Genomic DNA, 72,089 nt, shown 5'->3' with positions numbered 1-72,089 from the left:
TAAACATCATTATAATATTCCTAAGTGTGGGGCTTTTCTTGTTTCTTCTTTGGCATTTTATGAACCCTTTCAATATGAAATGAGCTTTCATCTTTTTGAATTGAAATGTTTACGGCGATTACTGTAGAGTCACATAGCTGTACAGAATAATATAGCAAGATCCCTATATACTTTGCTCAGTTGCCCCAGTGGAAATAGTTTACATTTCTGCTTGGTTATTTTTGTGATTGCTTGTTCTTGTTTCATAATTTTAGTATCTTCCCCAATCTATTTTTAGGTTAATTTGGCATTCTTGGTTATCTGGGTTGGAGGTGTTTTTTCACCAATATTTCACTAATATTTTCCCTAATATTTCTGCTTATGATAAACATTCGATGTTGTTTTTCTTTTGAAATACTCATGCTCACAAACATACTGTTACATTGGCCTGACCCTGGGATGACCAGCTACTTTGCCAGGCTTCAAACACAGGAAAAACCCAAACCCCTATCTTTGTCAGCCCAAAGAAGCTCAGGGAAGGAAGAAAGGGGAGAGGTGCAAAGACCTTGGCAACCAGAACACCACTGTCAATCCTCCTTACTCCACAAAACAACTCTTCATGTTTAAGCTTTAACTTCTAATCCCCAGGGAATAACAGTTTTAGGTGGGAACATTTCTTACATTATAATTCACCAGTGCTATGATTAGAGGAGGAGGAGGTAGGTAAGCAACTGTCCTAATAGTGAGTTCTCACTGATTTTTTTCAGCTTCTCATAAGCAAAGGGCTTCTGTTGTGGCCTCTTTCTCCTCAGGACACTTGTACTAGAGATCAGAGCCAGTGCAGACGTGGTAGCCATACTGCTAGCCTCAAAGTAATGGAGTAGGGGAAAGAGCAGAGCATTAACATTTGGGGAAGCTGAAATCCAGTGAGCCACTTTGTCTTCTGGTGAGTTTTAAACATTATGAGGATATAAGGGTAGGCATTTTTTATATGGCTATTCTATGAGCTATAGATTTAGAAAGCTGAATACTCATCTTTCTACTCATTATAAATATATGTATTAAAAAATATAAGACTTTACCCTGTAGACAAGTGAACCTAACTCCCTGGAACAAGCAACCCTCAGTCCCATGGGAATGCCAGAGAGAAGGCAGGGAAAGAATTTGGAATTCTAAAGCTTTCGGTATGACCCCATTAGAAACAGAGAAGGCATAGTGAGAACCTTAGGGGAAAATATCATTGCCTACCTTCCCTGCTTCTTCCTTGCCAACTCTCATATCCACAGGTGATAGCATTGATTTAGCAAAGAGGTTAGGGACACTAGTGCCAAATGCAATGAAGGGGCCAAAGACCATTTTCTAAATAGTCTTTTTTCTAAATGGTCATAAATGTGTCTAGCAGTTCCTCCTCCTGCCCATATCTAATTAGCACTATGGAAAATGGGTTCTTGTCTTTCTACAGACAATTCTACCTCCTAAATAATTCCTCTCTACACCTGTTCAAACCAAATTCTAACATCCTCCAAATACCCAGTAATAATAATTAATAAATATTTTAAATTTGATAATAAGAATTACAGAAAGTCTGTATTTAGTAAGGCACTGTGTTAAACATTTGTTTGCATAAGTTCTTCATGATAACCCTACTAGATAGGTGATATTATTATCTCCATTTTTAAAAGAACAAGGCTTAGAAAAGTAAGTAACTTCAGTACTTTGGGAGGCTGAGGCGGGTGGATCACCTTAGGTCAGGAGTTCACGACCAGCCTGGGCAACATGGTGAAACCTCACCTCTACTAAAAATACAAAAATTAGCCAGACATGGTGGCATGTGCCTATAATCCCAGCTACTCAGGAGGCCAAGGCACAAGAATTGCTTGAACCTGGGAGGCAGTGGTTGCAGTGAGCCGAGATCATGCTATTGTACTCCAGCCTGGGTGACAGAGCAAGACTCTGTCAAAAAGAAAAAAGTGAAGAAAGAAAGAAAGAAAGAAAGAAAGAAAGAAAGAAAGAAAGAAAGAAAGAAAGAAAGAAAGAAAGAAAGAGAGAGAGAGAGAGAGAGAGAGAGAGAGAGAGAGAGAGAGAGAGAGAAAGAGAGAAAGAGAGAAAAAGAGAGAGAGAAAGAAAAGAAAGAAGAAAGAAAGAAAGAAAGAAAGAAAGAAAGAAAGAAAGAAAGAAAGAAGAAAGAAAGAGAAAAGAAAACTAATAAGAAAGAAGGACTAGGAAGGGACAGTAATGAATTCCGAACTTACTTCCTCCGTCCTGACGTACCGGCCGGCCGTCGCACCCCTCATAACTACATCACTCAATCAAGCACAACAATCAAGAATCAGCCCAGCCATAAAATCCTTACCACGTCCTTTCCGTAATCCTTACTATCCTTCCGTCCTTCCTTTCTCCTGTTCATTATTCTGTTGCCTTATAATTAACTTCCGTATCACTTTCACCCCAGAAGAAAGTAACTTGCTGAAGTTCATATAGTTAAGAAGCAATAGAGTTTGGATTCTAATTCAGGCAGGCCAGCTACAGAATCTGACTTCTGAGTGTTAAGATCTTCCTGCCATTTCTGAACACCAACAAAAGTGTCTCTGCCATATATTTTAGTGCTTGTTTGTGTTTAACATAGCACTTGGTCTATTTATTTCTATTACTATTACACTATAATGGTCTCAGACCTGTGATCTTTGTTTCTCTGGTGAGATTATTAGACTTGTAGAAGACATAGGCTGAACCACCAATATTTGTTTCTCCTGGGGTGCTAGGCAAATAATAGCTGTTGAATACATATTTATCAAAATCAAGTCAAATAAAGTAAAAATTAGAAAAATTACAGTGTGCAGAGGAAAAGATAAATTCACCTTTGAATTAGTAACATGGTAGCATGAGTTGAAAAAGCATCCTTCAGTTAATACTCACCTCTGTGAAATACCATGTGGCTTTACATTGTCACTCATCCATGATATCCTTTGCAATGCAAAGCTTTATTAGAGAGTTCAAAGAATATTTGATATTCACATTTTACAAACTAGAATGCCAGGATTCAGAGAAGTAGTTGGCCACATTCACGTGCATAAGAATCAGTTTCTAATATAACGGTGGTAGATGATGGACATTTGGAGTCTAAAGAGGTTGGATTCAAATCCATATATGGAATACCCTAGAAAAAGAGACTTGAACTCTGAGGTCAGTTTCCACATCTGTAAAGTAGGGATAGCGTCTTTAATAGGGTTTTTATAAAGAAAGATATAATTCAGAAAGCAGTGAACACTTCCTAGCACCTAATAGGCCCTTAATACATAGTAACTATTATGAAAAGAATATAGTAATTATAGTGGATAAGAACATAGGCTTGGGAGTCACAGAGACCTAGGTTGAAATCCTAGCTCTGCCATTTACAAGCCATTTGACCCTGGGCGATTTACATAACTTCTCTGAACTTTAATTTCTTCACCTAAAATTGATATAAAACTTCCAAGCCCTGCTCTGATAAAGAAGTTTCAACAGGACTAACCCTCCTGCTAACTACAACTATAAAAGCTGCTCAAAATCTGTAAAAACTGTTAGAACCCAATGTATAGCAATCAATGCAGGCAAATATGAAGAGCTGTGATTCTGGAGAGATTCTGGAAAGGAGCTATCTTAGTCCATCTATGCTGCTATAACAAAATACCACAAACAGAATAATTTATAAATAATAGAAATTAATTTCTCATGATTCTGGAGGCTGAGAAATCTGAGATCAAGGAACCAATGGGACTGATGTCTGATGAGGGCTGCTGTCTGCCTTGTTTTGTTTTGTTTTGTGTTGTGTTGTGTTGTGTTGTTTTGAGACAGAGTCTTACTCCAGCCCCCAGGCTGGAGTCCAATGGCCCAATCTCAGCTCACTGCAACCTCCGCCTCCTGGGTTCAAGCAATTCTCCTGTCTCAGCCTCTTAAGTCGCTGGAATTGTAGGTGTGAGCCACCACACCCAGTTAGTTTTTGTATTTTTAGTAGAGACAGGGTTTCACCATGTTAGCCAGGCTGGTCTCGAGCTCCCGACCTCAAGTGATCCGCCCGTCTCGGCCTCCCAAAGTGCTGGGATTACAGGTGTGAGCCACCGCAGCTAATTTTTGTATTTTTAGTAGAGACGAGCTCTCACCATGTTGGTCAGGCTGGTCTTGAGCTCCTGACCTCAAGTGGTCCACCCACCTCAGCCTCCCAAAATGCTGGGATCACAGGCATGAGCCACCATGCCCAGTCTTGCTGTCTGTTTTCAAGATGATGTCTTGTTGCTGCATCCTCCAAAGGGGAGGAATGCTGTGTCCTCACAGGGAGCAGAAGGGCACAAAGGAGACAAACACTGTCCTCACATGGCAGAAGAGCAGAAGAGTAAAAAGGCCTAAATTCATTCCCTCCAGCCCTTTTATACAGCAATAACTATTTATCAGGGCAGAGCCCTCATGGCCTAATCACCTCCTTCAAGCCTCAACTCTTAATACCACCACAATGGGGATTGTTTCGACATGAATTTTGGAGGGGACGCATTCAAACCATAGCAGGGGCTATTCATTTTGGCTTTTTTCCCTGACAGTATTTTCCAGTTTGTAGTGCAGGTGAATAGAGCCTGAGAAGAAAATGGCAACCTTACTGGGCTGAATAGGCAAAAGTCAGAATTCAGGACTGACAAAGCAGCTGGGATCTGAGGGTGAAATCCCAGAGATAATAGGGTCTGGGCACTGGGACCATATTCCTCTTAAATTATGGATCACATCGTAAACTGTATTATGTGATTAGGACTTCAAGACAAGCAGTAGAAAAAAAAAAAAAATCAAATCAACTGGAAGCCAAAAACTATGAGCAAATATTTCAGCCATCATATGGTACTGAAAAGATGAAGATTGGAGTTCAAGCCCCATCAAGATGGACAGGTCTTTGTAAAAAGTCCTGAGGTACCTTAAGGGCTGTTAGGGAATAATAACAACCACCCTCTAGGAGTAAGGGCAACTCAAACAGGTCAATCATAGGAAAGACTGACAAGATCAAGATGATTCACCCATACTCTATGTGCTTGCTAGGAGAAATTCAGACTTTTTGGAGAAAGATAACTTTATCTAGAACTTCTACAACTTTTATCCATTGTGAAAAAAATAAAAATTAACAGGGATGATTTTAAAAGGAACAAATCTTTATTTGACAATTAAATATTTTAAAATTAAAAGAAATTAGAAATAGGACCAAATGACTCAAAATCAAGAGAAAAGGATTAGTAGAAACAGATCCACAGATGATTAGGTAGTAAAGGTATCAGACAGAAATTTTAAAGGAACTATGGTTAATATGTTCAAAATAGTAAATAAAAAGACTGATATTTGGCAAAGACCTGGACTCTATTAAATAATGTCAAATAAAAATTTTAAAACTTAAAATAGTATAAATGATACTAAGAATTTGAAATATGTATTTAATAGAAGTTACAAAAGGAAGAACAGAGGATTCGTGAGTCATTTTGTGAGTTTAAATATATATATATAACAAGAATAGCACAAAAAGTGAGAAGGTTAAATTGAGTTAAACCGTTGTAAGGTTCTTGCATCACTTGGAAAGTGGAAAAACACCAGTCTAAAAGAATCTGTAATACATCCAGCATATGTACTGTAATTTCTAGGGAGACCACTAAAAACATAATAAAACAATATCTAATTAAAAAGTGAATAGAATAGAAAAAATATAACAGAAATAATTATTTGACCCAAAAATAAACATAAAAAATAAATCAAATAGAAATTAAATAGCAAGATATAATTAAACACAACAATCTCAGTAATTAAATGTAAATTGAACAAATACCTCAATTATAAGACATTGATTGTCAGATGGTATGAAGAAGCAAAATATAATTATACACTGTTCACAAAACATACTCTCTGCATATAAGGGCATAAAAGGATTGTTGGAAAGTATGCATAAAATATACCTTCAAAAGCGATAAAGCAAAAGCTGACAAAACAGAAAGAAAAGAGAAAAATGCATCATCATAGCAGGAAACTTTAGCACATTTTTCTTGGTACCTGATAAAAAATTAGTTGACAAAAAAATCAATAAAGATAAGTAAATAATATGACTGTCATAATTAACTTACATATCTGTTTATTTCCTTTAGTATGAAAAAAATTAACATGATTAGTATATGTAGAACACTATTTGCGCTAGTTCAATAACTGCAAAATATACAACATTTTCATTTACAATAATAGATCAAATAATCTATGGAAATGATGACTGAGACCCAGGATTGTCTGGGCAACCACATCCACTCACACGGTTTCAGCGGCTCTTCTGCTCAGATGCTCCCAGACTATCTGGTTTATGGCAATAGGCTCTTAGCTGACTTTTCTGTCACCTTTTCCCTTCAGTTCAGTCCATTTTTCCACATTGCTGATCTTTGCTTTATAGTGAAGAGCAGAATGTTTGCTTAGCTCTAAAGCTTCTTCCTCCCCCAGATTATCTGTTAGTTTCAAGGGAAAAAAATCCAACTATACAGCAGAGAAGTCAGACAACACCTTGACCAGGCAATCAAAATTAAAATCACCAGATGGTGGCAGATGAATGTGTGTGCCTCTAGGTGTGATGCCCTGAGACGGACACAAAATCACTTACAGAGTATTCCATCTGGGAATGCATAGCCTGGTTCTATGAGGCTTTATGTGAAGAAATATCAGACAAACCTAAAATAATGAGTATTCTGCTACAGAGGCAAAGGAATCCATGTTTCAAAGACGTCAGTATTGTGAAATAAAGAAAGGCTTAGGAACTGTTCCAGGTTAAAGACTAAGCATATGTAACAATTAAATAAAATATGTGACCAAAGACTGGATTCTACACTGAAGGCCAAAACCATTATATGGGGCATTATTACTATATTGATTTATGGTTGTTGTCAGTTGACAAAATTGGAATAGAGACTATAGAGAGACAAACATCGCATCGATGTTAAATGTCCTGAAGTTAATTACCATTCTGTAGTTATACAAGAGAATATCTGTATTCTTAGGAAATACACAATGAAGTATAGAAATAAAAGTGCATGGTGTATCTAATTTATTATCAAATAGTTCAGGGGAAAATACATAGCTATTTTTTACATATGTGTATTTTTACATACATATTACTTATATGGAGAAAGAAAAACAATACAGTGAGAGGTGACAGAGCACGCAGAGAGAGAGACAGGATGATAAAGTGAATAAGAATATCCTAACAATCAATCAGATAAAGGGTATAGCAAAAAGACTTTGTATTAATTTTTGTACCTTTTCTATAAGTTTAGTTATTTTTAAATAAAATGCTTTCTAAAAATGAGAGGAGAATAGCTTAGTAGTTTTCTACAATGTATATGCATCTTTAAATGAAGGTAAACATGAAAATGGCCTGAAGACTTGGTAAAATGCAGATCCCTAGGCCTGCCTTCCACCACCAGCCCCAGAGGTTCTAAATCCGTGGATCTTTTTAATAAGCTCTCTAGGGAGTTCTGAAGTTTGAGACATATTCACCTAGTACATGTCCTGAGAGTGGAATGTTGGTGATTTTACAGAGTGCAAAATTTTATACTAAATAAAGTTATTTTCTTTGCAATTCTTTAATCTTTCTAATGATATCAAGAAAACAGTCCATATTTGGAGATGGTTCATTTTTAACACCTCTTAATACATGTATATCTTCCCCGTAACAAAGAGAGAACAGGTTACCAGTTCAGAACTTGTGCAACAATGTTGAGTTAAAAATTTAATAAAATTATCACAAATATGTTATTTTTCTATGTGTGGTAACTGATAATAGTTTAATATTAACACTAGTGATACAAAGTTTCTCTTAAAAATTAGTTAATGTAATGGACTTGACTAAAAAACTATTATAATAATACAGGTGAAACAGATATGACAAAAATTCTAATTGCGATAAAGCAAATGACTGAAGTTTAGAAAACACAACCCAGAAAGAAAGATTCTGGTTCAGATTGTCCCAAGTCTCCCTTCCAAGTTCACCTTTCACTACTCCACAGATCCTCATGCAGATTTCCAACTCCTTGAGCAAGGCTTGTCCTCTCACGGGTCTGGCCCTGTGCTGCTCTTTCCACTTCCTGAGTCTCCCTTATCTCCGCCTCATCCTGACCTCAGCTGGTTCTGTTCTGTGAAATGATTTTGTCAATGTAGAGAAGATATAAAGGTCTGGCTCTTTAAGAAAGCAGAGGGTGGGGTGGGAGGTTACGAAACACGTATTCCCTTGAAAAAAGAGCCCTGAGTCAGTGAGATAAGAATAGCCAGAAGAGCAGTTCTACATCTAGGAATGTATTTGGGGGTAATAATCAGAGGAGCACACAAATGATTGTAGGCATTGACATTTCTTGCCATGTAATATATAATAGCAATATACTAAAATTATCCATGTCCAATAACAGAAGACTGGTTAAATAATATAATCCCTTATATAAAAGAACCATGGTTTATTTTACCAATAAAATCCATACATTTAAAGCATGTTTTATGATAAGGTGGAAATAGTCAAGGATGTAATAGACACTTTGATTTTCTCCCCACCATTCAGTTCATTCTTTCTGTTTTACATGGCCACAAAATATTTGGAGATTGAACTCATCTCCAAAAGGGCTCTAATTTCTCTAAGCCGGTGGTTCTCAAAGTGTGGCCTCTGGACCAGCAACATTAGCACCACCTGGAAGCTTGTTACAAATACAAATTCTTGGGCACCATCTTGATCTACTAAACCAGAAACACTGGAGGTGGAACCCAGAAATCCACGTTTTAACATGCCTTCAAAAGGATGCTGATGTGTGGTCAAATTTAAGAACCATGGATCTAGGCCATCTTGGTAAACCAATCTCTTACAGCTTGGTTCGGGAATGAGCACATTACTCAACAGTGGCCAAAGAGACATGAAGGACAATTTGCTGGGAACTTCTGGGAAAGGTTTTTCCATGCTTAAGGGAGTCAATAGGAAGAAACAGCCCTTCTTCTCCTGGCCTCCTTTGTGTACAGATGTGATGTCTGGGATTGCTGAAGCCACGTTGCCTCATTAAATTAAAGCAGAAACTGATGGAGGAGAAGATAATGGAGCTGAGAGACACAAAATGGAGGCAGAGCTACTGGGTTAAGGGAATCCTAAATTCTATGCTACTTCTGGATTTTCAGTAATGTAAGCTAATCTCTTTCTTCATTTTAATCCCAGTTTGAGTTGATTATTTCATCACTTGTAGTTACAAATTTTCATCTGCTACACGGTGTAATACCAAGCTTTAAACACATACATAGGGAAAAAATGCTGGAAGAAAAGATATTTAACTTATAAATCATTGTTTTATCTAGGTCAAAGGGTTATAAAACAGGGTTATTTTCCAGTATTTTTACAACTTTTTAATAATAATTACTTTTATAACCATAAAATATATTTAAAAATAATAGTTGGAGGAGGTTATTTTAAACGTGTTACTTTTAAAAGAGAGTCAAGAACCACTAAAACAACAGAAGAGATCATGAAGACAAGTAGTATGGGACCCTGGGCAGATGGCAAACCAAAGGAACCAAGAATACAGAGTACTCAGAATTAGTAGCAGTGAGGTGTTAAAGAGATAATTAACACTTATATTCCAAATAGCAGCTGAATATAAATGAGAACAGATGGGGCTCAATAGCTATGAAAAGACCCAGGGCAGCACAAAGATAAACAAGCAAATATTTAGAGAAGAGAGATTTATAATTAGGAGCACTGTGCTCAATTTGTGCCAGAGGTTTCATTTCCTTTAACCCTTGCTCCAACTCAGTTATTCCAGGATTTATGACAATTAGCTACCTATATTCCTAGTATCTATCGCTTATTATACCTAACAAGTATTACATGCTTACTATATACCAAACACTGAATATATATTATCTCTTTGAGGTAGGTACTATTCAGGTTAGGTTGCTAAAGCTTAGAGTGGTTAGCGCCTTATCCAAATTTACGTATGTGGAAAATGATGAAGCTGAAATTTAAACTGTTCTGACTCCAGAACCTGCCTGCCTGCCTCTATGCTACCATGGCAACCAACAAATGTTTGTGGAATAATAAATGTCATTGTACACATTACCTTGCTTTATGTGCTACTGTCAAAATAAACACTTCAAAGCCTTCTCACTCTTTGTTATCTGTGAAGCCTAAACAATTGCATTGTCAGAGACAAATGCAATTATTGAATGGGCACCCCTGATGAAAGACCATTTAGAGCCTCCCAAAGGACAGAAGAGAGAACACCTGAAGCTTGGAGCTCTGAACAGACAGTAAGTTAGATAAATATATTTTCAGGGTTCAGAGTTAGTGAGCTCCAATGAGGGATCACCTATCATTTCATGGACATGATGAGAATTACCTAGAAAGGATTGAAAGAATCTCAGCCTGCAACTCAAGCCCTGTTTATTGATGGGTACTACTTAAGGAGTAAATTGAACCAGATCAAGAGAAGCTGAAAAAAAAAAGGATATCTGTCTAAACAGAAAAGCAACTCAAAAAAAAGAGTGAAGATTAATGGGGTAGACAGATGCATCATTAACCTATTCTCTCCCTAGATGCAGTTGTCCCACTAGCAGCTCCTTTCCAAGAGGACAGATTCTGAATGAAGCCACTGCACTCCAGCATGGGTGACAGAGCACGACTCCACCTCAAAAAGAGAAAAAGAGAAAAAGAGAGCAAAGCATTATGGTAACCACACGAAGCTCAGAAGGAGCTAGTGCATCCTGGGCCCCCACTTCCTTATATCTAATGAGACTTGGCTGTCTTCTTCGAGTGTACCCCCAGCCTGGGGTACAGCACTAGGAAAGAAAGCCTAGCCAGAGAAGCTTTCACAGTCTCATTGTTACTACTCTGAAAAACAATATGGATGACATGGTACCACCAGTTTCCCTGGCTCCAGCAAAGTTGGTGCTTGAAGCCACATCCACTATAATTGTCACTGAAAGCTACTTGGAGACAGAGCCTGCTCTTGGCTGAGACATGCAGAGAAGGAACAGGGCAGAGAAGAACTTTGCTTGTAGGGAAATAAAAAGGTAGCATCAGGACCCTGAGAGCCAGCTGGCTTTTAAACAATTAAGCTCACTTGGGAAAACAAAAGTTATATCTTACTATACTTTCTACTATGACAGTTCTAACTGGGGTTTTCTGGCTTTCTGTTTGGCACTGGGTTTGGCCATTTAGGAGGATGATGATCAAGAGGATTCTAGAATTATGGTAAGAGAAATGAACAATCTAATCTACCTTACTGGATTATAAATTCAAATGTACAGAGACTAGGTGTGTTTTATTCACCAGTGTATACTCACCAGAGTAGGGAATGAATGGACACATGCATACTAACTTTCTAGAAATGCCTTAGAATCTCAGGTTGGAAAGTGACCTGAAAATATCTACCTCAGCCTCCATAAAATTAGGGACCCCTTTTACATTCTTGGCAAGAGTGCATCCCATGTCAACCAGCTCACTAATCCTTTACCTCACTCTAGGAAACATATTTCATATTCAGATGGCTATGTTTTTTTATTCACCCTTACCCTGAAGAAAAATCTTTCCTTCTTCCTGAAAATTGGAGCCCCTGGTCCTCATTCTACTCTCTGGGAAGCCAAAAGTAAGTCAAGGCCAAAATATCAGACCGTTTTAACAAGTCATCCCTTTGCATATCAATTGTCTTGACTTTACTCCAAGTTTAATATACCCTGTTCCTTTAACAATGTTTGATATTATTCCAAGTTCCCTGGCCATAGCATTTCCAATATTCCTTAGATCCAACATATGACCTAAAGAATATTAGTATCCAAGTGTTACCCAATCAGTTCAGAATGGAGTAGGACTACCGAATCTCTGGTCTGAAGAGTCTTGACATAATTCCAGCCCAAAATGAGATAAGCACTTAGTCAGCAGAAAAGACTACTTAAAAATTACCTATGAATAAGCCCCCTAATGCTGAAACATTTGTTCACTCATTCAGCAAGCATTTACTGAGGACCTAATACATGCCATGCACTGTACCAGATGGTGAATATACAGAGATCATTCCCACCACTGTAAAACTCGATTATAGGATACAATGGAAGCTACTGAAGGCTTTCACAAAAAAAAAGGAAAATAAATAAAAATTATTTTATCATTACTCAATTCCTTTCCTATCAAATGATCAATATGCCTAGGATCTTCTTGGTACCCATCTTATTTTCATGACCTTTTAACACTCTGGCCCAAGAACCCTCATTTAGTGTGGGGTAGTGAATGGAAAGGGCATTTGCCTGGATATCAGAACTTGATTCTAGTCTTGGCTTTGCCAGTAATTTGCTTTGCAACTTTAGTTTTATCTATTCCCTATTGACTAATCTGTTCATTAAAAAGGTAGTACTAGATCGCTAAGACTTATTCTGAAATATTTTGTTTATCCCTACAGTAGCTATGTCTTTAAGCACCTTCAGGTGAAAAATGAAATCGCTTTCAGAAATAGGGTACTCCCACTGTCATTGGTTTTCAAATGCAGCTAACTCCTCCTCTCTTTTCCCACACACAGATATTCCTTCAAGCCTCAAGGATACAGGACATGTTTTTTAACACCCACAATATACAATTTATTACTAAGTCCTGATGTTTCTGCCTCCAAACACATAACTGAAATTCATCCTCGGCCCGGTGCAGTGGCTCACACCTGTAATCCCAGCACTTTGGGATACCGAGGTGGGTGGGTAACGAGGTCAGGAGTTCCAGACCAGCCTGACCAACATAGTGAAACCCTGTCTCTACTAAAAATACAAAAATTAGCTGGTGTGGTGGTACGCACCTGTAATCCCAGCAACTCGGGAGGCTGAGACAGGAGAATCGCTTGAACCCAGGAGGTGGAGGTTGCAGTGAACCGAGATCGAGCCACCGCACTCCAGCGTGGATGACAGAGCATGACTCCACCTCAAAAAAAAAAGAAAAAGAAATTCATTATCTTGGCTCTTTAACCCAAGTACTGTGCTACCTCCTCAATGGTCTTCTCACTATTGCCTTTCCACCCTGCAATGCATTCTCTGCGCATAGCCAGACTGCTCTTCTTAAAACTTAAATCATGCCCCTCAACCCCTGAGAATCCTCTAGTAACTTCCTACAGCAGCCAAAATAGAATCCAAACTCCTTTCCTTAGCTTACAAGTCCTTTCCAAACTAGCCCTGCCTCCTTCTCTGTTAGCATCTTGCACCTTTCCCTCCCTTGTTCCGTATGCGCCACCCTCCCTGGGCTCTTCCCGTCCATCCCACACACCTAGTTCTCTTATTCAAATCTCTTTGTACTTCCTGTTTCCTTTACTGAGAATGCTCTTTCCCCAGTCCTTGGCATGGCATCCTGCCTTCTCTTTTAGGCTTATGCTCCTAAACAATCACCCCAGAAGCTTCTGCTGACCACTCCATCTAAAGAAAAATCAACCAATCCCCATCTCTCTCTCGTCCTCCCTACCTCACATACATGCATGGATGCATATGCCATATACACATGAACCCCCACAAACACATGATCATGATCATTTATCTGTGTTTATTTCTATCAAAGTACTAGCCAACCTGTAATTATCTTGTTGGTTTATTTGTTTGGCATCTCTCTGCTCCACTAGAAAAAGTTCCATGAGAGCAAGAACCTGGTCTGTCACTCGATTCCCAGTGTTTTGAAGAATATCTGGCCAATAGCGGACACTTAAACGTTTGTTGAATGAGTAATGCATGAACCAACGAATGAGTGAAGGGATGAATGCCACTCACATTTCATGCCTTTTAATACTTGGATGGGAGACAGGGAAGGGAAGGGTGGAAATGGAAAAGATAAAGGATACTGAAGAGTGATGACCGTGATGGTGAGAGTTTAGGAAAACATGACAGGGAGCAGTAATCAGCCCTCAAAGTTGTACTCAACATAAGAAAGGAAGTTATACATTTCTGACAACCAGGGATGTCCAACCAAGATATGGGCTGCCTTGTAAGTGAGTCAGTCCCGTAGGATGTGCAGAAGAAGCTGTATGGCCACCACCAGGGCTATTGCAGAAGGGATTTATGCATCTTGAGATTGGACTAGGTGTCTTTAAACAATGAGCTTATGGCTAGAGCAGTCCCAGGCCAGCGAGCATGGGAACACTAAACCCCTGCCGAGGAGCTTCCTCCTCCAGTAAATACACAATGTATGTTCAATTAGTTTCTCTGCTCTAGGAGAACTATCTCTTTGTGCCCTCAGCAATGAGATTCTGCTAATTGAAAACACTTCATTCTATCTGCTTGAGAGGATTGGACTAAACTAGGCTATTGAAACGTAGCACATCCCTAACTGGGGCAGGGGAGCCACAGTAGAGCAGAAGCCTAGACAGTCTAGGCAGAGGGTGACGAGAAATGCATTTCATTTCAGGCACTATTTCAGAAAGGCTAAAATGTCCAGTCTTTAGAGAATGCATTTCAGATAAACAGTCCTGCCAGTTAGGGAAAACATTTTTCCCCTTCGCCTTGGAATGATTCATTTAAACAATGATAAAAATAGGGCCTCTCCAGGCCCTGAACCTGCTTGTAGGGAGACCAGATTTTAACCCAACAATTTTGCTTCTGAAAGAGGCATTCATTGGTATGTGAACTATGGATGGTAAGGTTAAGACCTAGGCCAGGAAAAAGGAGCACACATCAGAATTCAAGGCAGCAGTAGTAACAGCAAAAAGCAATAACAACAAAACACGGTATGCCAGTCTCTGTGATAACTTCTCTGTCACATTGTCTTCTTTCATACAACATTCCAAGAGCAAGTGCCACTGTGATCCCATTTTACAGACTAGAAAACTGAGCCCCTAGAGTTAAGAGACTTGGCCAGGGTCACAAAGCTAGAAAGTCATGGAGGAGGATAGGGCTCTGGTCTGCTTCCAGAGCTAGGGCTCAAAATGAAATGTGTTCATAGATCACACAAAAACTTGTCAAAATGCAGATTCAAATGCTGCGGGTCTGGGCCGGGGCCTGAGATTCTGCAATTCTAACATGTTCTAAGGTAATGCTGATATGCTGGTTCATGAATCACACTTTGAGGAACAAGACTGTAGGGACAAAAGCAAAGATGGCACCTAAATGTACCCAGAAATGTTCTTAATTTACCACTAAGGCACATAAATCTTAAATAAAGGAAATAAAAGCTGGTTTGTTTTTTGGTTCAATTCTCTGCCTTGAAGACATTAGATCTTAAAAGCTGTAACCTACTGCTCACCTTAGCCCAGAAAAGATTTGTCACACTGTTCTCCAACCCGGCCCCTTTTTCCTCTTAAAAAGGAACCAGCAGTTGGCAATACATAAGGAGACAAACACAATTAAACCCCAAAGAAAAAAAAATCCCACAGCCCTTCCATTTCAATTAGAATCAGCGGCTGTTGGAAATGGGCAAATTTAGAGCTGTAATACCAACGGAAACAGTGAATTCTCAATTGTGATCAAAGGCTTCATTTAGCAGGCTGAAAAGCAAGCATGAGCTTAATTGAACAAGAGAGAGATCGCCTCCAAAGCAGCCAGGCATAATCAAATAGCATTGAAAAATATAATGCCTCAGATGGAGAGGAATTAGCCCTAGGTTCCAAATGCCCTCGCCTGACCTATAGATCCCAGCTTCAGGGGAGAGAGACCTCAGCGGTTACCTGGTCCAACTTCCCATCTTATTCACTTTAGGCCAGGAATTTCAAAATCTTTGGCTGTAGTGCACAGTTCGAAATATATTTTACACCCAACCCAGTGTACAGGCACCAACTATAGATGAATCTCTTTAAGTAAAAGCTTCACATTATGATATGTATTTTTTTGATGTGTGAAGTACCTGCTCTTTTTTCCTGTTTTTCAGTGCTCAAGAGCTGTGGAATTGATTTCAAGACCCACTAATGGGCCATGACCCATAGTTTGAAAAACACTGTGTTAGATCATCCCACTTAAGTGCACAACCAGCCCCTTCATCTTACAGGTAAGAGAGATAGACATTAAACAAATGATCACACAGTTACATATCTAAAAGGACAAATTGAAGTGAAAGTAAAAAGGAAGAACAAGGATGTGACGGAGATAACAGGGGGGACTATTTTGGACCAGAAGGATGGCTGGAATGAGTCAGGAAAAGTCTCTCTTGAAAGATACTTTAAGCTGGGACTAAACAATGAATATAGAGTAGCCAGGCAAAAAAAAGAAAGAGGGGTCTCTTTAAACATCTCTTGTTCTGGGAAATGTACGGTTATCTATGGTAACCTCACATGGTAATAGCAGCAGTAGCAGCAGCAGCAGCATCTGCCCAACCCAGATTCATCAAGTTTTACTACTGTCAGAAGCTGAGCCAAGTGCTTCACAAGGCTACTGGAGCTTAAGGGAACTTACTGCCTGGTTTGAATCCCACCTCCACCCTTTACAAGGTATCTGATTTGGGGCCAGATAGTTCAGTTTTCTCATCTGTGGAGAAGGGATTATTCATCGTGTATGCCTCATCACATTGTTACTAGGATTAAATGAGTTAACACAAGTTAAGGGGCTTAGAACAATTCCTGGTGCACATGGTAAGTACAAAATAAATTGCTAAATAAGGGGATGTGGACTTGAAATCTTCAACAACTTGCTTCAGGCAAGCACCACCTGTCTATTGGCACCAGAAAAGAAACCCATTTGCCATCCCTGAACTAGCTGGTTTCCAAGAGGTATTTTGGTTTATTTTGTTTTTTCCATAACAGTATTACAAACCTAGTGGGACAGAGGGCTGAAGTCCTAAACTCTGCAGAGACCTACAGACAAAGGAGACAAGGAGAAAGGGAATGAGTCTGATTCCCTGCTCCTAATTGCCATCTCAGGGCCTGCATTCACCACTATTCTCTCTCCTGCCTGATGAATTTCCCAGTTCAGCACCAAGGATACAGTTGATTTCTCCAGAGAACTATAATAATGAAATTACAGTATATTTACTTGATGCAGAAAACCTCTGGATAGATAGTAAATTAGTGGCCTCACAATGTTGAAAAATCTTCAAGCTTTCAAGAGGCCTAAACAGATCCAAAATGCCAGGTTCAAGTCACATCAATAATTAAAATTAAATTATCATGCTGAACTGAAAGTCATCTCCAATATAACATTTTTAAAAATGGTTCTCCAAAGAAGAACTCTATCTTGGCTTCAGGGAGGCATCTATCATACACCCATGGAATCAGAGACAAAAAAGCAAGCTGTGTCCGTTGTGCATATGCTACAGCTAATTCCCCAGGATGGGCAAGAACAGAGAGGCTCGGCAGGGCATACAAAAACACTCATTGCTGGGGAGAGGCAATTAAAAATGAGGAGCAAACCTGATATTTGTAGGTTTACTGTTTACATCCATCTTCCCAATTTGCCCACTCATTGTCTCTGCAAAGTAGGAAAGGCTGAGATTTTCAGTCCCATTATGCAGATGAGGAAACTGAGGCTTTTAGTGGTGTAGTGGCTGGAGTCAAGACACATGGCCAGTAAGTGGTGCAGATGGGATGAATATTCATCCTGAAGTAAAGGAAAGATAGGGAGAATGGAAAGAAGTAGAAAAAAGGAAATTGGCATGCCTGTCTTAATAGCAGATGATATAAAATTCGAACACAAAAGACATGTTTGGGACAACTCAGCAAATTCACACAAAAAGAGTAGTTATTAAAATTATGCTTGTGCCTATGCACTCTTGGAAGATGCTTATGATGCTATTATACTGCTATTAATGTAAAAATACTTACCGTTAGCCAAAACTTTACCATGAGCTAAAGACCTGTCTAAACACTTTATATGAATTAAGAATCCTCCATTTAATCCTTATAAAAACTTTACAAGGTAGAAGCTATCATTTTATAGTCGAGACACCCAAGTTCAGAGAAGTAGGTTATTTGTGAAACACACACAGCTAGTGAGTCTAGGTCTGATGGCCACGCCCAAACCCCTAGTCACTTCAATATGCTGTCTTCCTAGAGACCGGGTGGAAAGAGGTGAGCATTAGTTGCACCAAGCTGTAGCAAATGGATGACTCCATATCAACCAAGTATTAAACTGAATGCACACAGTTCCGACGTGCCCCAGCAGGCCCCCTTATTGAGCTAATGAAATGGTAACTTCTGTTATTTACTTGACAAATATTTATTAAGCACCGACTATGTGTCAAGCCCTGTGCTAACACTAGGAATATAGCAGTAAGTGCATCAATAAAACTGTCTGCCCTCATGAAATTTTCACAGGGTACAGGAGCAGATAAAAACAAAACAAGTGATATAAATATTATGTTAGCTGGTACCAAGTGCTGCAGAGAAAATTTAAGCAGGAATGGGAGATAGGAAGAAATTTTTAAAGAAGGATGCCCAGGAAAGGCCTCACTGAGAAAGGTGATCTTTGGGTAATGTCTTGAAACAGATGATGCAGTGAGCTGTGTTGATATCTAGGGAAAGAACATTCTAGATAAAAGGAAAGCAAGAGCAATGCCTCTGCAGTGGGAACAATACAGAAGAGCAGGTGGCTGGAATGGAGTTTTGAAGGAAATGAGGTCAGAGGACACGGGACCAGGACATGTGGGGCCCAAGGGGCCATTATTAGGACTTGGGCTGTGAGTGAGATGGGAGCCATTGGAGGTTTCGCAGAGGAGTGAGAAGATCTAATATCCAACTCATCTTTATATGATAACTCCGGTTGCCATTTAGACAACAGATTCAATGGGCAAGGGTGGGAGTAGGGAGACCAGTAGGGAGGTGAGAGGTGATGGCAGCTCATTACTAATGATTATTATGATATGAGCATGATTCTTTACTTTTTACCAGTACCTTAATATAAATTATTTCACTTAATCTCCACTTAAAGAAAAGGAGACTATGGCTTGTTGAAGTGACTTGCTATGTGGTTTGCTTAAAGTCCTTCAGCAAGTTAGTGGCAGAGCTGAATCTTAAATCTGGAATGTTTTTACTTCTCATGCAGTTCTCAAGTCCCATCTGATCTTCATCTCCCACGCAATTGCCTTGCCTCTCTGACTTCTGTGGGCTCAGATGATATCCAATTGACCGTCATGGCCAGCCAAAGATCCTGACTATAAATATCACTGATAAGTATCTGGTAACCAGCAGACAGGTGGCAGAACCCACACATCACAAGGAACAGAATCCAAAAAAGGAAAAGTCATCATCAAGCTCTGTCCTCACAAGGGCATGAGCCTCCTGAGCAACGCATAACAGGAAAGGAGGGCAGGGGGCTCTTAGAATGTCAACTGATGTTTATTCAGCACTTTTGTATGCTCAGAACAATATTAGATACCATTTCAGAAAAAGAAAGGAAGAAAATTCGCTGTTGTCAAGGAGATTGTAATTCAGTGGGGAAAGAAGACACGCACTTGTGGGTAAGAAAGACAACGCAACTGAGCAGATGAGGTGTCACACACAGACCGAGTGCTCAGGGTTTCAGAGCTCAAGGAGTTCTGTGAAGGTTGTGGAGATTAGACAAGTCTCCAGGGAAGGGGAGGAAAAAATCTTGAGAAAGAAAACTTCTGGATCTTTTCCAAAGGTAGTCACCAAATTCTATAATCTGAGTGCTTCTAACCATCTCAGGAAAGCCTTCAAACATCGCCTACAGTCTTGGTGTGCCACACAGGCTTAGTGGGTCTATGTTTACTTTCCACATTGCTTTGCCCCTTTGAGGGTTCGCAAACATACATGCCACCGGAAGAAGGATTTTAATCATGAAGGCCAAGAAGTTGAAGCCAAGCAAGGCTCCTTACAAGATGGCCAATAGGGAATTTAAAACATCCAAGGTAGGATGGTCTCTAGTGACTGTCTAGTCCAGGGATCAAAAAACTATGGCCCACGGGCTGGCCTCTTGTTTTATTAAAACACAGCCATGCTCTTTCATTGACATATTGTCTATGGCTGCTTTCACACTAGAACAGCAGAGATCAGTCATTGCAGCAGAGACTGCGTGGCCTTCGGATTCTAAAATTATTTATTTTCTGGCCCTTTAGGAAACACCTGCTGACCCCTGTTCTAGTTCAACTCCTTTATTCTAGAGGCATGAAAACAGAAGCCCAGAGAGGTTAAGAAAATTGGCCAAGGTTATTGGGTGAGTTCAAGTGTTGTCCAGCCTAGAATAGGAAAAGTAAAGTGAGAATAGGTCATCCTTCATTCATTTGGTTATGCACTCAACAATTTTTTTATCATCACCGTGGGCCAGGCACTGGGTAGGAATACAGTGCATAATACAGATAAAGCTCCTGCCCTCTGGGTTCCTCTTTGAGGGAGGAGGGGAAAGACATTTTAAAAAGTGAAGAAAATAACTACAAAGTATGCATACTGCTATAAAAGAAACTAACAGAGGGAAGGGACAGGATGTAAATTGCAGAAGAGAGGGAAATATTTTAGACAGGGAATCAGGAAAGACCTTTCTGAGGAGGTGATGTTAGAACTGGGCAGTGAGTGATAAAAGCCATGAAGAGTAGGTGGAAGGGCATTCATGCAGAGGGAATAGCAACTGCAAAGTCTCTGAGGCAGCAACGAGCGTGGCATGTACAGGGAACAGCAAGTAGGTGCATATGGCCAGAGAAGGGTGATAAAGGACAAGAGTGGTATGAAGTGAGGGCAGAGGTGAGCCAGTTCCTGTGGGTGGTGGCGACTATCTTCTGAGCATATTTTTACTGCAGTTACATCATCACCATCATTTTCATCATCCCCATAATGAGGTTCTAGGAAGCCCAGGAAGGGAACATGTGGTACCTATATTTGCATGCTGTAGAAAGCAGTGCTGGGTATAGTTCCCTCCTAGCCAGGGGCTGCATAGCACTTTCAATGATTGTAAAAGCATAATTCACCTTCCTCAGACCATGAGACAGACAGCCACTAGTTAGTCATTTGGAGTCTTCAACACCTGGATTTGAATCCCTACTCTTCCTGACCTTGCACAAGTAGCTTACGTGTTTCTGAGCCTTCAGTAAATGGAGGTAATTGTACCTACTTCCTTGGGTTGTGAGAAGAATTAGATAAGACAAAGTGGGTAGAGCTTAGCCTTTGCTCAGTGCTTGGTACATGCTCAACAATTTGATAAGTATTTATCATTATTAGCGGGATACGCACTAGTAGAACTTGCTACTGCATCTCAATCTTTGTGTGCCAAAGACACAGAAATTTCTCACTGCTGTCAAGTTGTCAAATACATGGGTAGAAAAACCAAATTCCAGAGAAGCCAAATGACCAGCCCAAGGCAATTAAGGAGAAGGGTCACATGATGACTCGGCCCTTCAGGGCCCACCCAACTGCTCACTACATTTCACCAACACAGCAGCCTGAGTTGTACTTTGACCATTCACCTCCAAGCAAATACCACTGTACTTTGAAAACAAGGGTGAGAAGGGACCAAAGAAGTCCTTTGAACAGCCCTGCAGCATTCAAAAGAGTCCTTATAATGTACCTGCTATATATCACGGGTACAAAGACGAATGGTCCGTGCTCACTGTACCCTTGAGGAATTCACAGGCTTGTGGAGAAGACAGTTATAAAATTATAATCTTGAGGGTAATCTGCCTATCAAATGGAATAATTTACTCAGCTCAGGGAGTCAGGGACAGGAACCAGAGAGAAAGTGACACCTGAGCTGACTCTTGAAAGGTACTGAGTAAACCAGAAGGAGATTGGCTTGGCTGAGCAGAGAGTGGTAAGACTGAAAAGCACAGCTCATGGTGGGCCTAAACCCCTGAACCAAGGAGCTTGGCTTGACGGGCAAAAATGAGGCATTGAGCAGGAAATAACCTGCTCAGAGTGACATTTGACAAGGTCACTCTGGGTGCAGGCTACAAGGATGTGAGGGAGCAGGACCAGAAACAGAACAACCAGTTCTGAGCCTACATTGCAAGTTGAGGCAAGAAGCAACAAAGACCTGAGCTATAACCATAAGGGAGGGGAAGGAAAGAAGAGACCGATTCTGGAGCCTCTGGTGAGGAGAATCTGCACCATGTAGTGATAGCGGGACGCTAAGACAAACAAGAGAGAAAAGAGGCAACTGCTGAGCTGGGTCTGCCTTTCACCAAGTGGGGAAATGAAGAGAAAGGGTAGGTGGGAGCAGGGAAGGAAGGCAGAGTTCATCACAGAAAAAGAAGCAATCAAGCATGGTGCTTTCCAATGATTTTTTTTTTCTTTTTTCTTGGTGATAATACTTCCAAACTTCTGTGACAAAAACCAGATGAAATGAGAGATGCCCCAGGTGAAGGGGAGGAAGGAACAGAGGCCATTCCTCTCCTCACAGACCCCAGAGAAATGAGAGCCATTCAACTCCTTGGATCTTTGATCTGATGAAGTGGAAGCTGAGTTCTTAAGACCAGGAGAATGCAGTTTGAAAATTGCTGCTGTAAAGAAAAAAACAAATCATTCCATTAAAAAGTGGGCAACTGATATGAATAGATATTTCTCAAAACAAGATATACAAATGGCCGAAAAATGTATGAAAAGATACTCAAAATTACTAATCATTAGGGAAATGCAAATTAAAACCACAATGAGACACCACCTCACTCCAGCCAGAACGGCCATTATTAAAAAGGCAAAAAACAATAGATGTTGGCATAGATATGGATGTGGTGAATATGAAATGCTTATACACTGCTGGTGGGAATGTAAATTAGTACAACTGGAAAACAGTACAGAGATTTCTCAAAGAAATAAAAGCAGATCTAACATTCCATCCAGCAGTTCCACTACCGGGTATCTATCCAAAGGAAAAGAAGTCATCATATCAAAAAGACACCAGTACACATATGTTTATTGCAGCACAATTCACGGTTGCAAAGATATGGAACCAGCCTAAGTGCCCAACAAGTGATGAGTGGATAAAGAAAACATGGGCTGGGCATGGTGGCTCACTCCTGCAATGCCAGCACTTTGGGAGGTTGAGGCCAGCAGATTGCTTGATCCCAGGAGTTCAAGACCAGCCTGGGCAGCATGGTGAAATCCTCATCTCTACCAAAAATACAAAAAAAAAAAAAAAAATTAGCCGCATGTGGTGCCATGCACCTGTAGTCCCACCTACTTGGGAGGCTGAAGTGGGAGGATCCCTTGGGCCCAGGAGGCGGAGGTTGCAGTGAGCTGAGATTGCACCACTGCACTCCAGCCTGGGTGACAGAGCAAGGCCTTGTCTCAAAAAACAGAAAGAACTAAAAAAGAAAATGCAGTATATGCACACCATGAAATACTATTCAGCCATACAGAAGAATGAAATAATGTCCTTTGCAGCAATCTGGAGATAGTGGCTATCATTCTAAGTGAGTAACTCAGGAATGGAAAAACAAACACCGCATGTTCTTACTTATAAGTGAGAGCTAAGCTATGGGTACACAAAGGCAAACAGAGTGGTATAATGGACATTGGAGTCTCAGAAGCAGGGCTTTGGAAAGTGGGTGAGGGATAAAAACTGCATAGTGGGTACAAGGTACACTACTTAGGTGATAGGTGCACTAAAATCTTAGGCTTCACCACCATACAATTCATCCATGAAACCAAAAACCACTTGTACCCTTACAACTTTTGAAATGTTTAAAAAGAAAAAGAAAGGAAAAGTAACCTTGTGGTGTGTGAGCCTACAGGAGGCCACAGAGGAAAGGGCCAGGAGCCAAGAGCAATTGCAACAAATCCAAACTAGAACGAGGGCTTTGGGACCATTTTCCACCCTCCACTACCCAATAGCATATAGTCCATCTTCTATCCCTCCTCACAAAATTATGAAAGTGATAAGACCCAGATCTACATTACAAAAGAGGCCAGAGCTTTGGCCCTCTCTGCCCCATCTCTGTAATGGTTCTGTTCCTGAACAGGACCTTGCCAGCCTTTCCCTTCTACTTCCCCAGGCCCACCTTGTTGACTGAAACCACCCCAGATCCCACAACAGTCTGGACCCCTCCGCCGGCCCAGCCACCCCAGCACAGACAGCATGAGAGCTGCTGCTGTGTCTCTGCTACCACTATTCCAGGCTGCCTTTCTGTTTTCCCTAGGCCTGATTATTGTAAGCTGCCTCTGAGGCCCCCACAGGGCTGGGCCCATTGTTATCTCCTATGCACAGTCACCGCCTTGTTAAAAGGCAATCAGAGGAACTGACTTAAATAAATGTTAACACCCTCAATGTGAAGTCTGGCAATTAAAACTCCTCCCCAGGAACTCTGAAACAGGCCTGTGGAAAATCCCCCATCTTAATAAGCTCCTATCATCAGAGGACACTGAGAGAAAGCAGGGATAAGAAGGAGGCATTAAAACTTTCAAAGGGGAGGGAAGCAACCACGAAAGGCACCTTCCTCTGTTTCTCATCCCTCCCTCAGGGCATCCCACTCCAGGCCAATTTCATCCAACAGGTCTGAGAAGCAAAAACAGGCAGTCAGGAAGGCCGCAGGGATCATCTTGTTCAGTGGTGTTTAGATTTTTGGTGCATTAGACTCACTTGGAGGGCTCCTTAAAACACAGATTGCCAGCGTTTAGTTTCTGATTCAGTGGATCTGGGGTAGGGCCTGAGAATTTGCATGTCTAGCAAGTACTCAAGTGCTGCTGCCACTAATGGTTCAGGGACCACAGTTTGAGAACCACTGATCTAGCCCAATACTGTCATATTACAGATGGAGAAACTGAGGCCCAGAGAGATAGGAACTTGTTAGCACACCCCATCTGAAAGGATCAAAGCAAATCTCTTGAGAGCAATTCCCAATTGTATGTTTTAAATTCTTTTTTTCTCCATAGAATTTAAAACATTGTGTTTATCAACAGTCATCACCATTGTCACCATTATCCTGAAATGAGACCTGTGATGTCAAAGGAAGAAATAGTTGGTAGTTGGCATGCCAAGTAACAGGACAGCCTGCCTCATCAATACACAGGAAGCCAAATTGGAAAAGAGTTCTCCTAAGTGAGTTCTTTGACAAGATTTCGTTTCTTTCTTCTTCCTTTAGATCACATTAGAGGCAGGTTAGATTAGATTTAGGTCCAAATTGGATTTCAGGGCCCTTAGACATCATTTAGTCCCCTGATCACCCAAACAAAAACACATGCCATCCTATTATTCTTATCACTTATTAGTGTCTGAAATTCATACTTATTTGTTTTCTTGCTTCCCACAATCTCCTCCACTAAAACCCATGTTCATGAGAGAATGGATATTCTCAGTGCTTGGCACTTACAGGCTTTTAATAATTATTTGTTGATTAACTAACTGAATGAGAACCATATTAGCTAGGAAAGGATTCATTAATCTGACGAATTTATTGACATTTGGCAGGGATTTGAGTCCTGAGGCTACATAGTCTGAGAAAGATGTGATCAGGTAGAAGGCAGGAAGTTTACCCTGGCACCAAGATCCCAAGAGGCAGCAGAAAAAAATGTTGTCACAATGGAAAAGAGATTCTAAGGGCCAATCCCAGCCACTGTCCCTTACCCCCGCAACACACACACAAGCTCTCACACATATTTTCACACATGCCCCACACTCTGCCTCCCAAGAAAAACAGCTTAGCAGCGGAGCTATCCAAATCACACCATAAAGATCCCAGACAGGGGGAAAGATCATCCATTATAATTACCATGTAGGAGCTTTCATATGGCACCCTGCTAAGAGCAAGGAAGCAAGACAGATCAGAACAGACAGCTTATTAAATTATCCAGTGCATCAACTCAATGAACATTTCCAAATGGTTTTCTTTTCCTCTTTTTTTTCTATCCATGAGTTTTTAATGTTTGCTCTCCTTTCTCCACTGTTTAGGATTCCTCTTAGGTGTTCGGATCTCTACTTTCCTTCTGCTGGCTGCTGTCTCTTATCATCCACCTTCCTGAATCATTCACATAGTGTGGAAGATACAGCATGTCATGTTGCAGAGTGGACTCAGCTTTTGAAGTTAGAAGACCCACGTTTGGTCTTGGTTCTTCTGTGTGATCCTGGGCATGCTATGAACTTGCCTGAGCTGTAGGTTCCTTAAAGTCAAAATAAGGGTGATAGCACAACTCAGTTTGGGGCAGAGATTAGAGGGGATGATATATAGCAGCCCACTTTCCAAATTGCCAAAAGAGGAACAAGTGTGAGCTGCCAGGACTATGTCAGACTATGCCAGGACTATGTCAGATGGATTTTTGGCCTTTGTCTAAGGCACAAAGTCATTTGGCAAGTGCTAGGAAGAGGTCCTCTGCCTCCGGATAGCTCTACAGAAATGCACCACGCAAGAGCTTTCAAATTGATTAGCAAATATCCACCTTGAAAATGCAAATAGACAGGTGAAAAAACACATCTGTCTCCCTTCCAGTCATCCTCACTTTAGTGTGAATCTGATTAAAAGCATTCGTTTCCATGAAAGGGCTAAATGAGCCCTGCCTGGATGAAAGAATGAATCATCTGGTAGAGTTTGGGCAAGCAGGAAGGAAATGTTCGAGCCTGGGAATACTACAAAAGTGAGTTTGTTAGAATCTGGGTGGCTATAAAGAGAAGTGAAATTCTCTAAGCCCCAGTTTCCTCATCTGTAAACGGAAGGTAATAGTACCTACCTAGAGTCATTATTAGAATTAAATAAGATAAAGTATGAACCACTTAGCATAAGCATAGCACAAAAAAGAACTTAGTGAAACTTAACTACCACTACAGTTACTAAGAGTAGTATTATTATTATAATAACATTTATTTTTATTACTACTACTACTAGCTGTCAATAAGCAGCATATGGCCCTCTGAACCTTGTTTGGAAAGATGCCTGTCTTTCAAAGCCTCTTTTGTGTCATTAATCTATTGCTGTTTAATAAAGCACCTCAAACTTGATGGCCTAAAACAACCATCATTTATTTTGCTCATGAATCCGTAATGTAGGCAGGACCTAGGGGAAGGGCTTACTTCTGCTACATATGGCATCAGCTGGGGGAGCTCATCTGAAGACTAGAGGATCTAGTTTCAAGATCACTCACTTACACTGCTTAAAAAAAATAATGGTGCTACCTCTTGGCTGGGACCTCAGCCAAAGATATGGGTTTCAGTTCCTCTTAATGAGTTGATTGGACTTCTAAACAGCATGGTGACTGGGTTGCAAGAGGGATCTTCTCAGTAAGATAAAAGAACATGGCATTTTTATGATTTAGCCTCAGAAGTCACATTATGTTCCTTCCTCTGTACTCTGTCTATCCAGGCAGTCACAAAGATGCACCCAAGTTCAAGGGGAGGGGACACAGACCCTACCTCTTCATGTAAGAGTGTTAAGATTCTAGAAAAACATGTGGGATGGAAAATATTGTTGCAGCCTTCTTTAGAAAATCTGCCATACCTCTCAGGAAAGTCTTCCTGAATTCTTCACCCTCACCAGTTACATGACCTCCTTTGGTATCCAACTTTCTTGTACCACTCACATTACCCTGAAATGTTCAGCACGGTCTTTCTATTTTCTCAGTATCCAAAATAAATGGCATGGAGATGGTGGCAGAAAAACGAAATAGAGATGCTTTACAATTTGATCTTGCTATCACTGTTTGGACACAGACAGCTCTGGAATATACTTTTATTCATTTAGAACCTTTAAACCTCTCAATTTCCTCATCTATGAAACAAGGAATAATAGTAATGACACCTCAATGAATTTTTTGAGAAAATTATATTAAGCACATCTAACTTCATGAAGCACTTAACTTACATTAGTAAACCTGGCTTTTAAGAGTTAGCACAAAAATGTTAGCTATTATACCACTAAGTTGGGATTTGTGACAATTCATACAGAAAATAGATTTTTCTTACCTTTAGAACTTCTTTGTGTTATAATAGTGAAAATTAAAGGTAGAGAAAATGTCAGGGAATGAAGCAGGGAGGAAAGATATCTTAAATATTTATGGCACGGCTCTTTTAAGCCTTTCACGTAGAGGAGGTGGGGCTTGTATGGCATCCTCTAAGCCGAGTCCATTTTGGAGAAGTAGTGGAAGGGTGGAAGAGCATGAATGAGTTAAGAAAACTGGGCCGGTCTGAAGCGTCTGAAGGAGTCGCATCAAGGAAAGAGTGCCCTGCCATGCCCAGCCAGACCACACAAAGAAGAAGATGACATTTCAGATGCCCTTCAGCTCAGCAAGTCTCTACTCCTCCATTAGCAGAGGTTCTTTGTCACAAAGAGAACCTCTTAAGCCACAAAGGGAGCTTAATGGAAAGGTGTTGGAATGTTCAAGAAGAAAGGAGATGGGCTGGCTCCAGGGGCCTGGGCAGCAGGGAAGGCTGTGTGGGCCTTCTTACCAGAACATTGCCATGGAATGGGATTTGACTCCAGGGACCACCACGATCAGAGCCTTTCCACTCCAAGTTTCCAATTCCCAATGTCTTACCCTGGGTTAATCAGTTATGGCAACGGGAGCAGGATCCCACAGGATGGGAGTGGCTGCTGTTAGCTCACCCTACATAAAGAGACAACTGTAGAGAAAGAAAACGAGGCAGACTTGACAAAGAGAAGCAGCAGTGGGCAGGGAGCCCTGACATAAAAAAGGTCCTGGCCAGCCTCCTCCTCCCTCTCCATTGTCACAAAAACTGCTCTGCACTGGGTGGTGCGATGGAGTTTCAGAGAATGTAAAAAGCAAAATGTGTTTATTATTCATCTATCATGTGCCAGACAGTGTGTTTAGCGCTACAGATACAGAAACGAACGGACACTCCATTTCACAGCACGGGATATACTTAGTGGTTAAGAGCCCCCAACTGGGAATGACAAAGATCAGTGTTCAAATTCCAGTTCTACCCCTTATGCATTGTGTAAATTTGGCCCTGTTTCCTCAAGCTACAGTGAAGACTGGCTAATAATTGTGCCTACCTTACAGGTCATTATAGTTCATTACAAGGATTTAACAAGAGAAGGTAGACAGCCCTCACGCGATGCCTTATACCTAGTGAGCACTGAACATACTTGACTGTAACAAAAAAAAAAAAAAAAAAAGGACTTCCCTGCCAACTTTACCTGTCAGTGCTAGAAGAGACTGTATATTCTTATTCCAGGGTATAGGCAGATGTCCTGCCCATTGGGATCCAGCCCCACAAACACCAGAATCACCTAGGAAACCAGTTAACAGTGCAATCCCCAGCCTTGCTCCCAGATTGTCTGTTTCAGGACATCAGGAGAAAAGTCTGGAATCTACATTTAAAGCTTCCCCTCACAATCTAAGTGATTTTAATACACAGATATTATGAGTACCAGTGCTCTAGACTAGAAAATTCTGTTACTTAAAGGCAAGGAAACTGACAACGATGGAAAGAAAACAATTCGACTTAAGATGCCACAATGAGAATTACTGGGCAAATTAGTTTTCTATTGTTGTGTAACAAATTGCCACAGACTTAGTGGCTTAAAACAATATGGTAAAACTATTTTTTCCTAGTTTCTGTAGGTCAGAAGTCTAGGCATAAGATGGCTGAGCCCTCTGCTCTTTGGTCCCAAAAGGCTGAAATTAAGGTGTTGGGCTGCCATCCTTTCTACAGCTCAAGGATCCTCTTTCAAGCTCTCATGGTTGTAGGCAGAATTCCATTTCTTGGGGTTATAGGACTAAGGGCTCTGTTTCATGCTGGTTATCAGCCAGGGGTCACTCTCAACTCCTAGAGGCACTCTCCAGCCTTACCATGTGGTCCCCTCCATCTCTAAAAGCCAACAATGGAGAATCTTCTCACATTGAGTCCTCCTCATGTTCTCTCATGAATCTCCCACTGTTCTCGTCTTTAACCTCTAGACTCAGATGTAAAGGGCCGATATGTAGTTCGGTGAGGCCCACCCATTTGATTAACTCAAAGTCAACCAGTTAGTACCCTTTATAACAGCGACACAATCCCTTTTGCTGTACTCCATAACGTAACCCTGGGAGTGACAGCCTGTGATAATCCAAGTTTTGTCTACATTCAAGGCAAGGAGAATTTACAAGGGTGAGGGTCATGGGAGGTCATCTTAGAATTCTGCCTACTACACAGGGAATATAATCTAAAACTTAGACAAAACACAGCTTGTCAGTCATGCAGAAGTCACCACCCCTTACATTACAGCAATAGCTTCCTAACTCCTAAATGAACATTTGTACCTCCAAACCAAATAATACAAGAAAAGCTCATCAATGTAAGATGTAGCTTATAACTGTTATTTCAAAGCATTCTAAGCATGTAGGCTGTCGACAAATTGAACAGACACTTTCTTTGGTGTATCTAGGTAAAAAAATGACAGTTGAGCTTACTCACCAACCCTGGCCTGTGTCCAAAAAACACAACTGAAATGGAACTTAAACTGACCATCCAAGTCAACCACTCACAAAATCAAGCACTCAAACAGAAACAGATAGGAATGACAAAGGAACCTAACCTAGTACAGGTTGAGTTTATTTTGTCTGAAATGCTTAAGACCAGGAGCATTGCAAATTTTGGATATTTTTTATTTTGGAATGTTCACATTATTACTGGTCTCCCTAATCTGAAAATACTCCCATGAACATTTCCTTTGAGCATCATGTCAGAATTCCACAAGTTTTGAATTTTGGAGCATTTCAGATTTCAGATTTTTGAAGTAAGGATACTCCATCTGTACCTCCTGTGTACTTAGCACAATCTTTGTACATTATCTTATTTAAGAGTTAAGACAGTCTCATGAAATAGACATTATTATTCCTATTATAAATAAAGAATATGAGATCTTTGGGGGGAAAAAATTACAAGTAGTAAGAAGTAGCACCAGGATCAAACCTAGGTCAGGTCAGTCTCACTTCAAACTACATATTCTATCCACAGATCCAATATTAAAAAATGTTGGTTATTTTCTCTATTACCTCAACCATACAATATATTTTTAAGACAAACAAAAAATCTACACCAGCAAAACAAGGCAGTGTCCCTCATGCAGTCTTAAAAAATAATGAGAGCTACATTTTGTTCCTGCCCCAAGTAAAACTAAATCTTTCCAACAGTGTCAGATGTATTACTAATTACACAATTACATTATGCAGTCGTGCTTGTAATAAAATTCTTGGAGTGCTTTTAGTAAATTCAACTTTGGAGAAAATAATGACTTGCTTTAGAATTATTTACTAAATTAAGCAATTCTTTACTCAACATTGTTTTTAATAATTCAAGTACAGGATGTTTTATTATGAACATTTTCTAAAACAAGTTTAAAAATAATTTCACTTTTATGAGTATGAGCATGGTTGTTCCAGTAAGGTATTTTTAAAAAATATTTAATATTCCTGTTTTGCCAGACAGTGAAAGGTTTTTCACACTTTCCATGATTCTTTCAACTGGAATGCATCTCCCTCCTGCCCCCAGGGCTGACAGAGTTGGGGAAGAAAAGCCACAATGTCATTTATATCACTCAGCAGGTTACCACAGACGTTTGCAAATTCTTGGGAGGAAGGGGAAATAAAGATGCCATGACAGAAGTTTTTCTCCCATTTCCAAAGACAGTTACAACCTTTCCCATCCCACACGGTCTTCTGCAATGTGATTTTGCCCCCCAACCCCCACCCACCCATCAGGAAGTGACATCTACTTGATCTCCTAGAATCTTGGTGGGCCTGTGACTACAAGGACCAGTAGAATATGGCAGAAGTGGTGTCAGTTCTGGAATCAGCCCTCAACCAGTCAGGTGGCTTCTGCTTCCTTTTTTTGGACCACTCAATTTTGTGATGCTCCCTCTGAGAACCCAGCCAACATGCTGTGACATGCACGACCACATGGAGAGACCCTATGGAGGCACTCTTGTCAACTGCCAGCTTCAACTGTCAGTCATGGGAGGCAACCATCTTGGATGCCCAGCCCAGTGGAGCCTTCAGATGACTGCATCCCAGCCACCATCTGACTGCAACCTCACCAGCAAGCCCACGTTAGATCCACCCAGCTGAGCCCAATCAATCCACAGAAACATGAAAGAAGATAAATTGTGGCTTTGAGTCACTGAAATTTGGGGACACTTATTATGCAGCAATAGATAACCAGATATCCCTCTTCTAATTAGTCATGTATGTGAACCAAGACCAGACTTGGCCACTAAGTGAGTAACTGTCTCCATGAAGGAACCATTAGAAATGTCCTGCTTTTCTTTGGGTCTCCATTCTCCCATCTGGGAAAAAAGAGGTAGGGCTAGATCAGGAGTCACAGTCTAGAGTCCATGATGGGTAGTCAATGGTTAGAAACAACACTTCTAAAAACGTAATGAAAGCCACACATTTACATGTGATGAAGCCACACTGGCTAACTAAAAACCAAGTTTCCTTGTTTTGGGTTGAAATTACATCAACTCGGTGTATCAGCCCTGTTCCTTCTGCTAGTCAGAAGCTGGTTAGCAGTCCCAGATGGCTTTGACAGCTAAAAATGAAATAAGGAATTGAATGGTGCTTAGTTCATGCAGTTTGTTCAGCATAGAAAAAAAATTTTCAACATGAGCTTCTCAGCTGAGAAAGGAATCCTCAAGGAAGAAAAAGATGGTAAGGCCTAGGAAACATGACCTGCAATAATACTAATGTCTCTCACATATTGACCACTTACTATGGACTAGGCCATATAGTGTGTTGAGTGTGTCACAAGTAGTGGCTCATCTGATCCTTCAAATAACCCATAAGGTCAACACTATTTTTCATTTGACATAGAAAAACTAGGCACAGAGAGGCAAACTATCGTGTAAAGCTATACAACTAGGAAACGACAGAGCCAGGATTAAAACCCATCAGATTTTAAAGTCTACATAGTACTAACTTTAAAAATATACATATAATTGTATCTAACTCAAATTAATTGACCCCCAAAATTGTTCCTTCCACCTTTCCTCCTCATAAACAATCTGTGTCAAGAAGACTGTTGGTGTTTGAATAGGAGTCCAGGCCTTGGTCATGGCATGAAGAAGTGGGATTGTGTATTTCACAGGACTGGCCAACATCACACACTGCCTTATGGGGTACAAATTGGTAGCAACCCTTTAGAAACTTGCCTCAACATTTAATAATATTGAAGATGTGACTACAGCATGTCCTAGCTCATTCTTAGGTGAAGAATGATATGCACCAGAAAACCTGATGCACGTGTAGCAAGTAGGTACTTACATGGAAGTTTATCACAGCGTGTTGGTTATGGCAAAAACTCAGAAACAACCCAAACATCCATCAACAAGAAAATTAAAAGTAACTGCAAATTATCATCATTCAAGGAATTACCACATTTTAAAATGAATCAACTAGAAATGTATGTTTCAGCATGGATGCATGCCAAAAGCAATATTAAAAGAAAAAGGTAAATTGCAAAAAGATACAGTATGACTCCATTTCTATAAAGCTATACCATATGTAAATTTTATATTCGGTTTACACGTGCATATATATGTAATAAATGTAAAAGCATTTGGGGAAGATCACAGTTAGCTCTGGGAATGGAAAAAGATGGAGAAAGGGCACAAAAAAGTCTTATTTTTATGTGTAATATTTTATTTCTCAAACTTGGTAGTAAATTTTAAGTGTGTACTATATTGTCAATTCATTTTGGATGCCTGAAAGATTTCATCATTTTCTTTAATTGTTCAGGAATGCAATTTTTTATACCATATCCAAGCTTTTGGCCTTGGGAATCCCCTGCTCATTCATTTCTTCCCTCCCTCTACCTATTCTCCACAGTCTCTCTCACTCCAAATCCCTAATCTGGACCCCATGCTTTCTTTCAATCAAAAGATGTCATTTATTTAAAATTTAAAATCCAAACAACCCTGAAATGGTTTGCATTTTAAAAGAAGATTTAAATAGAAAGGGCTTTCAAAACCTGAATAAGTGCCATTATAAGGGTGGAACAATTCTCATTGGGTCCTATGTGACATCTGCTCACATCCGTTCATTCTACAAATATTTATTGAGTACCTACTAAGTTCTAGGGACTCATAAGTTGCCACATTGCCCACCTCCAAGAGGAGGTAGCACCCCTGCACTTGTATTCTGTGAGCCCTGGTCCCAGGTTCTATGGGATATAACAATGACAAAGAAAAACAGAGCCATGTGCTGTTCACATCAGTGACCACTCCAAATAGAATGAGAGAATACATGGTAATTGATGAGCTCTGTCATCCAGCTGCCTCATTTGATTAAATGGGGAAACAGGCTCAGAGCGGAAGGCCAGAATTACCCAGTCACAGAACAGAGCAGAGATAAGGCCTAGGTCTCTGGACTCCAAGCCAGTGCCCATTTCTCTGTCCTATACTGCCTCTTTCTATACTCCATAAGGCTGTCCCTCAGTGGGGTAGACAGAAGAAGTAAACAGATAAGAAGAAAAAAAGAAATACCTATACTTCTCTCCCTGAAATGATGCCACTTCTCTCCTGACCTTTTCCTTTCACCATTTCCCCTGCCTTTCAATCAGAAGGTACTAAAAGACTACAATTGATTGCAATGATTTCACACTCTTGTTATGGATCTGGTGTTACCATTAATCCCCTCCTTGACAAAGCAAGCAGCAGTCCCCATTGCAGTAGGACTCAGCTAGGTGAACAGCCCTTCTGGTAACCTACTGGGGAGATGGACAGAGTCACCCAGAATAGAGGAGAAAAATCCAGGCTGAGAACCAGCAGGCTTTATCCTCATTTCAGCTCTGCCACTCAGATGCTGGGTGAGCTTGGACAAGCCTTCCCCATCTCTGGGCCTCCACTTGATCACCAGGTTCTAAGATAACAGCATCATAGCTCTTATCAATGACAAATACCTTCAGTGGTTTGCAACCCTAAGTCATATACACAGAACATAACCTGATCCTCTCTAGATACTCTGCCTGAACACAGGTCCTACAAAGCAGCAGAATGGTCACAGCCCCTATGACTTGAAACATCCTCCAACCATTTCCTATTCTACTGAGTCATGTACCTTGCTGTTTCCCCTAAAAACCATATTCTCCACCACTTTCAGCCAATAGGCTTTGAGGAGAGTTCCACCCCTAATTTCAGGTATAGATCATTGAAGTGAGACCTAAACCAATCAGACTATCCTATCCCCCCTTGACACAGCGATTGGCTCAGGGATGGACGCATGTCTCAGGCAGAGACAATAAAAGAAATTGCCTTTTGTGGAGAATGTTAGTGAGGAGGTAGATGCTATTCTCTGCTGGGTATAAAGCTAAGAAGATGGTAGGTCTTGAGTTTCTGCTCTCATCTTGAAACCTAAAAGCAAGCTTAAACAAACAAACAAACAAAAACAAAGTAGGACCAAGAGATGGAAAGAAATAAAGTGGTTCTCGCTGGCATCAAATCATTCCTGAAACCAGCATATCCCTTGACTTTAAATGGTCTAAGCCATTAAACTTTCTTTTTACCTACTTGAGATAGGTTTTCTGTCACTTACAATTGAAAGAACCCTGAATGACCCACTGTCCCACACAGGAAGGTCACTAGGCCTCTCTTTGAACACCTTTAGTGATAAAGACCACTCTCCCTCTTATTCTTTCCTCCAAGCTTATTTTGTTCTTGCCAATCCAACCCTGTCCAAGGGAGACATCAAGAGGCATCTGGGAGAAGAGAGAGGAAATGACAGATGTGGGCAGGCACCCAAGATGGCCCAATAGGAACAACTCCAGCCTCTAGCTCCCAGCGTGAGCAACACAGAAAATGGGTGATTTCTGTATTTTCAACTGAGGTACTGGGTTCATCTCACTGGGGCATGTTGGACAGTTGATGCTAGTCCTTGGGTGCAGCCCAACCAGCAAGAGCTGAAGCTAGGCAAAGCCTCATCTCACCTGGGAAGCGCAAGGGGGAAGGGAATTCCTTTTCCTCGCCAAGGGAAATTGAGACACACAACACCTGGAAAATCGGGTAACTCCCACCCTAATACTGCGCATTACCAAGGGTCTTCGCAAATGGCACACCAGGAGATTATATTTCACACCTGGACCAGAGGGTCCCACCCCCACGGAACCTCCCTCATTGCTAGCACAGCAGTAGGAGATCTAACTGCAAGGCAGCAGTGAGGCTGGGGGAGGGGCGCCCGCCATTGCTGAGGCTTCAGTAGATAAACAAAGCCTCAGGGAAGCTCGAATTGGGTGGAGCCCACTACAGCTCAAGGAGGCCTGCCTGCCTCTGTAGACTCCACCTCTGGGGACAGGGCATAGCTAAACAAAAAGCAGCAGAAACCTCTGCACATGTAAAAGTCCCTGTCTGACAGCTTTGAAGAGAGCAGTGGTTCTCCCAGCACAGAGGACAAACTGCCTGCTCAAGTGGATTCCTGACCCCTGAGTAGACTAACTGGGAGACATTCCCCACTAGGTGCAGACCGACACATCATACCTCACATGGCTGGGTACACCCTGAGACGAAGCTTCCAGAGCAAGAATCAAACAGCAACACTCGCTGTACAGCAATAGTCTATCTTCTGCAGCCTCCGTTGCTGATACCCAGGCAAACAGGGTCTGGAGTGGACCTCAAGCAAACTCCAACAGACCTGCAGCTGAGGGTCCTGACTGTTAGAAGGAAAAGTAACAAACAGAAAGGACACCCACACCAAAACGCCATCAGTACGTCACCAGCATCAAATACGAAAGGCAGATAAAACCAGATGGGGAAAAAGCAGGACAGAAAAGCTGGAAATTCAAAAAATCAGAGCGCATCTCCCCCTCCAAAGGAATGCAGCTCATCGCCAGCAACGGAACAAAGCTGGACGGAGAATGACTTTGACAAGTTGAGAGAAGAAGGCTTCAGTCGATCAGACTTCTCAGAGCTAAAGGAGGAACTACATAACCAGCACAAAGAAACTAAAAACCTTGAAAAAAGAATGAATGAATGGATAACTAGAATAATCAATGCATAGAAGACCTTAAAAGAACTGATAGAGATGAAAACCATAACATGAGAACTATGTGACAAATGCACAAGCTTCAGTAACCAACTTGATCAACTGGAAGAAAGAGTATCAGTGATTGAAGATCAAATGAATGAAATGAAGCGAGAAGAGAAATGTAGAGAAAAAAGAGTAAAAAGAAATGAACAAAGCCTCCAAGAAATGTGGGATTATGTGCAAAGACCAAATCTATGTCTGATTGGTGTGCCTGAAAGTGACAGGGAAAATGGAACCAAGTTGGAAAACACTCTGCAGGATATCATCCAGGAGAACTTCCCCAACCTAGTAAGGCAGGCCAACATTCAAATTCAGGAAATACAGAGAATGCCACAAAGATACTCCTCGAGAAGAGCAACTCCAAGCCATATAATTGTCAGATTCACCAAAGTTGAAATGAAGGAAAAATGTTAAGGGCAGCCAGAGAGAAAGGTCAGGTTACCCACATAGGGAAGCCCATCAAACTAACAGCAGATCTTTCGGCAGAAACTCTCCAAGCCAGAAGAGAGTGGGGGCCAATAGCAACATTCTTAAAGAAAAGAATTTTCAACCCAGAATTTCACATCCAGCCAAACTAAGTTTCATAAGTGAAGGAGAAATAAAATCTTTTACAGACAAGCAAATGCTTAGAGATTTTTGTCACCACCAGGCCTGCCCTACAAGGGATCCTGAAGGAAGCACTAAACATGGAAAGGAACAACCAGTATGAACAATTGCAAAACCATGTCAAAATATAAAAACCATCGATGCTAGGAAGAAACTGCATCAACTAATGGGCCAAATAACCAGCTAATATCATAATGACAGGATCAAGTTCACACATAACAACATTAACCTTAAATTTAAATGGACTAAATGGTCCAATTAAAAGACACAGACTGGAAAATTGGATAAAGAGTCAAGAACCATCAGTTTGCTGTATCCAGGAGACCCATCTCACATGCAGAGACATACATAGGCTCAAAATAAAGGGATGGAGGAAGACCTACCAAGCAAATGGAAGACAAAAAAAAAAGCAGGGGTTGCATTCCTATTCTCTGATAAAACAGACTTTAAACCATCAAAGATCAAAAGAGACAAAGAAGGCCATTACATAATGGTAATGGGATCAATTCATCAGGAAGAGCTAACTATCCTAAATACATATGCATCCAATACAGGAGCACCCAGATTCATAAAGCAAGTCCTTAGAGACTTACAAAGAGACTTAGACTCCCATACAATAATAATGGGAGACTTTAACACCCCACTATCAACATTAGACAGATCAATCAGACAGAAAGCTAACAAGGATATCCAGGAATTGAACTCATCTCTGCACCAAGCAGACCTAATAGACATCTACAGAACTCTCCACCACAAAGCAACAGAATATACATTCTTCTCAGCACCACATCACACTTATTCCAAAATTGACCACATAATTGGAAGTAAAGCACTCCTCAGCAAATGTAAAAGAACAGAAATTATAACAAACTGTCTCTCAGACCACAGTGCAATCAAACTAGAACTCAGGACTAAGAAACTCAATCAAAACCACTCAACTACATGGAAACTGAACAACCTGCTCCTGAATGACTACTGGGTACATAACAAAATGAAGGCAGAAATAAAGATGTTCTTTGAAACCAATGAGAACAAAGATACAACATACCAGAATCTCTGGGACACATTTAAAGCAGTGTGTAGAGGGAAATTTATAGCACTAAATGCCCACAAGAGAAAGCAGGAAAGATCTAAAATTGACACCCTAACATCACAATTAAAAGAACTAGAGAAGCAAGAGCAAACACATTCAAAAGCTAGCAGAAGGCAAGAAATAACTAAGATCAGAGCAGAACTGAAGGAGATAGAGACACAAAAAACCCTCCAAAAAAATCAATGAATCCAGGAGCTAGTTTCTTGAAAAGATCAACAAAACTGATAGACCACTAGCAAGACTAATAAAGAAGAAAAAAGAGAAGAATCAAACAGATGCAATAAAAAAAATGATAAAGGGGATATCACCACTGAACCCACAGAAATACAAACTACCATCAGAGAATACTATAAACACCTCTATGCAAATAAACTAGAAAAACTAGAAGAAATGGATAATTTCTTAGACACTTACACTCTCCCAAGACTAAACCAGGAAGAATTTGAATCCCTGAATAGACCAATAGCAGGCTCTGAAATTGAGGCAATAATTAATAGCCTACCAACCAAAAAAGGTCCAGGACCAGACGGATTCACAGCTGAATTCTACCAAAGGTACAAGGAGGAGCTGGTACCATTCCTTCTGAAACTATTCCAATCAATAGAAAAAGAGGGAATCCTCCCTAACTCATTTTATGAGGCCAACATCATCCTGATACCAAAGCCTGGCAGAGACACAACAAAAAAAGAGAATTTTAGACCAATATCCCTGATGAACATCGATGCAAAAATCCTCAATAAAATACTGGCAAACCAAATCCAGTAGCACATCAAAAAGCTTATCCACCACGATCGAGTGAGCTTCATCCCTGGGATGCAAGGCTGGTTCAACATACGCAAATCAATAAATGTAACCCAGCATATAAACAGAACCGAAGACAAAAACCACGATTATCTCAATAGATGCAGAAAAAGTCTTTGAAAAATTCAACAGCCCTTCATGCTAAAAACGCTCAATAAATTTGGTATTGATGGAACGTATCTCAAAATAATAAGAGCTGTTTATGACAAACCCACAGCCAATATCATACTGAATGGGCAAAAACTAGAAGCATTCCCTTTGAAAACTGGCACAAGACAGGGATGCCCTCTCTCACCACTCCTATTCAACATAGTGTTGGAAGTTCTGGCCAGGGCAATCAGGCAAGAGAAAGAAATAAAGAGTATTCAGTTAGGAAAAGAAGAAGTCAAATTGTCCCTGTTTGCAGATGACATGATTGTATATTTAGAAAACCCCATCGTCTCAGCCCAAAATCTCCTTAAGCTGACAAGCAACTTCAGCAAAGTCTCAGGATACAAAATTAATGTGCAAAAATCACAAGCATTCTTATACACCAGTAACAGACAAACAGAGAGCCAAATCAGGAATGAACTCGCATTCACAATAGCTTCACAGAGAATAAAATACCTAGGAATTCAACTTACAAGGGATGTAAACGACCTCTTCAAGGAGAACTACAAACCACTGCTCAATGAAATAAAAGAGGACATAAACAAATGGAAGAACATACCATGCTCATGGATAGGAAGAATCAATATTGTGAAAATGGCCATACTGCCCAAGGTAATTTATAGATTCAATGCCATCCCCATTAAGCTACCAATGACTTTCTTCACACAATTGGAAAAAACTACTTTAAAGTTCATATGGAACCAAAAAAGCCCTGCATTGCCAAGATAATCCTAAGCCAAAAGAACAAAGCTGGAGGCGTCACGCTACCTGACTTCAAACTATACTAAAAGGCTACAGTAACCAAAACAGCATGGTACTGGTACCAAAACAGAGATATAGACCAATGGAACAGAACAGAGCCCTCAGAAATAATACCACACATCTACAGCCATCTGATCTTTGACAAACCTGACAAAAACAAGAAATGGGGAAAGGATTCCCTATTTAATAAATGCTGCTGGGAAAATTGGCTAGCCGTAAGTAGAAAGCTGAAACTGGATCCTTTCCTTACTCCTTATATGAAAATTAATTCAAGATGGATTAGAGACTTAAATGTTAGACCTAAAAACATAAAAACCCTACAAGAAAACCTAGGGAATACCATTCAGGACATAGGCATAGGCAAGGATTTCATGTCTAAAACACCAAAAGCAATGGCAACAAAAGCAAAAATTGACAAATGGGATCTAATTAAACTAAAGAGCTTCTGCACAGCAAAAGAAACTACCATCAGAGTGAACAGGCAATCTACAGAATGGGAGAACATTTTTGCAATCTACTCATCTGACAAAGGGCTAATATCCAGAACCTACAAAGAACTCAAACAAATTTACAAGAAAAAAGCAAACAACCCCATCAAAAAGTGGGCAAAGGATATGAACAGACATTTCTCGAAAGAAGACATTCATACAGCCAACAGACACATGAATAAATGCTCATCATCGTTCGCCATCAGAGAAATGCAAATCAAAACCACAATGAGATACCATCTCACACCAGTTAGAATGGCAATCATTAAAAAGTCAGGAAACAACAAGTGCTGGAGAGGATGTGGAGAAATAGGAACACTTTTACACTGTTGGTGGGACTGTAAACTAGTTCAACCATTGTGGAAAACACTGTGGCGATTCCTCAAGGATCTAGAACTAGAAATACCATTTGACCCAGCCATCCCAAAGAATTATAAATCATGCTGCTATAAAGAGACATGCCCATGTATGTTTACTGCAGCACTATTCACAATAGCAAAGTATTGGAATCAACCCAAATGTCCATCAGTGACAGACTGGATTAAGAAAATGTGGCACATATACACCATGGAATACTATGCAACCATAAGAAAGGATGAGCTTGTGTCCTTTGTAGGGACATGGATTCAGCTGGAAACCATCATTCTCAGTAAACTATCACAAGAACAGAAAACCCAACACCGAATGTTCTCACTCGTGGGTGGGAATTGAACAATGAGATCACTTGGACACAGGAAGGGGAACATCACACACCAGGGCCTATTGTGGGGAGGGGACGGGGGGAGGGATAGCATTAGGCGATATACCTAATGTAAATGACGAGTTAATGGGTACAGCACACCAACGTGGTACATGTATACATATGTAACAAACCTGCACGTTGTGCACATGTACCCTAGAACTTAAAGTAAAATAATGAAGAAAAAAAAATGACAGATGTGAAGAGCGAGACCATCTACAGCTACAGGGATGGCTGACATTTATAGGATGTGTTAAATCACTAGGGTCTTCTAGGTTATTTAATATCATATATTGATTTGCTTTTGTTTCCCTGAAGGAAAGAAGGATTTGACTAACAGCCAATGTTCCCATGACAGCAAGTGCTAGAGGGTTTTATTGAACACAGAAGAATGGAAAGCCAGAAAGGAAAAGAAAAACAGAAGGATAATGGGTTGTAAAATTGGAAAATAATATATACTTCACTGAGGCTGACATGGCCCTGAACAAGCAAGTGAAGAAGGTGGAATTTATCTTGGGCATCTTGCCACCTCCTCTATTAGCATCTGTAACCTCTTTTTTACTTCACTGCTCCTCTCCCCAAGGGGCACCATCTTGATACTCCCTAAAACAAAGGTAATTAGAGTTGTTATTAAGTACTTTCACATGTCAGCACTTGGTCCATTCACATACTCTCTGTTCTTTCTAGTAAGTATGGTTAGATGTCTCTTATGGCAGAATAATCTTTTTTCTTGTGGTGGTGGTGTTCCTTTTAGAACACAAGTTGAATTTACAGTTAAACTTGTAATTTTAATTTTAATTGCTAATCCTCCCAATTTCTGCAAGCATCACGGCACTAGTCCTCACAGTGTCTCCATGTGGTGAGCACAGTCAAGACTGTTCTGCCGAACACTGAAGGAGAACCAGGACACCAACTGTTTCCCACACCTAGCCTAGTGCCCAGCATGAAGCAAGGTCATGGTCAGCAGTTCACAAATGAATACCATGCACTCCCTTTGACTGCACAGGGAACAGAGACTCAAAAGAGGAGAAGCAAGACACCCAAGTGACTTTTTAACACTTCCTTAACCCAGTACCCTCCCCCAAACTCCATGCCACACATGCAGTATTCCATCCCCCTGTAGCCTGCCCGGCTGGAGTTCTACACAGTTACAAGCATTGCCACCCTTGCCCACCTCTGCCTGGACCTACTGCCTGGATTGTTTTTGACCCACTCAGTTCTAATTTTTCTGTATGCTATCAACGTCATCATTGTTATCACTGTTGATGTTTATTAAGTGCTCACCATGTATCAGACACCGTCTTGAGCCATCTCACATATATTACCTCATTTAATTCATGGACAGCCTTATGAAACTATATCCTTATTATTCTTGTTTGCTAATGATAGAACTGAGGCTCAGGGATAGCTTCAAGGTCATGTAGCTACTAACTGGCAGTCTGGACCCGAATTCAGGTCTTCTGATTCTTCCTCCTCCCACAAGGGCCTGAACTAACTGCCAGGCATAGAATAAAACAAAAGGCATTATGGTTTCAAATGCAGGCAGCCCTTGATTTCTCCCCTGCTTCCTCTCTTTTTTTCTGTAACAAACTTGCTGTGTGTCTTTGGGCAAGTCACTTGGCATCTCTGGGCTCTGGGCTTTTCATTTGTAGAAGTGAGGAGTTGCACTAAAGCTAGCTGGCCTTAAAGTGTCCCATTTTCAGATTTGTTCCTTCCTTTGCTGCCCAAGGCACACTCACCGAATGCCACCATCTACCTTTCAGGAATGAAGAATAGTGTAAAAATGAAAAATACCTGCTGTTGCCTTTTCTCAGAAATAATTAAAAGAAATTAATCAAGCATTTGTGTGTAGGAGATCAAAGAATCATGGAGTGTCAAGATAACATTCTAATTATGAATTAATTATAAAAATCTAATAGCTATCACTTATGAAGGGTCTACTGTGTATCCAGCACCTTGCTGAATATTCCATGGATTGTTCCACTGAATCCTCAAACACTGTAAGGTCAGTATTCATGTCATCCACCTTGTACAGAGGGTGAAACTGAGGCTGTATGACCTCAGAGTGCTTAAGTAACCTACTTGAGGTCAAACAGCTGGTTGGGCTTGAAACTCAACTGGGCTTTACTACAAATCATCTCTCAGAGATTTTGCTAAAGTGTCCAACCCAAAGCAGTAATTGTCTCTTAAAATCCCAATAAATCGGTTCAGATAGAACCTTTGCAATAGTGAAGAATTTCTAAAATATGCAGACTTTTTAAAATGGAGATCACAAGCCAACGAAACATAGCCTTGGTCTCAATTAAAGGGAGAAGAGAAGTGTGTGTGCCTCTCTCTGAAGTGGTTCACCAAATGCAGATGGAACTCTGTCTTCCTGTCAGTGTTGTCTCTACTTGTAGCAAAAGTAGAGGTGCTTAAAAATGGAAAAGGTGCTTAAAAATGGAAAAGGTGCTTAAAAATGGAAAACATTTTCTTGAATGCAGCCATCAATTTCTTGTTCAATGTCAATGTCATTAATCTAATTAGCAATAAGAAGCCAGGTAGATTGTTATGAGAACAACCATCAATAGACAGCTGCTGCCCTGTGTAGGAAAGCATTTTAATTTTTTTTTGCCTCTATGCAGAGACAGTGTGATGATGATGACTCCTGTGGCAAATGCCAGGACAGGAGAGCAGCCTTGCAGACACCTCTCTATGGCAGCTTACAGAAGAATCTTACTTCAAGGACCCAGGTTCCCCAGTCTCTCCCCAACAATCCTGTATGTCATTATGAATACTGCTCTCTCTTCTTTCTGCCTATTCAATTCCTCTCATGTCCAGATAGATCAAATCTTTGCTATAACATCTCCCCAAAGTCTTCCAGCACCCACTAGCTTTGTACTTTTGTTGTGTTCTGATTCTCTCATGGGATAGTTTTATCCTCTACACTAAAGAATGTTTGGTTCTGATTCTAGCTCAGCCATATGACCTGTGGCTAGTCACATTCTCTCTCTGAACTTCAGTCTTCATTTATTAAAAAAAAAAAAAAAAAAAAAAAGTGGTTGGGTGAAGAATGGAAGATCAGTTTTATTTCATGAGTCTTCTCCTTTCATTTGGTAGTGGCTGTCTGTGAAAGCCTAGACATGCAATGCTGAGAAAGCTTATGAGTCCAACTCTGATCTCAGCACAAAACACTATTAGGATTGATTAGTGATGTCTGCCATGGGCATAAGTGGAACGAGAAATGTATCCTCGTGCTATATCACTGCCATCCATGGTCCAGATGGTATCTGAGACTCTTCAGCTCTGACAATACATAATTGCTCTTCTTTGTATCCAGTGTCAGGAGCACGCGCAAACTCTTTCAAGCTTTTCCAACAAAATATCCCAAGTGGCAGAGGAGAATTAACTGACATATACACTTAGAGACCAATGGAATAAAGGCATATAGAAAAGCATAATGAAGGAGTCACTGGTTCCACACTTTCCAGGTAAGCCCCTACAGAACCAGCTGAATGTATTTCCTTCTTTGGTTGCCTTTCAGATTGCTTGTTGTATTTTTACAATAAGCCATCCTTAGCTGAACTGGACTGAGTTGATTGCAATCAAATTAACTCTGCTCTTACCAAGAGCCTATAATAGTCCCCACTTGCTAAGCACTTACATGTATTAGGCATGTCCTAAGAGGTAAACTTAATTCCATTTGGTATTCATTATAATCCTGTGAAGTAGATATTATTACCTTCATCCCACTCATGGTGAAATTGAGATTTAGAGAAGTTAAGTCACTCGCTGAAGCTCACAACTGTTAAAGCCAGGATTTCATGCAGTTTTGCCTAATCATAAGCCCTGTGTTTCTAACCTCCAAATTTGCAAAACAGCTTCCAAATTACATCTTTTTAATTTTAATCTTTAAAGGAGATGGGAGTGCCAAAATCGACTGGTACTACAGGATATGGCATATTTATTCTGCAGTGTCACATGCCTCTTGGGTGCAGCACCATATACCCCTGAAAGTGTGCATATGCCAATTTGAGAAAGAGAAAACAAAACAGGCCAGTCAAAGCTTATTCATGAAGAGTTATTCTGACATATTTTCAGACAGCATTTTGGATGATTTTTTGAAGTTGCCCTCTTCCCTAGGCTGCTGACCTTGGGCACCTACTCAGTCTCCATAGTCCACTCCTAACTGAACAACTCAACTGCACTCATTGCAGAAGCAACCTCCTGAATTCAAGTCCTCTGTTACTGTCCTCTTTCTCAGAAAGCCTTTCATCTTCCAAAAAGGTGGCCAAAAGTATTTCATATGCTTATTAGAAGGTGATTTAGAAGTGTCAATATTTAATTCCTTCTCCCATTTTTTTAACAAGAGTTTGATTTTAAGACATCAAGTTGGCCAACTGAGCAATAACAACATGGCTGAGAGTGGAGAAATAGTATGCTATTAACAAGTGGCTTCAAATTAATCCCAGGATATTTCCAACACGGAAATGCACCTCCTAACACCCTTATCTTTTTGGCCTCACACATCTGGCTATGGAAGAGATTGACACTTGCAAATTCTAAGCTCTAACAGACTACTAGTTCTGCTTCAACCCACCTTCAATCTATTCTTTAAAAAGAAAGAAAAGAAAACAGTTTGTTGTATTTGGCACTGAGATTTGTTCAGTGCAAAGAGGTGGCATTTGCTGAGATGAAGGAAAAAGGAATATTTAAGGATTGGCATAAAAAAATTGGAAGAACGAGACCATCCTGGCTAATACCGTGAAACCCCGTCTCTACTAAAAAAATACAAAAAACTAGCCGGTCGGCCGGGCGCGGTGGCTCAAGCCTGTAATCCCAGCACTTTGGGAGGCCGAGACGGGCGGATCACAAGGTCAGGAGATCGAGACCATCCTGGCTAACACGGTGAAACCCCGTCTCTACTAAAAAAATACAAAAAAAACTAGCCGGGCGCGGTGGCGGGCGCCTGTAGTCCCAGCTACTCGGGAGGCTGAGGCAGGAGAATGGCATAAACCCGGGAGGCGGAGTTTGCAGTGAGCTGAGATCCGGCCACTGCACTCCAGCCTGGGTGACAGAGCGAGACTCCTTCTCAAAAAAAAAAAAAAAAAAAAAAAAACTAGCCGGGCGACGAGGCGGGCGCCTGTAGTCCCAGCTACTCGGGAGGCTGAGGCAGGAGAATGGCGTAAACCCGGGAGGCGGAGCTTGCAGTGAGCTGAGAGCTGGCCACTGCACTCCAGCCTGGGCGGCAGAGCAAGACTCCGTCTCAAAAAAAAAAAAAAAAAAAAAAAAAAAAAAAAATTGGAAGAAATAAACTGGAAGAGTTGATGGAAGAGTTGATGGCTCATGGGGCTTTAAGACAGATTTACTGAGGAAAAAGGCTTTTCTATTTCTGCAAATTTAGTTCAAAGTTATGGCTTTTGTTTGGTAGGCCTGAGTTTGGGGTTGACCGAAAAACCTCCTGGTTTCCTTCAGGTAGAAGGAGGGAAGTATAGTAAGAACTACAGGGACAATTAGCTTTTTATTAAACATATACCATATGCCAGGCACTGTGTTAAACTCTTCATTTTGTATCATTTTGTTTAGTTTTAATCCCCTCAGCAACCTCAGTAGGGAAGTTCTGTTATTGCCACTCTTTTGCAGATGGTGAAAATGAGACATGGATAGGCTAAAAAACTTACCACATCAGTAATAAGTGACAGAGCTGGGGCATTTCAAACCTGGAGGCTGTCCTCCCAGTCACAATATGCTGCCACTGTGGAAAGGTCCTCCAGGCCCAAGAAGCTACAGTCCTGATCAAGGTCACTTCACCAGCACCGGGAAGGGAACCCTGAACTCCAGTGTGAGGTATGCCTTTTCAGTAGCATTCTCTATTCTTCCTACTACCCTACAGATGGGGTCCTTTACAGCTGAAAGAGACCTGAACACCATGGGATACTATGCAGCCATAAAAAAGGATGAGTTCATGTCCTTTGCAGTGACATGGATGAAGCTGGAAACCACCATTCTGAGCAAACCATTGCAAGGACAGAAAACCAAACACCGCATGTTCTCACTCATAGGTGGGAATTGAACAATGAGAACACTTGGACACAGGGTGGGGAACATCACACACCAGGGCCTGTTGTGGGGTGGGGGGAGAGGGGAGGGATAGCATTAGGAGATATACCTAATGTAAATGACAAGTTAATGGATCCAGCACACCAACATGGCACATGTATACATATGTAACAAACCTGCACATTGTGCACATATACCCTAGAACTTAAAGTATAATTTAAAAAAATAAAAAGAAAAGAAAAAAGATAATCCGCTTCCCTTTTCCACTCCATTTTACTATGAGGTCACTGAGGCCCAGAAGTAAAAATAGCCTGTCCAAGGTCAGAAACATGAGCAGTGTCTCCAGGATCATCTTGTCCTTACTTCTTTATGTTTACCACTTACTCCAACATCCTTTCCCACCTATGGCTACTGTGCATAGCACATCTATATTCAATAGTGCTTCTGTTACACCCACTTCCCTCATCGAAACTCATTCATCCAGTGTCCTAATACCACAAGTTTTTGCTAGTTGATCCTGTTATGTAAAAAACTAAAAGAATCCTAGAATGTCAGAGTAGGAAAGTCTCAAACACATAATCTTACCCATTTCCTTCATTTTAAAAATCAGAACAGTGGCCCAGAAAAGATAAGACATTTGATAGGGACTAAGAACCTCAATGGATGTGCAGTACTGGAGTACAGGAAGAAAATAAACCAGAACCTCTTTTATATTGATTTTATATTAAAGTTGAGAAAGAAATTAAGCTTTACTTCTACATAACATGCAGGCTGGCACTGGTTCTATCAGCCTGCAGTTAGGAGATCACTTATTACCTATTGTACATGACGGGCCTGAAAGAAGAATGGCTTTAAACAAAGGTTAGAGATGACAGTGGAACCTCTTGCTTGCTTGATTTTTAGAATATTACAATATACTGAAACTTATATGCTCTAGGATTTCACTACAGTTATTAATTTATTAAATAAATAAGACTGGTACATGGTAGAATGTTCTTTCTTCATAGTGGGATGCAGTTGGCATTTAATTAATTGATTTTTAACTGCTATATAGCAGTACTATACAACAATCTCCTTTTTTCCAACCTTTAAGTTCAGAGGTACATGTGCAGGATGTGTAGGTTTGTCACATAGGTAAACATGTTCCATGTTGGTTTACCACACAGATCATCCCATCACTTAGGTATTAAGCCCAGCATCCACTAGCTATTCTTCCTGATCCTATCCCTCCTCTCACCCACCACCCTCCAACAGGCTTTAGTATATGTCATTCCCTCCCATGTGTCCATGTGTTCTCATCATTTAACTCTCATTTATAAGTAAGAACATGTGGTATTTGGTTTTCTGTTCCTGCATTAGTTTGCTGAAGATAATGGCCTCCAGATCCATCCATTTCCCTGCAAAGGATAGGATCTCATTCCTTTTTATGGCTGCAAAGTATTCTGTGGTGTATATGTACCACATTTGCTTTACCCAGTTTATCACTGATGGGTATATAGGGTGATCCCATATATTTGCTATTGTGAATAGTGCTGCAATGAACATAGAGATGCATGTGTCTTTATAACAGAATGATTTATATTCTTCTGAGTATATACACAGTATTGGGATTGCTGGGTCGAATGGTATTTCTGTCTTTAGTCTTTGAGGAATCACCACACTGTCTTCCACAATGGCTGAACAAATTTACACTCCCATCAATAGTGTATAAACCTTTTTCTCTGCAGCCTTTCCAGCATCTGTTACTTTTTGACTTTTAATAATTGCCATTTTGACTGGTGTGAGATGGTATCTCATTGTGGTTTTGATTTGCATTTCTCTAATGATCAGTGAAGTTGAGCTTTTTCCCATATGTTTATTGGCCGCATGTATGTCTTCTTTTGAGAAGTGTCTGTTCATGTCCTTTGCCCACTTTTTAATGGGTTTGTCTGCTTTTTTCTTGTAAATGTGTAATAAGTTCCTTATAGATGCTGGATATTAGACTTTTGCCAGACGCAGAGGTTACAAAAACTTTCTCCCATTCTGTGAGTTGTCTGCTCATTATGTTGATAGTTTCCTTTGCCAGGCAGGAACTCTTTAGTTTAATTCAATCTCATTTGTCAATTTTTGCTTTGGTTGCAATTGCTTTTGGCGTCTTTGTCATGAAAACTTTGCCTATGCCTATATCCTGAATGGCATTGCCTAGGTTTTCTTCTAGGATTTTTATAATTTTGAGTTTTACGTTTAAGTGTTTAATCCATCTTGAGTTAATTTTTGTATATGGTGTAAGGAAGGAGTCCAGTTTCAATTTTCTGCATATGGCTAGCCAGTTCTCCCAGCACCGTTTATCAAATAGGGAATTCTTTCCCCATTGCTTGTTCTTGTCAGGTTTGTCAAAGATCAGATGGTGGTATGTGTACAGTCTTATTTCTGGGTTCTCTATTCTGTTCCATTGGTCTATGTGTCTGTCTTTGTACAAGTACCATGCTGTTTTGGTTACTGTAGCCCTGTGGTATAGTTTGAACTCAGGTAGCATAATGCCTTTTTGTAGCCTTGTTCTTTTTGTTTAGGATTGCCTTGGCTATTTGGGCTTTTTGGTTCCATATGAATTTTAAAATCGTTTTTTCTAATTCTGTGAAGAATGTCCATGGTAGTTTAATGCAAATGCATTGAACCTATAAATTGCTTTGGGCAGTGTGGCCATTTTCACAATATTGACTCTTCCTATCCATGAACATGCAATGTTTTTCCATTTGTTTGTGTCATCTCTGATTTCTTTGAGCAGTGGCTTGTAGTTCTCCTTGAAGTGATCTTTCACTTCCCTTGTTAGCTGTATTTCCAGGTATGTTATTCTTTTTGTAGCAATTGTGAATAGGAGTTCATTCATGATTTGGCTCTTGCCTCACCTGTTGGTGTATAGAAATGCTAGCAATTTTTGCATATTGATTTTGTAACCTGAGACTTTGCTGAAGTTGCCTGTCAGCTTAAGAAGTGTTTGGGCTGAGATGATGGGGTTTTCTAGATATAAGATTATGTCATCTGCAAAGACAGTGGACTTCCTCTCTTCCTATTTGAATGCCTTTTATTTCTTTTTCTTCCCTGATCACCCTGGCCAGAACCTCCAATATTGTGTTGAATAGGAGTGGTGAGAGAGGGCATCCTTGTCTTGGGTTGGTTTCCATGGAAAATGTTCCCAACTTTTGCCCATTCAGTATGATATTGGCCATGAGTTTGTCATAGATGGCTCTTATTATTTTAAGGTATCTTCCTTCAATACCTAGTTTACTGAGAGTTTTAACGTGAAGAGATGTTGAATTTTATCAAAGGCCTTTTCTGCATACATTGAGATAAACATGTGAGTTTTGTCGTTAGTTCTGTCGGTGTGATGAATCACATTTATTGATTTGTGTATGTTGAACCAACCTTGCATCCTGGGGATGCAGCCGACTTGATCATGGTGGATAAGCTTTTTGATGTGTTGCTGGATTTGGTTTGCCAGTATTTTGTTGAGGACTTTTGCATTGATGTTCATCAAGAATATTGGCCTGACCTTTTCTTTTTTTGTTGTATCTTTGCCAGATTTTGGTATCAAGATGATGTTGGCCTCACAGAATGAGTTAAAGAGGAGTTCCTTCTTTTCAAGTTTTTGGAATAGTTTCAATAGGAGTGGTACTAGCTCATTTTTGTACCTCTGATAGAATTTAGCCATGAATTCTAAATTCATGAATTTAGCCATGAATCCATCTGGTCCTGGGCTTTGTTGGTTGTTAAGCTATTTATTACTGCCTCAGTTTCAGAGCTCACTATTGGTCTTTTCAGGTATTCAATTTCTTCCTGGTTCAGTCTTGGGAGGGTGTATGTATCCAGGAATTTATCCATTTCTTCTAGATTTTCTAGTTTATGTGCATATAGGTGTTTATAATATTCTCTGATGGTTGTTTGTATTTGTGTGGGGTCATTGGTGATATCCCCCTTATCATTTCCAATTGTGTTTATTTGAATCTTCACTCTTTTCTTTTTTATTAGTCTAGCTAGTGGTCTACCCATATTATTAATTTTTTTAAAAAGCCAGTTCCTGGATTCATTGATCTTTTAAAGGGTTTGTCATGTCTCTATCTCCTTCAGTTCAGCTCTTATCTCTGTTATTTCTTGTCTTCTGCTAGCTTTGGGGTTTGTTTGCTCTTGGTTCTCTAGTTCTTTTAGTTGTGATGTTAGGTTGTTAAGATGAGTTTCTAGATTTTTTGATTTGGGCATTTGGTGCTACAAATTTCCCTCTTAACACTGCTTTAGCTATGTCCCAGAGATTCTGGTACATTGACTCTTTGTTCTCATTAGTTTCAAAGAATTTCTTGATTTATACATGAATTTCATGATTTACCAAAAAGTTATTCAGGGGCAGGCTGTTCAACTTCCACGTAGTTTTATGGTTGTGAGTGAATTTCTTGAGTTCTAATTTGATTGCACTGTGGTTTGAGAGAATTTTTGTTATGATTTCAGTTCTTTTGCCTTTGCTGAGGCTATGTGATCAATTTTAGGGTGTCATGTGGTGATAGAAAGAATGTATATTCTGTTGTTTTTGGGTGGAGAGTGCAACAGATATCCATCAGGTCCGCTTGATCCAGAGTTGAGTTCAGGTCCTGAATATCTTTGTTAATTTTCTGTCTTGATGTATTCATCAGATCCACCTGACCCAGAGCTGAGTTCAGGTCCCGAATAGCTTTGTTAATTTTCTGTCTTGATGAGCTGTCTGATATTGTCAGTGGGGTGTTATATTTTCCCACTATTTTTTTTTAGAGTCTAAGTCTTTTTAAGGGCTCTAAGAACTTGCTTTATGACTCTGGGTGCTTCTGATTGGGTGCATATATAGGTAGAATAGTTAGCTCTTCTTGTTGAATTGAACCCCTTACCATTAGGTAATGCCCTTCTTTGTCTTTTTTTAATCTTTGTTGGTTTAAAGTCTGTTTTGTCAAAAACTAAGATTGCATCCCCTCTTTTTTCTGTTTTCCACTTGCGTGTAAATTTTTCTCCGTCCCTTCATTTTGAGCCTATGTGCATCTTTGCATGTGAGATGGGCCTCTTGAAGACAGCATACTGATGGGTCTTGGTTCTTTATCCAGCTCCGCACTCTGTGTCCTTTAATTGGAGCATTTAGCACACTTACATTTAAGGTTACTATTGTTATATGTGGAGTTGATCCTATTATCATGAAGCTAGCTGGTTATTTTGCAGACTTGTTTATGTGATTGCTTCATATTGTCACTGGTCTGTGTACTTAAGTGTGTTTTTGTAGTGGCTGGGGGGTACTGACCTGTTGCCAGTCCAAACACATCTGTAGGAGGTGGCTGGAGACCCCAGTTGGGAGGTCTCACCCTGTTAGGAGGAATGGGATCAGGGACCTGCTTAAAGAAGCAGTCTGGCTGCATTTTGGTAGAGCAGCTGTGTTGTTGGGGATCCCTTCAGCCTCTGCCCCAACCTCAATCAGTTCTGGCTCTCCAAGGCCCACAAGCTGGACTACCTGAGACACTCAAATAGCAAAGGCAACAGCCCACCCCACTCCCCGGGCACTCCATCCCAGGAGAAATTAGAATTCTGTCAGCTGTAGAACACAAGTAGGGGTGTCTAGAGGACTTGACTGGGAGGACCCACCCAGTGGGGAGGAATGGATTGGAGTCCCATTTAAAGAAGTGGTCTGGTCATGCTTCAACAAAACAGCCTCACAGTGCTGGGGAACTACCTCTGCCCTGGTCGACTTAGACTCTCCAAAGCCCACAGTCTAGAACAGGCAAGTAATCCAAAAACAAAGGTAGTGACTTGCCCCCTCACCCTAGACACCTCGTCCCAGAAAGACCAGAGCTGGAGGTAGCTGGAGGCCCTGGCTGGGAGATCCTGCCCAGTGAGGAGGAATGGATAAGGCTTCCACTTAAAGAAGCAGTCTGGCCACATTTTGGTAAAGCAGCTGTGCTGTGCTAGCGGGGGTCCCCTCCTTGTCTGGACTGTTTGGACTCTCCAAAGCCAGCAGGCTGGAATGGCTGAGTCATCCAAACAACAAAGGTGGTAGCCTGCCTTTCCTGCTGGGCACTCCCTCTGTCCCAGGGACAGAGCAGGCAGGGTTGGCTGGAGGCCCCAGCTGGGAGATTCTGCCCAGTGAGGAGGAATGGATCAGGGTCACACTTAAAGAAGCAGTCTGCCCTCATTTTTGTAAAGCAGTTGTGTTGCAAGGGAAGTGGAGGGGGGCGCTCCTTCCTTATCCAGACTATCTGGACTATCCAAGGCCCACAAACTGGAACAGCCTAGTTGTCCAAACAGCAAAGATGGTGGCCCACCCCTCCCCCTGGGGGATCCATCCCATCTCAGGCAGGCTTCACCCTATTGCCAGTGACTAGCTAGAATTCCAAACCAATGGGTTTTATCTTGTGAGGTGCCAGTGGAGTGGAGCCTGCAGACTAAGGCTGCTTGGCCCCGGCTTCAGGCCCCTTACTAGGGGTATGTTGAGACCTCCCACCTTGCCTGAATTGCAGTCACCTTTATCAGGGATCCCGGGGCTGGAGTATGTAAAGCTCCTGGGTCTCTGTGCATGCTTGAGCAGCTGCTCTGTGGAGACTTCACATAGTCCTGTGTGTGTTGGACCCAAGGCCCTGGTGGAGTGGACTCATGAGGGTATCTCCCAATCCCAGGGTTGCAAATATCCATGCAGAGATCTGTGGAAGAAACGTGGTTTCCCAAGGTCACAAATTCACTCACCATTCCCCTTGGCTGGGAGTGGGGGTTCCCTTGGCTCTCTGTCACCCTGCCCTGCTTTTCTTTGTTCTCCGTGGATTGAGTTGTTTCCCTGATCAGTCCCAATGTGAGTGCCTGGATATTTCACTTGAAGGTGCTATATTCACTCACCCCTCCGTACCTCTCCATGAGTGCCTCATGGTAGCTGCTTTTAATCAGCAATCTTGCTCCATTTACTGGAATGTTTATAACATTCTGTAATGAAGCAAAAACTAATCATGAAAATGTTTGGTGCCACACTGAGATTAGCTAATTATTTTATGAGAAAATACCAACGAGTTGTTGAAATTAAAGTTATTCTTTTTTAAAAATGAAATTTTGGGCCGGGCGTGGTGGCTCAAGCCTGTAATCCCAGCACTTTGGGAGGCCGAGACAGGAGGATCACGAGGTCAGGAGATCAAGACCATCCTGGTTAACACGGTGAAACTCCATCTCTACTAAAAAATACAAAAAACTAGCCGGGCGAGGTGGCGGGCGCCTGCAGTCCCAGCTAATGTAGTCCCAGCTACTCGGGAGGCTGAGACAGGAGAATGGCGTCAATCCGGGAGGTGGAGCTTGCAGTGAGCTGAGATCCAGCCACTGCAGTCCAGCCTGGGTGACAGAGCAAGACTCTGTCTCAAAAAAAAAAAAAAAAAAAAAAAAAACCGAAATTTTGGGTCTAAAAAACTAGAATCTTGCAAATCTGGTATTTTTCTGGGATGACAACTAGCTGTCAGTTTATACTACCAAATATATTTTCAAAATGTATTTTTAAAAATCATCTGCTTTTCAAACAAACAAAACCTCATGCTAAAGAGAAGGCATTTTGAAAAGAAATATTGGAAATGTTTTCCCATTGTATGTTGCCTAGACTGAGTTCTGAATAAAACTTCACTTTCTAAGCTGGATTTAAAAAAATCTTCCAAATGAAGAATTTCAGTGGTTTTAACCTAGTTTTAAAGAGAAAGCAACAACTAATTAGCCTCTAATGAGATAGAAATTTGCTAACCAAATTTAAACTAAAACCTGTATGTAAAAGTGGTGGAGAGAATTTTAAAATGAACATTATGATTTATAAAATACATCCAATTATACCTTTCTTCTCAATGGATTAACATATTTCTGTGTAGTATCTTTTTTTTTATAGTCATTAAAAAGCAAGTATAAGAATAAACTGAACTTGGACAAGAATTCCTAAATATCTAAGTCCTAAACCAAGCATAGCTCAACTACATTGATCTCCCTAAAATATTAATACTGTTTAACTGTTTTACATGCTATGTGAATAATATTTAACTGAGAGTGAAAAACATTTATTTTTAAATGTTTTATTTCAGATCTTATGCTTTTAAAATATCTATTTGCTGTATGCTTTATAATATACCAAATATCTAGTTCAGTGAAATTTGAATGTCATCTTAAAATAAATATACACACATTGAAGATGTGTGCTCCACAATATCTTACTGAGATGAAAGCTGGTACAGAAAGCTTGGCAGTCTCTGGTCTAAAGACTCATAGCTAGGGGATTTGGAAAGCCAGGGCCTAGAAGTACTCTTGGCCATGGTCATATTTGCCAGAGTCAGAACAGCTCAGCATCAGATGCCAAGTCCCTGCCATGGCAGCCAGCAGATAAGAACAACTAAGCCATGTGAGTTCTCTGAATGCAGGGAAAACCCCAAGGGTCACTCTCCAGGTCCTATCTCAATTCTAACAGACTACATGCTTTTTGAAAAGCTTCACAGACTTAAAACTTTGTGTGGAGCTAGTGTCCAGCCAAAATATTTCCCTTGCTCAAAGTTTACAATCCATGGACCTTTCCCATTTTCCACGGAATTTCTCTTACCAAAAAAGAATAAATTTTACAATAAACTCACATCGTCCTTACATTAAACATTTTAGAGTACATCAATCCATTGGTAGAGTAAATAGTCATTAAAATAATAAAGTAGACACTTATTGATTGATATGATGTAGAATAATGTTTATGATAAATTGTAAAGCAAAAAGCATATGTACAGGATATGTACAAAATATAAATGCAGAATAACTCTGCAACAAACATACACACACACACACAATTTCTAACTGTAGTTATATCTGAGTGATGGGATTGGGGTGAATTTTTTTTATTGCTCATGTGTATTTTTTTTCCCATTACAAACTTGTATCACTTGTATCGGGAGGAAAAAGGCTGTTGTTTTTTGTTGTGTTGTTTTGTTTTGTTTTGTTTTGTTTTGTTTTGTTTTGTTTTGTTTTGTTTTGTTTTTTGAGACAGAGTCTTGCTCTGTTGCCAGGCTGGAGTGCAGTGGCGCAATCTCGGCTCACTGCAACCTCTGCCTCCCGAGTTCAAGTGGTTCTCCTGCCTCAGCCTCCAGAGTAGCTGGAACTACATGTGCACGCCACCACGCCCAGCTAATTTTTTGTATTGTTAGTACAGATGGGGTTTCACCATGTTGGCCAGGATAGTCTCTATCTCCTGACCTCGTGATCCACCCACCTCGGCCTCCCAAAGTGCTGATTACAGGCGTGAGACACCGTACCCGGCCAAGGCTGTTTTTTCATTGAACTGATCCAAATAGGTATTCCCACTGAACAGCCCCAAGACAGGTTTTACTTGAAACAATGAGAACAATCACCCTTACTATAGAATGATAGTTTTGTTTTAAAAGACTTTTTAGTCCATTACCTCCTTCAACTGTGGCAACACAATATTCTTAAAGCACCAACAACCTGAAATTGTTTCTCTCCTATTCAAACCACCTTCTAAAGCAGTCTACTATTCCAGAATAAAATCCAACATCATGGCCGGGCGCGGTGGCTCAAGCCTGTAATCCCAGCACTTTGGGAGGCCGAGATGGGCGGATCACGAGGTCAGGAGATCGAGACCATCCTGGCTAACACGGTGAAACCCCGTCTCTACTAAAAAATACAAAAAAAAAAAAAAAAAAAAAAAAACTAGCCGGGCAAGGTGGCGGCGCCTGTAGTCCCAGCTACCCGGGAGGCTGAGGCAGGAGAATGGCGGGAACCCGGGAGGCGGAGCTTGCAGTGAGCTGAGATCCGGCCACTGCACTCCAGCCTGGGTGACAGAGCGAGACTCCGTCTCAAAAAAAAAAAAAAAAAAATCCAACATCATTTGTATGGTATGCAGAACTCTTATAATCTAGCCTTATCCTGCGACTTCAGCGTCATTTCCTTCTGCTTCTCACCTTCCCATATATTCTAGCTACCTTGTTTCTGAATCCATCATACACTTCCCTGCCTCTTTTTTATCTTTTCTCTCTAGAATGCCCTTTTTATATGTTCTATTTTATAAACTCTTGTCAATTCTTTAAAACTCAGATCAAATGTTTCTCTATTGAGAAATTATTACTCACGCATTATGTTCTCTCTATCCTCACAGCCCTTTCATTTTTCTTTGATAGCACACTTCCCCAGGGGACAGTAAATCCCTCAAGAGCAAGAGCTCTGTTTATTCAATTCTGAATTAACATTAAGAACAATTTCTGGCACACAGGTGATAGTCAATAACTAGTAGGTTTCTTAAAGAAAAGAAAGGTACCTTTGCACAAGACATAGGGAAGAAAAAGTTAGATTGAGATAGGATTCTCAAGCGACATGGCTAGACTTAGTAAGGGAATCTCCGTGTGGTCCAACAATAAGTGATAAGACAGGCCCAAGCAGGAAAAGGATATAGCTACTGCTATATTTGAATCATCCCACCCAGTCAGCACTCCCAAAGTCTCACTTTCTCTTGACAAGACAGGAATTTGATACTTTTCATGTAAGTTTGTGATGCTAAAGACAAAACAAAACAAAACTTGGCAGGAGCTTCCCATGGTCCTGAAGCTGTTGAACTCTAGCCACCCATTTCCCTTCATTCATGAAGAAATTACTGATGTCCTTATGTGGTAATGGAACTGCTTTAGGCTCTAGATTAGAAATATAGTGGTCAAAAAGACAGATAACAGGCCTGGTGTGGTGGCTCACGCCTGTAATCCCAGCACTTTGGGAGGCTGAGGTGGGCAGATCACAAGGTCAAGAGATCAAGACCATCTTGGCCAACATGGTGAAATCCCATCTCTACTAAAAATACAAAAATTAGCTGGGAGTGGTGGCATGTGCCTGTAGTCCCAGTTACTTGGGAGACTGAGGCAGGAGAATCGCTTGAACCTGGGATGCAGAGGTTGCAGTGAGCCAAGATCACATCACTGCACTCCAGCCTGGCAACAAAGCGAGACTCCATCTAAAAGAAAAAAAAAAAGATAGATAACAGCTCTGCTTTGTTTTTGGAACTTACATTCTAGTTGTGGACAAAGACACTAGACAATGAAAGAAAATATATACCAGATTCTGATAAATTGCCAAGAATTAGAATAAAGTGACATGAAGATAAAAAGTGGTTACTTTATTGGATGGTCAGGAAAGGTCTCTCTGAGAAGGTAATATTTAAGATGGAGTCTGGAAACAAGAAGCTACCAGCCAAACCAAGAGCATTCCAGACAGATAAAACATTGTACTCCTCCCTAAAAGGAGAATGAGCTTGGTATGTTCGGGAAAGAGGCAAAGTCAAAGTTGTTGCAGCATGGTGAATGAAGGAAACAAGATGGCGGGGGGCAGGGAGAGCAGGTGTATAATCAAATAAGGCTTTTTATGCTAAGGTAAGGAATTTCAGTCCTTTCCAACTTGATGAGATAATTTGCTAACGAGGAAATTTTCAGGCAGTACCAACAGTTGGGTAGCGGGCTGCTGACCCTCCTCTGGACTAATCCTGAACCTTAATCTTTAGGACTAACCAACCATGTGATTTCTCTGGTTATGGTCTTGATCCCTAAGACCAGACTATGTAAAATTGAGTGTGGAGATTATGGGGTTAGGAGTATATAGAAATGAGAAAGTAGATCATTTATAATTCTATGAGAGACAAACATAAAACCCAGGGGAGCCAATTTGGAATGTTGCTCATCAGACCACCAGAGTGTGAGCTTCAGGAACGCAGGTCCTTTGTCTGTCTTATTTATAACTAGATATCCAGTGCTCATAATAGTGCCTGACACACGTTAGGTGCTCAATATATACCAAATGAATAGACAAGTGAAAAAAATGAACAAAAGATGTGGTAGCCAAGCCAATGTATCTTGCACATCTCCAACTACTGGGAACTTTGTTTACCAAACACCACTGATGAAATTCACCAAGTTTCCCATGGACTTCCACCAACCAGTGCCCGAAGGTGGCACAGATACTGTGGCATGCCCATTATGGAGACACAAGTCTCCCTGAGAGCCTTAGTGAGTTTTCCTTTGACTGCTCATTGGTCTATGATGTTTCCACCAGGCCTTCTTTCCTTCTTCCTTTAGTAGGAGCCTGACTTGCATGTTAGTCTGATAGATCTCCCAGCCTCTCCCGCTTCCCTCTCCATTATTTCTCCCAGCACTTCTCCTAATTAAATCCCACCTTGGCTTCTGCTTCTTGGAGCACCCAGACTAATGCAAAAGATTTAGAGTACTTTCAACTGAGATCCAAACTAACAGAATCTCTTGCTCATCTGGTATTACCTATTTATGTACTTCCTTTCAAGGCAGGAATTAAGCAACCCTGAAGACAAAGAGAAGAACAGGTCTATAATTGCTCCTAAACAGTAAAAGGGAGATCTCAAAGAGATACTGAAAAAGCTTTCTTCTATTTCTTCCTATGTCCTGCTGTATATAAGCTACTTTATATCCTAGTAAATTCTTACTTTAATGTCCTTAAAAATTAGGTTCTTTATAGCTGCAATTTCCATAACTCAAAGCCTTTGATCAGAAAGCAATTTTTTATCTAGTCTCCTGAATTCATTGATAAAAGAACCAGTGATTTCTGTGCTGTACTCAAAAATGTACAAATCTCTCACATATCCTTGATCAAAATTTATTATCCCAACATCCATGTAAATTAAGTGGAGCACAGAACACTATCCCCCATTCCACAAGTGAAGACACTGACATTTAAGAACACAAAGTAGCTTCTTAGTAATTTACAGAGTACAGAGTACCCACACATAGGTCTCGTGACTTTGAAAACAGGGCTCTTTCTCCACATCATGCTACCTGTCATAGCTAGGGCCACGCAATGAACATCTTATTTTTTCCATTCCCAAAATCTATTTTGCTTTTTTCTGACAACAGCATCCCACCTCTATTTTATATTATGTGTTAATTACAGGGCTAATTCTACCAGAGCTCAGAAAGTGAATATATGACCCAAGATATGCAAATCATACATTAAATTCTCTATAAATAGACAAAATAACCCAAACAGGGCCACTGAAAGGCACCTGGAATCTTGCTGCATGGATTAGAAAAATGGTATTTTCACTGGAATTGCTAAGCTAGTAGGCTGTAAACATGAGACATTATGCCTGGGAATAAATCAATGCAGCAAAATGTACAAGGAGCTCAAACAATTCTATTAAAATACAAGAAAAATCTAATAGTCTAACTTAAAAATGGGCAAAAGGTCTGCATAGACATTTCTCAAAAGAAGATATACAAATGGCAAACAGGCATATGAAAAGGTGCTCAGCATAAGTGACCATCAGAGAAATGCAAATCAAAACTACAATGATATATCATCTCACCCCAGTTAAAATGCCTTTTACCTTAAAGACAAGCAGTAACAAATGCTGGCAAGGATGTAGAGAAAAGGGAACACTTGTACACTGTTGGTGAGAATGTAAATTCATACAACCACTATGAAGAACAGTTTGGAGGTTCCCCAAAATACTAAAAGTAGAGCTGCCATACAACCCAGCAACCTCACTCCTACTATGCACCCAAAAGAAAGGAAATCAAAATATCGAAAAGATATCTGTACTCCCATGTTTATTGCAGTACTATTCACAATAGCCAAGATTTGCAAGCAACCTAAGTGTCCATCAACAGATTAATGGATAAAGAAAATGTGATACATATATAGAATTAAGTACTGTTCAACCATAAAAAAGAATGAGATCTTGTCATTTGCAACAACATGAATAGAACTGGAGGTCATTATGTTAAGTGAAATAAGCCAGGCACAGAAAGACAAACACCACATGTTCTCACTTATTTGTGGGAACTAAAAATAAAACAATTGAGATCTTGGAGATAGAGATTTACCAGAGGATAGAGAGGTTATGATAACTCTCTATCTAGGATAGAATGGTTACCAGAGGTGGGGAAGGATAGTGGTGAGGTTAGGGGAAATGGGAATGGTTAATGAATACAAAAAGAAAATAGTTGGAAAGAATTAATAAGACCTAGTATTTGCTAGCACAACAGGGTGACTATAGTCACCTTTGACTATAGTAAAAAAATTAACTGAATCACACATTTTAAAATACTATACAAAGTATGATTGGATTGCTCATAACACAAAGGATAAATGTTTGAGGCCATGGATATCCCATTAACCCTCATGTGATTATTACATTCCTGAATCAAAATATCTCATGCAACCCATAGATATATATACCTACTAAGTACCCACAACATTTTTAAATTAAAAATTAATTTTAAAATATATTAAAAAGCTATATGGTGAAAATCAGGTCCTAGAAATGGAGAAACATGAATGCTCAGGCCGGGTGCAGTGTCTCATGCCTATAATCCCAGCACTTTGGGAAGCTGAGGCAGATGGATCACCTGAGGTCAGGAATTCGAGACCAGCCTGGCCAACATGATGTAACCCTGTCTCTACTAAAAATACCACAATTTGGCAGGTGTGGTGGCATGAACCTGTAATCCCAGATTCTTGGGAGGCTAAGGCATGAGAATCTCTTGAACCCAGGAGGCAGAGGTTGCAGTGAGCCGAGATCACACTACTGCCCTCTATCCTGGGAGATTTGATCTCAAAAAAAAAAAGAGAGAGAGAGAGAAAGAAACAAACAGAAGGAACATAAATGCCCAGGGATGCCAGCACCTGGATCCAGCTATGCCTAAAGCTGTGAATTCTAGCTTTTACAATTGTGAGAGCTAATACATGCCTTTTAAAAAATTTTAGATACCTTGAGTTGCATTTCAGTCAATTGTCAAAAGCATGAAAGAAAGGAATCAATATTATATAGATAGCGATAGCAACTCAGAAAGGAAAAAACAATCACAGTAAGTAATTATTATTTAGAACTGGAATGTGGCTAGCACGTGGCTTTATGTAAACTATTCCTTTCTTTTGTTTTCCTTTGTTTTTGTTTTTGGTTTTGTCTTTTTAAGTCATGGAGGACAGTTCCCAAAATCCAGGTTTATTTCCATTTCTACCAATGAGCAGAGACAAGAACTGAAATTAAAGAAACTTCAAAGGGATTTTTCCTTGAACTTCAAAAAGTCAGTTGGATAATTCTTCCTAGACATGTTAATGTCTGCACCAGAAAGAATAAAATACAGTTGCTATAATTCCACAAGCTTTAGACTTTCAGAGGAAAGGTAGTTTGTCACTGAAGTAAAGAGATGAAAAGTGGGGATAACAGTGGCTCAGAGGAAAGAGGAAAAATTTTAGATAATACTGGAAAATGTTAGAATATACAAGTAAAGTCTCACCCCAGCATCCTCTGTTCCCCTCACTTTATCTTTCTTCATTGCACTTACCACCTGACATACAATATGTTTATTTGTTTACTTATTGTCTACCTCACCACCAAGAACATGAGCACCATGTGGGCAGTAGCTGTGTCTGTTTTGTTCATTGCCCTATCTCTACCTTCCAGAAAGGCAATGGCACATAGTGGCTACTAATAAATAATCGTTGAATGTTTGTTGAGAAGATATTTGCATTTCTACAACCCTTTTTCTGAATTATGTATTATATAAGAACATTTAAGTATTATAGCAATATCAGCTGATGATTACCTTCAACTGTTTAAATGAAATTTGATATGCATGCAAAAAGCAGAAATGTATGCTATCAGCAACATGTCTATTTACCATGCAAACTGGTACCATGGTTGATTGAATCATAAGTCATGGCAGCATCACTTTTGCAGCTAAAACACCTCAGAAGGAGAAAATAGGCTACAGAGCTGTGCTCTCTAATACATCAATCACTAGCCACAGGTGCCCACTCAGCACTTGAAATGTGGTGAGTCTGAATTGAAATATGTTGTATTAAAAAAACAAAGTAAGTGGGGAGCTAGTTGGCTTAACAGAAGCCTCCAACAATTGTCCCCTCCAAAGGAACTTCAAATTTAACAACTATGTACACATAAACAACACCTTCATAAGAACCAAAAATCAGGTGAGCACTCCCCTTACCTAGTTTTAACTTCCTATCACTGAAAGATGCACTGAAGAGGGAGGAAAGGCCATTAAATTGCTGACATCATCCCTCCCCAGTCCCCCCACAGTGGCTGTGTGGTGTGGAGAGAGAATCTATGCACTTGGGAGCGGGAAAGTGCAGTGACTGGGAAACTTTGCTTTGAATTCAGTGATGTCCCATCAGAGGAGAAAGCAAAACTCAGCTGAACTCAGTCAACACTCACCCATGTAGGGAGCATTTAGACCAGCCCTAGCCAGAGAGGAATCACCCATTCCAGTGGTTGGAACTTAAGTTCCAGTAAGCCTCACCACTGCAGGGTAAAGGGCCCTAGGGCCCTAAATAAACTCCAAAGGCAGTATAGGCCACAAAGATGCAACTCCTAGGCAAGTCCTAGTTGCTGAGCTGAGCCCAGAGCCAGTGGATTTTGCAGGCACATGACCTATTGAGACACTGGCCAGGGTAGCTAAAGGAGTACTTGTGCCACTCCTCTTCCATGTCCAGGCAGCACAGCTTGCAGCACCAAAAAAGACCCCTTCCTTCTGCTTGAAGAAAGGAGGGGGAAGAATAAGAGAACTTTTCTTGCCTCTTAGATACCAGCTCAGCCACAGTAGAATAGGAATTAAGTGGAGCACAGAATACTATCCCCATTCCACAAGTGAAGACTGACATTTAAGAACACAAAGTAGCTTCTTAGTAATTTACAGAGTACAGAGTACCCACACACAGGTCTCGTGACTTTGAAAACAGGGCTCTTTCTCCACATCATGCTACCTGTCATAGCTAGGGCCACGCAATGAACATCTTATTTTTTCCATTCCCAAAATCTATTTTGCTTTTTTCTGACAACAGCATCCCACCTCTATTTTATATTATATGTTAATTACAGGGCTAATTCTACCAGAGCTCAGAAGGTGAATATATGACCCAAGATATGCAAATCATACATTAAATTCTCTATAAATAGACAAAATAACCCAAGCAGGGCCACTGAAAGGCACCTGGAATCTTGCTGCATGGATTAGAAAAATGGTATTTTCACTGGAATTGCTAAGCTAGTAGGCTGTAAACATGAGACATTATGCCTGGGAATAAATCAATGCAGCAAAATGTAGCATCAAAAAAGACCCCTTCCTTCTGCTTGAAGAAAGGAGGGGGAAGAATAAGAGAACTTTTCTTGCCTCTTAGATACCAGCTCAGCCACAGTAGAATAGGGCACCAGTCAGAGTCGAGAGGTCCACAATCTAAGCCTTAGGTCCCGGACAACATTTCTAGATGCACCCTGGAAAAGAAGGAAATCTGCTGCCTTGAAGGGAAGGATCCATCACCTGCTGACTGAAGAGCCCTTGGCCCCTAAATAACCAATAGCAATACCCAAGTAGTATACCATGGGTCTTGAGTGAGACTCTGAGAGGTGCTGGCTTTAGGTGAGACCCAGCACATTCCCAGCTGTGGTGGCTACAGAGAGAGACTTCCTCTGCTTGAAAAAAGCAGAGGGAAAAGTAAAGGAGACTTTGTCTAGATACATGCAACTTACCAAGCTTGAACCATGAAGAAATCCCAAACCTAAACAGACCAGTAATAACTAATGAGATTGAAGCAATAATAGAAAGTCTCCCAGCAAAGCAAAGCCTGGGACCCAATAGCTTCACTGTTGAATTCTGTCAAACATATTCTTTAAAGAAAAATTAATACCAATCTTACTCAAAATATTACAAAAATAGAGGAGGAGAGAATACATCCAAACTCATTTTCTGAGGTCAATATTACCCTGATACCAAAACTAATCAAAAACACCTCAAAAAGGGGATAGGCACAGTGGCTCATGCCTGTAATCCCAGCACTTTGGGAGGCCGAGGCGGGTGGATTGCTTGAGGTCAGGAGTTCGAGACCAGCCTGGCCAATATGGTGAAACCCCATCTCTACAAAAAATTAGCTGGGCATGGTGGCAAGCACTTGTAATCCCAGCTACTCAGGAAGCTGAGGCATGAGGATTGCTTGAGCCATGAAGGTAGAGGTTGCAGTGAGCTGAGACCACACCACTGCACTCTAGCCTGGGTGACAGAGCAAGACTTTGTCTCAAAAAAAAAAAAAAATCAAGAAAAAAAAACTACAGGTCAATATCACTGATGAACATTAATAAACAAAAATCCTCAACAAAATACTAGCAAACCAAATTCAACAACACATTAAAAAGATCGTTCATTATTACCAAGTAGGACTTATCCCAGGGATGAAAGGATGGTTCAACATATGCAAATCAATCAATGTGATACGTCACATCAACAGAATGAAGAACAAAAATCATTTCAATTGATTCTAAAAAAGTATTTTATAAAATTCAGCATCGCTTGATGATAAAAACCCTCAACTGGTTATAGAAGGAACATACCTCAACATAATAAAAGCCACATATGACAGACCCATAGTTAGTATCATACTTAATGGCAAAAAAACCAAAAGCCTTTCGTCTATGACTGGAAACACGACAAAGATGCTCACTTTCACCACTGTTATTCAACATAGTACTGGAGGTCCTAGCTAGAGCAATCAGACAAGAGAAAGAAACAAAAGGTATTCAAATTGAAAAGGAATAAGTCAAATTATCCATGTTTCCAGAGGACATGATCTTATATTTGGAAAAACCTAAAGACGCCACCAAAATACTATTTGAACTGATAAACAAATTCAGTAAAGTTGCAGGATACAAAATCAACATACAAAAATCAGTAGCATGTCTACACGCCAACAGTGAACAATCTGAAAAAGAAATTAAGAAAGTAATCCCGTTTACAATATTATAAATAAAATTAAATATCTAGGAAATAACTTAACCAAGAAGTTAAAGATCTCCAAAAAAAAAAAAAAAAAGGTATAAAGCATTGATGCAAGAAATTAGAGGACACAAAAAATGGAAAGATATTCCATGTTTGTGGATTGGAAGAATCAATATTGTAAAAATATTCATTCTACCCAAAGCAATCTACGGATTTAATGCAATCCCTACCAAAATACCAGTGCCATTCTTCACAAGAATAGAAAAAAAAAAATCCTAAAATTAAGAAAAAAATTCTAAAATTTATGTGGAACCGCAAAAGACCCAGAATAGCCAAAGCTAAGCAAAAAGAACAAAATTGGAGGAATCACATTACCTGACTTCAAATTATACTACAGAGCTATAGTACAGTATTGGCTGGCACAAAAACAGACATATAGGCCAGTGGAGCAGAATGAAGAACCCAGAATTAAACCCATACATGTAGAATGAACTCATTTTTGACAAAGGTGTCAAGAGCATACATTGGAGAAAGGACAATCTCTTCAATAAATGGTGCTGAGTAACCTGGATATCCATATGCAGAAGAAAGAAACCAGATCCCTATCTCTCACCATATGCAAGAGTCAAATCAAAATGCAGTAAAGGCTTAAATCTGAGACCTCGAACTATGGAACTACTCCAAGAAAACATTTTAGAAACTCTCCTGGAAATTGGATTGGGCAAAGATTTCTTGAGTAATCTATAAGCACAGGCAACCATAGCAAAAATGGACAAACAGGATCATATTAAGTTAAAAAGCTTCTGCACAGCAAAGGAAACAATCAACAAAGTCAAGAGACAGCCCACAGGATGGGATAAAATATTTACAAACTACCCATCTGACAAGGGATTAATAATCAGAATATATAAGGAGCTCAAGCAACTCTACAGGAAAAAAAAAAAAAAACCTAAGAATCTGATTTTGAAATGGACAAATGATCTGAATAGGCACTTATCAAAAGAAGACGTACAAATGGTAAACAGACATACGAAAAAATGCTCAACATCAGTGATCATCAGAGAAATACAAATCAAAACTACAATGAGGTATCATCTCACCCCAGTTAAAATGGCTTTTATCCAAATACAGGCTATAATGAATGCTGGTAAGGATGTGGAGAAAAGGGAACCCTTGAACACTGTCGATAGGAATGTAAATTAGTGCAACCACCATGGAAAACAGTTTGGAGGTTCCCCAATATACTAAAAGTAAAGCTACCATATGATCCAGCAATCTCACTTTTAGGTATAAACCCAAAAGAAGGGAAATCAGGATATCAAAGAGATGTCTTCACTCCTATGTTTATTACAGTTGGTATTCACAATAGCCAAGATTTGAAAGCAACCCAAGTGTCCATCAATAGATTAATGGATAAAGAAAATGTGATATTTATACACAATGGAGTACTATTCAGCCATAAAAAAGAATGAGATCATGTCATTTGCAACAACATGGATAGAACTGGAGGTCATTATGTTAAGTGAAATAAGCCAGGCACAGAAAGACAGACATCACATGTTCTCGCTTATTTATGAGAACTAAAAATCAAAACAATTGAGCTCATGGAGATAGAGAGTAGAAAGATAGTTACCAGAGGTTGGGAAGGGTAGTGGTGGGGTAGGGAGAAGTAGGGATGAGTAATGAGTTCAAGAAAGTTAGAAAGAATAAGACCTAGTATTTGCTAACACAACAGGGTTACTATAGTCAAAAATAATTTAATCACACATTTAAAAATAATTAAAAGAGTATGATTGGATTGTTTGTAACACAAAGGATAAATGCTGGAGGAGATAGACACCCCATTTGTCCTGGCATGATTGTTACATATTGCATGCCTATTTCAAAATATCTTACGTACTCCATAAATATATACACCTCCTATGTATCCACAAAAATTAAAAATTTTTAAAAACTCTAAAAAAAATTACACAGGTATTCAGCCTTAGTACAACAAAAGACTTAAGTCAATAATTTTTACTTTGATTACATGTTGAAATATGTTTATATATTGGGCTAAATAAAATATATTTTAATTACTACAACAAAAGGCTTAAATTAATAATTTTTACTTTGATTACATGTTCAAATGATATTTTTATACATTGGGCTAAATAAAATATATTTTAATTAGCTTCTCCTATTACCTTTTCCTTTCTTTAACGTGACTATGAGAAAATTGAAAATCTTTGGCTTGAATTTGTAGCTTACCTCCTACTTCTGTTGGACAGATTACTACAGAGTGCCAGTTTTGCAAACTCAAGCCTGGAAACTTGAATGATAAACACTAAAATCACTTTCTGGCCTCTCGCTTGATTATTCCAGGAAGCATCAAGTGTCAATGTAGTGTCGATGTTATAATAAATACTTTCTTTTGGCTACATTCTTTTTCTCTTGAGCTAATTGTTTAATGTCTTTGTGAGATGGTACTTTTTTTATGCCAATGGTGGAATTCCTGACAAAGCAAATGCCACAGGGGGTAACCACAAAGTGCCCTCGGTACATGAAATATCTTACTTACTAATTTTGATCCCGGAGACAATTTTATATCTCTCTGTTTAAAAATCTTGCACATTAAATCAGCAACCTTGAAAAAATTGGCTTCTCTCAATCCTTACTCCCTTGCTACCTGCAATTCATACTGTTCTCCCTTCTTGGGATTTCCATCTCATTTTCATCAATTTTAAATGTTTTCTCATCTGGTGATACTAACAAAGAGGCTTGAATTGTTGTTTATCTACTTTCAAGATCTATTTATTTTATCCTTTATCACCCAGAGTGGGATTAGAGTTCACCCAGTAACTGTAAGTCTTAGAGACAAAGCCTTCTAATTTTTTGCTTCAGTCCTGCTTCTCAGGAGACAATAGTCAAAATGAATGAATGAACCATCTAGGCCCCAGGAATATTATCTACATTGCTCAGCTGATTTCTCAAAATCAAAAGAAATCCAGAGGAACTGCTCTGATTTTCCATAAGTCAAGGTTCAGATGCCACCCACGGCCCGTCCCTGATTTCCCATGCCAAGTCCAATAGCTAGACTTGTTAGTAGACATGTTTGGCTAGACTGGGAGGCAGGGAGCTTGAGATCAATAGTGTGGTCCTTGGAAAGACATTTCAGAATCACCTGGGATCTTATTAAAAATCCAAATCAGTAGACCTCATCTTATACTTCCTGAGTCAGAAATTCTGAGAGGATTTCTGGAAAAAATTTCCAGTCTTGGCCTGGAAATCTGTACTTCAGTACACTTCCCATGTACATGCGCCCTAAAGCTTGAGAACCAGAGAGAAGTGTAAGTAACAATATGGAAGGGAAAAATGCAGGGAGAAGACTAAGGAAAAAGCAAACAGAAAGGCAGGGATAAACCTTTCCAGAAGGTGGTATTGCTGTACATTTCCATACTGTCGTGTAACTTTTTCTTTCTCAAACATTTTTCTTTGGAATACATTGCACAACACTCGTAAGCACATTGTCTCCCAATGTCTTCACCAACAGCAGCTGAAGCATTGTGCCAACATTTATGAAAGATAAATGAGGGTAGGCCACATCTATAACTCTCTTCTGGGTAGTCTTGTGAAATCCTTGACCAAAATGAATTGAGCCCAGATAGGATATTCTAAGGAAGAAAGCACAATAGAGCTTACTGATAAAGACAGCCTGTTCTACCCACTCCAAAGCCAGGCTGATTATAGTAACTATAGACCCCTTCACAGTGTCTGCAAAGCTCCCCAAAGTCCTTTGAATTCCTCAGCCCACCAGCTCCACAAGCCATATTTATACAACATGACCCTGCCACTAAGTCACAGTTGTCTGGCCCTTTCTTTGGGGAACATGGAATTGAGGCTGAGAGATTCTTGTTCAGTCTAGGCTAGTCTCCTCAACGGGGTAGATACAAATTCAAAAGCTGTAATATGGCTGTATTCTGGCATCCCTGTGATCTAAGAAGAGAAAGCTGATGCTCGGGGTTAACAAAAAATAAGAGACAGCTGGGTACAGTGGCTCACGCCTGTAATCCCAGCACTCTGGGAGGCTGAGGTGGGCGGATCACAAGGTCAAGACATCAAGACCATCCTGGCCAACATGGTGAAACCCTGTCTCTATTAAAAATACAAAAATAAGTTAGGCATGGTGGCATGCACCTCTAGTCCCAGACACTCAGGAGGCTGAAGCGGGAGAATCCCTTGAACCTGGGAGGCAGAAGTTGCAGTGAGCCAAGATCACGCCACTGTACTCCAGCCTGGTGACAGAGCGAGACTGTCTCCAAAAAACAAAAAATAGACAAAAGCAGTGTATTAGTCCATTTTCATGCTGCTGATAAAGACATACCTGGGGCTGGGAAGAAAAACAGGTTTAATTGGACTTACAGTTCCACATGGCTGGGGAGGCCTCAGAATCATGGCAGGAGGTGAAAGGCACTTCTTACTTCGCGGCAGCAAGAGAAAATGAGGAAGAAGCAAAAGCAGAAACCCCTGATAAACCCATCAGATTTCGTGAGACTTATTCACTATCACAAAACTAGCATGGGAAAGATCGGCCCCCGTAATTCCATTACCTCCCCCTGGGTCCCTCCCACAACATATGGGAATTATGGGAGATACAACAAGTTAAGATTTGAATGGGGACACAGTCACACCATATCATCTGCCCTCGGCCCCTCCAAATCTCATGTAGTGACATTTCAAAACCAATCATGTCTTCCCAACAGGCCCCCAAAGTCTTAACTCATTTCAGCATTAACCCAAAAGTCCACAGTCCAAAGTCTCATCTGAGACAAGGCAAGTCCCTTCTGCATATGAGTGTGTAAAATCAAAAGCAAGCTAGTTACTTCCTAGATACAATGGGGGTACAGGTATTGGGTAAATACAGCCCTTCCAAATGGGAGAAATTGGCCAAAGCGAAGGGGTTACAGGATCCATGCAAGTCCGAAATCCAGCAAGGCAGTCAAATTTTAAAGCTCTAAAATGATCTCCTTTGACTCCAGGTCTCACATCCAGGTTACACTGATTCAAGAGGTGGGTTCCCATGGTCTTGGGCAACTCCACCCCTGTGACTTTGCAGGGTGCACCTCCTTCCTGGCTGCTTTCATGGGCTGGTGTTGAGTGTCTGTGTCTTTTCTAGGTTCAAAGTGCAAACTGTCGGTGGATCTACCATTCTGGGGCCTGGAGGACGGCGGCCCTCTTCTCACAGCTCCACTAGGCAGTGCCCCAGTAGGAACTCTGTATAGGGGCTCCAACCCCACACTTTCCTTCCATACTATCCCAGCAGAGGTTCTCCATGAGGGCCCTGCCCCTGCAGCAAATTTTTGCCTGGGCATCCAGGCATTTCCATACATCTTCTGAAATCTAGGCAGAGGTTCCCAAATCTCAGTTCTTGACTTCTGTGTACCCACAGGTTCAATACCACGTGGAAGCTGCCAAGACTTGCAGCTTCCACCCTCTGAAGCCACAGTCTAAGCTATACATTGACCCCTTTTGGCAATGGCTGGAGCAGCTAGGATACAGGGCGCCAAATCCCTAGGCTGCACACAGCATGGGGACCCTGGGCCCAGCCCACAAAACAACTTTTTCATCCTGGGCCTCTGAAAATGTGATGGGAGGGGCTGCCCTGAAGGTCTCTGCATGGTCTGGAGACATTTTCCCCACAGATTAACATTAGGCTCCTGGCTATTTATGCAAATTTCTACAGCTGACTTGAATTTCTTCCCAGAAAATGGGCTTTTCTTTTCTATTGCATATTCAGGCTCCAAATTTTCCAAACATATATGCTCTGCTTCCCTTATATAACTGAATGCC

General features: G+C 40.5%; 1 long non-coding RNA gene across 1 annotated transcript; it reads right to left on the bottom strand.

Moving 5' to 3' along the window:
- Positions 1 to 17,481: 17,481 nt before the first annotated feature.
- On the bottom strand, positions 17,482 to 29,027 carry LOC115896417. The gene is made up of 4 exons (XR_004056295.1): positions 28,946 to 29,027; positions 28,234 to 28,407; positions 25,571 to 25,816; positions 17,482 to 17,517 (listed from the first exon to the last, which is right to left on the bottom strand). It is a non-coding gene; the product is annotated as an uncharacterized LOC115896417 (long non-coding RNA).
- Positions 29,028 to 72,089: the final 43,062 nt, after the last annotated feature.

Source organism: Rhinopithecus roxellana, chromosome 3 (assembly GCF_007565055.1).
Source record: "Rhinopithecus roxellana isolate Shanxi Qingling chromosome 3, ASM756505v1, whole genome shotgun sequence".
Classification (NCBI taxonomy): Eukaryota; Metazoa; Chordata; class Mammalia; order Primates; family Cercopithecidae; genus Rhinopithecus; species Rhinopithecus roxellana.
This window is presented reverse-complemented; position numbering and strand designations above follow the sequence as displayed.